The sequence below is a fragment of the Periplaneta americana genome, chromosome 4 (assembly GCF_040183065.1).
Source record: "Periplaneta americana isolate PAMFEO1 chromosome 4, P.americana_PAMFEO1_priV1, whole genome shotgun sequence".
Lineage (NCBI taxonomy): Eukaryota > Metazoa > Arthropoda > Insecta > Blattodea > Blattidae > Periplaneta > Periplaneta americana.
The window spans coordinates 151,975,176-152,047,264 of NC_091120.1; the positions used below are offsets into that span (position 1 = coordinate 151,975,176).

Sequence of the window (72,089 nt, forward strand, 5' to 3'; positions counted from 1 at the left end):
GTACCTCATTGTGCCTTATGGGGCTGTCAGACATTTACTACCTTCAAAACCTGGTTGTCAAATAGACTGCTTAGACTGTGAGATTTCTTAAAATGTAATTTTTCTAATAACCTAATGACCTAAACATATGTATTTTATCATTAAATATATATTTATATAATATATATCTTCTCTAATTTTTAATAATTACTTCGATTCACATTGTTGCAATATTGTTTCACATTTAGAATTGCATTTAATTAAACACTTGTCTTCATTTTGCTCATTATTATTATTATTATTATTATTATTATTATTATTGTTATTAATTGTATATTGCTCCTTAATTGCTGTTATCTTTATATTAGCTTTTGTTTTTATACTGCTTGCGTGGAAGAGAGGGTCTTATGGCCTTAACTCTGCCAGTATGAATGAATGAATGAATGAATGAATGAATGAATGAATGAATGAATGAATGAATGAATGAATGGATAAATAAATAAATAAATAAGTAAATAAATAAATAAATAAGTAAACAAGTAAATAAATAAATAAATAAAATATGCTATCTCCGAGCCCCTAAAACAGTGGTACCTAAAATCGTATGGCATCAGATTTTTCAAGTTTTGTATTTCATGGATTCAACTCTTAATTCCGATGACACTAAAAGTCTTCACCGCAGTATTAGACCTATGTTCTGTTGGTCATCCTTGAAGGTATTTTAAAGTAACAATTTCTTAGCATGCGAACAAAGAACACTTGTATTTCCTTCAGGTCAGAAAACTTGCAACCAATATTTATAACCTTGCAAACAGATTAAACTGTCTTTCTTGACATGTTATGCTATCAGGCTTCCGTTCTACACAGAATTGAAGCAATTATCATGCAATTAAATATGGTCTGTACTCAGCGAACGAGGAGGTAGCTGGAGTTCTAGATTATTCATTTCTATTAATTAAAGTATTATTTACATAACAATATAATTCTATGTAATCTGTATCTGAAACAAGATAAATTGCACGTATACTAGTACAGAACAAGAACTCGTTAAACACGACTATAATTCTATCTGAATAGTTCTCTGTTAGGGAACGGGTTAATATCTTTTGAGCTTTGTGGTAGACAAAATAGATAGGGAAGCGATTTTCTTCTAAGAATTTTAATCATTCCCCTTGTTTTTTGTTCCACCATTGTTCACAACCCATTACTGCATAGCGTCCTAAAAATAGGACTTGCGTAAAATACTGATTCCTATGAAACTTTTTCTTATTTAATGCAGTTGGATGCGTTGTTTTGAAGGTAAATGATCATATTATATTATAATGTTGGCAGCGTTTGAATTCCACAAGACATTTGTTCATACCAGCTAATTTTTGATGAGATGTCAGGAAAACCGTATTTTGTGACGCACCGTAGGTAAGAACATTACTCTGTAATGGTGATGCAGAAATCTGATTTTTATTTTCACATAATAAGTTCAATGATTTAGTTTTCATGTGGTATATAACAACGATACAATTTTCTTATATGTTGCTAGCTACAAGATGAAATAAAGTGCCGTCCCAAAAATAGGACGCCATATCGTGTGCACTCCTGTAGTATTCTGTACAATATGTATATGGTTTCCCTTTCATTCTTTTATTTTCAGTCTAGTGGTGAGTGAAATTCTGGGGTTAATTGAAAATCAAAATAATAATAATGAGAGTCTAATAGCCTATTTATGTGACCCATCCAGAAGTTTCCCACGATGCATAAAGACAATGATAAATCGGACAACGAGCATGAGGCTTATTTTAATAATCTTAAAATGCTACTAAGTAAAGTGGAATTACAAAAAATATGTAATGATGATAATGAAAATGACATTGTTGATGAAAGTATGCCAGAGTTTCCTAACATAAAAGCTGCAACAAATGATTTTGGAAGCACATTAGACAAAAATGAAGCCGGTGTTTCTCGTACAAGTTATTGTCGTCCGAAGAGAAGGGAGCAAATATATGAAAATTTCTAAGACAGCGAAGGTAATTCCAGGCTAGAAGTCCATCGTACTACAACAAGTACTAAAGTACTATTACTACTACCACAACCACCACCAGCACCAGCGCTTGCAGCAGCAACAGCAGCACCAGCTCTAGCAGTAGAAGCAGTAGCACCAGCGTTGGCAGTACCAATGTTAGCAACAGCGGCAGCGGCAACAACAGAGTGGTGGTCCATCTTCGCTTATTTTCTTGATGTTGCCGTAGTAAATGCTTGGCTTCTGTATAGAAAAATGAAGCCTCAAAGCTCTTCAGAACAACTTCTCAATTTTCGCAGTGTCCTGGCTCTTAACAGTACTGAAAAGGCATGGGGTGAGTTCCCACCAAGGAAAAATTGCTCCCATTCCATCAGGAGTTATAAGATTTGATGATCAACACCAGTGGCCAGTTGAAAATGAAAATCAGCGAAGATGTGATAATTGTACAGGGAAAACAAAGTTCATCTGCAGCAAGTGTCAAATTGGACTCCACACTAAATGTTTCTACCCTTACTACACAAAATAGTGTTGTATAATGCATAGGCTTCTGTCAGAAGGGCAATTGAACAATTGATTCTACAATGCATATGTTCTGCAATCATAATAAATATATAAATACATTTTGAACTACATAAAGGGATTATTCTATTCAATTTTTGTATCACTGACTATTATGCGTAGCGTCCTATTTATGGGACGGTCCTTAATTTTTATCCCAGAAAGTAAATAAAGTTAAAACTGATATGAAAGCATTCTTAAATTACTAACTAGCAAATTTTAACTCAGAAACGCATTTATGAAGTCATTAATATGCAGTTATGGGTTCAACAAACCAATATATAATTATAATCACCATGATCTTTTATATGCAACGGTCAGATACTGGAAAGAGTAAACAGTTATAAGTATTTAGGTACTATTGCCAGCAGTGATGGAAGAACAGAACAAGAGATACTAAATAAAATTAAAAGTGAACAACAGCCTACTACCAAATAAGCAACACAATAGCTGGAAAAAATGAAATCAATACCAAGACCAACATGCAAATATATAACTCAGTAATAAAACCAATACTACAATATGGAACAGAAAGTATACCGCTAACTGACAAATACAGAAGCAATATAACGGCTATAGAAATGAAGTATCTGCGGAGAACGATAGGAGGAACTAGAAGGGATCGAATAAGAAACGAAAAAGTAAGAGAAGAGGTAAAACTAAAGAAATCCATAATAGAGAATATAGAAGAAAAACACTGAAGTGGTTCGGACAAGTGTATAGAAAGAAAGAGGAAAAGAAAGTTAAACAGGTAATGAAGATGCTAGTGGAAGGAAGGATAAGAAGAGGTAGACCAAAATTTAAGTGAGAAAATACTATAGAGAAAATAGCACAACAACGTCAAAAGACAATGGTTGAAATAAAGAAAATGTGTAAAGATAGAGAGATTTGGAAGACATGGACGGAGAGAAGTGAACCCGACGCCTAACAGCATCAGGGATTGGAGGAAGAAGAAGAAGAAGAAGAAGAAGATCTTTCATATGCTTTAGGTCTAAGTTTTCTGGTTCAAAGCCGATTGAGAGTTGTACACTTTACAGGGCGATAAAATCCTTAGTAAGCTTCGTTACGCTGGGCATGAATAGATGAATGAATGGACGGACGGACGGACAGACAAACGAAAAGACCAGAGTACCAAAATGTGCCAAAAATTAATATTCAAGACTGTGCACTTCAAATATACGTACCAATTATTATCACAGACTTTCCGGGAAGGGGTAACAATGGGAATTTTAGTAATAGTGAGAGACAAGGAAAAAAAGTTGGAACGGGTCAGCAGCTATGTCGTCATAAGAGAAGTCCAAGATAAATTTAAGAAACAACCAACAACAAACTAAAATCATGTGTTGTGTCACACAGGACCGGATTAATGATCAAGACAACATAGCCTACTATATTCATTACTAACGAGGAGTCGGCATGTAAATAAATTTGTAATGTGATGTGAATGAACCCCATCATAAATTCAATGGTGAATTTGCAAAATAACTTAAGTCCCTAGAAGTAGTTTTCAGAAAATTAAAGAAAACTGTTTTTGGCCTCGCTGAATCACATATTGTTACAATATAATTTTTTATATGTAAGAGATATGTAAGAAAAATAGTTTTATGATAAAAGTACATACTTTTGTATTCTTCTTAAAGTCGTAAAAATTTAATTATCTTCAGGACTTAAGTTGTTCTGCAAATTAACTTCAATCCTGCATCACAATTATTAGGTTACTGACACACAAACATGTTTAACTAAATGTATTTATACCAAAATCGTAAAATAATCTTATTGCAATTGTCGAACAACATTATTTTGAACAATTTGTTAATCACAAGAGCACAGACAACTCTTAGGAGTGTTATAACGAGACCACAGCTTAGTTTCATCTTTAAATTCTTTGTTGTCTCTCATGCTATAATGTTTTCGTAAAATGTATGCACATCTTCTTCATCACGAATGTACTTAAGCATTTTACGAATATCATACATTTTGGTTTCATTGATCGTGGATAAACCACTGTGTTGGAAAGTGTGGAGAAAATGATGCTGAAAATGATCAAGAAGTAGAAAGGGAATTGGTTGTGTCACTGGCTGAATAGAACTGCCTACTGAAGAATGCACAGGAAGGAATGGTAAACGTGAGATAAGTTCGGAAAGAATTACCAATGACAACAGACAAAAAACAATTTGTCAGCTGAGTGTATGATCAAACTTACATATTATGTAAGTTTCTTCAGCACTTGACGGGAAAAACAACTTAAATCCAGAACTAAAGTCGTTTTACCCCTTAACCAAATATTCTGCTGCTAAGAAAAACTATACAAAAGTCGTGGATTAAAGTCATTCTGCTACTAAACGATGCCCCTTGCACACAGTAACATAATCATGCTCTCAACTCAAAACCCCCAAAATGTGGACTTCAGTCGTTTTGCAAATTCAGCATTCAATTATTTGTTTATACATTTATTTTCATATAACATATGACTGAAAAACTAAACACTATTCTCAGCAAAGAATTACACAACTCCTCTCCGATACACATCCACACAGGTGTAACTTACCCACTTTCCACGTCAGCAAATCATAGATACTATTATCGGTACATGATAAGAGTGGCTTATGTGCTAGAAACGTTGCGCAGTAGCATATTACCAGTACAGAAGGCGAGGCGAGACCTGGCATATGAGCTGTGCGAGATGGGAGAGAATGAGTTATCAGAAAGAGAGTTTGTTTCATGATGGTTAATATTATATGAATCTACCGACACGGAAGTTCATCTCAGAAGGAGTCCAAAGTCTCAAAGCTCCTAACCATTAAGAGATTCTATATAAGTCACTAGTTCGTCCAGTAATGGAATATGGTGCTGCATGTTGGGATCCTTACAGATTAGAACATATTACGACATTGGAAATATTCAAAAACGGGCTCTCAAGTGTTGTCGTAATAATTCACCATTAAAATGGGACACACTCACGGACAGGAGAACGCGAATTCGATTATGCGCTATGTTGAAAAATACAGAGGTGAGCCTGCCTGGAGAGAAATAAAAAATAGGTTGCAGCCGCCAAATTAGTCTTCATAAATTGAGGGAAAGAAGACAGAGGACGGACACTGGAAAGCTTTCTTTTCTCAATCGTACTTTCAGGGACTGGAATGCTTTACCTGCAGACTTATTAAGACTTTACCAATAACCAAAAATGTATTTAAAAATAGGCTTAAGGACTTTACTAATGTACGTTAGAATAGTATGCACACTATTTTGTTCTTTTACAAGTATAGTGAGTAAGCAGAGAAACATATTGAATCTCCAGTGATTTATATTGGGTGTGCAGTGTGTTGTAGTGAAAGTGCAGTGAGCTTCAAACAAATTCTGAGAGTTATAGTGGCAGAGAAACGGGATTGATTTACAGTGAAAGGGTGTGAGCTATAGTGAAAATGCTAAAATAGCTTGCAATAGGATCTAGGCTAGCGATTTTGAGGTTAATATAGTAGTACGACTCTATGGAATAATAAGGGTGTAATATTGATGTTTTGTTATTTTAAGTGTTGTATCAGTGAAGCAGTGTGTTGTGTCAGTGCAGTGTGTTTGTGTCAGTGAAGTTTTATATTTTATAACGGTAGTGCAAAGTATTTGAACAGTGAAATGGTTTTGAAGTGTAAGTGAAATCAGGACAGTGTCAGTGAAATGTGTCGTAGTTCCAATGCAGTGAGTGAGTTGAGAGCGAAATAAATGTAGTGCTGAACGGTACTTGTGCAAGTATGAACATTATATACTCGTGGGTTTAAGTTCGAATTTAGGGTTATGATACAAATTACATTTACTTTAAATGTTATTTTAAGTGATCGTGCTTCATTTAATTTAGGATGCTCCTTGTTAATATTATTATACTATTATTATTATTACTGTTATTATTATTATTATTATTATTAATTGTAATTTATATTAATTGTCATTATTGAGTGTAATTAGTTACCACTGTCACCGGGTATTTATCCATTTGCTGTGTGAATACAGTAAATACATGCATACAAAACCTATCTTCTCCCTCCACACCTATTGATAATATAGCAACGGCACGTGATAAAGTCGCAGGACAGGTCTTCTTCCTCTACTGTACGTGGTACAACCACAGTTTAGTATACACAGTTGCGAAGCTCACTACTTAATAAATATGCAAACATAGATAGTTGCTGACCACCAGGATCGCTACTATCGCCTGAGCACAGACCCTTTCCCGAGTAGACGATAATGTATGTTCGGGTTTTCTATTTCAGTGTATGGAGCTCGGTAAAATTTTATATTATAACTTTATTGCGTATCATAGCTACATTTTATTTAGTGTAATGTGTCCATAAGTTCCGTTTACTTCTTATTACATGATTTGTTGCAGAAATAATTACAAAACTGTGTTATTTTAATGTGAAGAGAATTTTACATATTAACACAATCTATTCGCATCAACATTTTAAGTTTAGAATGGAAGCTATTTTGAGATTTAATAAAAAAGAGTTTATGCTGTGATTTTAATTTAGCACATCTATCTTCCTTAATTGTAGATAGAAAATTTACCCTTCCACTCCTATGAAATTAGTGTTCGTACGATTGTGTTACTTCGTCTCTTAGGAAGTATATAAATACAATAATCCAGTACGTACTCTAATTGTAGTATTAAAATACAGACAAATTGAATTGTCGGCGTATCATACATGACATTATGCTTAATTATAATGTATAAATGCGAATATTGAAGTAATGGTACAGTAAACATAACCTATAATTTCAGCATATCTAAATATCCGTGCGGTGCAACTGAAAGTTATTGAATCGTGCATAAATGAATGTACAAGAATTTCGCAATATTTAATTCAAATAAAGGGAGGTATTACACATACGAACAACGTAATTTTCGCACTAAAAATTATATTTCACCTTAACTCGCAAGTGAATTATGTCTGAAGTGTCTCATAATCATTGTTTTAAATTTTATTATTGCAATTACACTGCATTTTAGAGAAATATATGTTATTATTTATGTATTCCAACTAATTTATATGATTTAAAAGCCACCCTTCATGATCGGGTTAAGCGAGTCACATGGTGTGCCTTACGGCCTGGATTAGATCACGATGGCAGTGACACAGTCTATTGTTCCTAGTACTCACAGCGCTCCAAGCGGCTGGCAACTATCGCGAGAAATGCAATAAATCATCCAAAGCATCGCAACTGTATACACTAAACTGTGGTACAACTATAGGCCTTCCTATCTGCCCTGATGATGAAACCTGTATGTAGTTCGTAAACGTTGGCAATATCAGTTCCAGGACACGGTGGAATACATAAGGGTGCTATGCATAGACATTTCGCTAGCCCGCGCTACGAGCGTGCTAAACTAGCCTCGGCTATCGACTGATTACTTGTACAGGATTCATATCATATCATATCATATCATATCATATCATATCATATCATATCATATCATATTATATCATATCATATCATATCATATCATATCATATCATATCATATCATATCATATCATATCATATCATATCATATCATATCGCTAACACTGGTTAATGAATACCAAAAACGTTAGTTCGCTGGTCATCCACCGGAAGCTCGCGTAAGAATGTCTATGAATAAGGCCCTAAAAGTCTAATCCTGATCACATTTACCATGGGAGCCTAAAAACCTATATAAAGAAATAAACATTTCATCAAAGTAACAACTTCAATTATATTTAAAATATCTCATAAATTCTTCGTGAGATGAAATCTGCTACTCTGACATTCCTATTTGGTATATTTCAACTTCACGTATATTTATTTTAAATTCGTATCGCTATTCGTGTTTGGCAATCTTTCATTAACATCTGGAGTGTAACTTATAAAAAAGACGTTGAATATATGAACTCTTTTTATCAGCTCAACAAAATGGGACATTAAATTCCTTTCTTGATCATAAAGTGAAACGCATTTGCATCCTCGTATACGGCAGTTAGCAACAGAAACGCATCAATTTTATCGCTAATTCCCCAGCTGGTAATGTATCACAATATCTAGAGAACCTGTCAGCCCGGTTATGAATAATAATGAATGCACTCCAGCCTACGACCAGAGATACTTCAAGTTATCACAATTATGTTGCGTCATCATTTGAATACGTTGTCAAGGGAATTGAATAGTAAAAACACAACCGATGTGGTCGATCGTCTTCTGTTTCTTGTGTGGGTTTGCTGGAATGATTGTTAGTAGTACACACATAAAAATGAAGAGCGGTTGTAAAAATTTCTACGGAAATTCAGCCTGTCGTTCTGTATACGTGTTCTCATTGTCAACCACAAACCCTTTCAGAGACATTAATTCATATTTATTGCTAGCATTAAGCATTATCGTTTGCCCTTCACGTTAAAGATGATGCTTCGTGGCTTTTCTACACGTGTGCAACGATAGGGATACCGTTACCTCCTACTTTCAATTTCAGAGACAAGAGTTCAATTCCCGGAAGGGTTTTAAATGGACTTTGTGATGTACAAAGACAGTGTTGTGAAGGTTTTTTTCGGGATAAATTTGTTCTCCGTAGAATCATTTCACTAGCTCTCTTTATTTGAAGTAATATACGTATCAGAGGAAGATTTTTCATGTAATATTCTGAAGAAAAAATTGGAATCAAATCCTTCGATAATAAAGTAAATATAACGATATGAGTGTGTATGTCTCGTTTTATTGTAATCCGACAGAATGGTAAATCGTCAGAACATACTGGTCAGTTTCAGTATAGGCCGATACGTGTGGACGGGTGATACTTACTGGCTTTTAAGGAACCCGGAGGTTCATTGCCGCCCTCACATAAGCCCGCCATTGGTCCCTATCCTGAGCAAGATTAATCCAGTCTCTACCATCATATCCCACCTCCCTCAAATCCATTTTAAAATTATCTTCCCATCTACGTCTCGCCCTCCCCAAAGGTCTTTTCCCCTCTGGCCTCCCAACTAACACTCTATATGCATTTCTGGTTTCGCCCATACGTGCCACATGCCCTGCCCATCTCAAACGTCTGGATTTAATGTTCCTAATTATATCAGGTGAAGGATACAATGCGTGCAGCTCTGCGTTGTGTAACTTTCTCCATTCTCCTGTAACTTCATCCCTTTTAGCCCCAAATATTTTCCTAAGAACCTTATTCTCAAAAACCCTCAATCTCTGTTCCTCTCTCAAAGTGAGAGTCCAAGTTTCACAGCCATACAGAACAACCGGTAATATAACTGTTTTATAGATTATAACTTTCAGATTTTTTGACAGCAGACTAGATGACAAAAGCTTCTCAACCGAATAATAACAGGTATTTCCCATAGTTATTCTGCGTTTAATTTCCTCCCGAGTGTCATTTATATTTATTACTGTTGCTCCAAGATATTTGAATTTTTCCACCTCTTCGAAGTATAAATCTCCAACTTTTATAGTTCCATTTTGTACAATGTTCTGATCACGAGACATAATCATATAGGCTACTTTGTCTTTTCGGGATTCACTTCCAACTCTATCTCTTTACTTGCTTCGCGGGTGATAGTGCGACTATTTTATTAAAAGTGCTTTATTTATATTTTTAAAAAATTCATCACAGAATGTTGGATAGTTGTTTAGTTATGTGGGAAACGCTTCGTCACTGCACAGTGAACTGAATTTTGAAAAAAAATAAAAAAATAAATAAAAAAAAATGTAAATAACTTTTTTTTTAACCGTAAAAATGTTTTTTTTCATATAGCAGAAGCGCAGTGTTTTACACATACTAATTTTCATTACTGTACAAAATACAGTAATGGAGGAAAAAATGTTGAATATTTCCAAACTTTTATGCTGTAAGCCGTACCTAACCCCTTAATTGCCGTGTAGCCTATACAGTATATGGTTCCATATTTACATTTCTACACTAAATTATGTATTGTATAAGGAAAATAATATTGATGTTTTGGAATGGCTCGGATATAGCTCAATGGTAGAGAATTCGACTGCAAATTGTGATCCTCGGTTCGAAGCTGGATAGTCCTGTTCTATTTGTTAGACACTACTAAATTATAATTTGAAACTGTCTAGATTCTACATTGTATCCTGTATGTGAAAATGTTAAATACAATACAAGTCAGGGAGTATAGCTTAGTGGTAGAGCATTCAACTACAGATCGAGAGGTCCCCTGTTCAAACCCGTGTGCTCCCTATTTTATTTGTTACTAAATTACATTTTGAAACTGTCTAGATTGTACACCGTATTCTGTAAGTAAGAATGTTAAAATTAGTATACGTCAGGGAGCATAGCTCAGTGGTAGAGCAGTCGACTACAGATCGAGAGGTCCCCAGTTCAAATCCGGGTGCTCTCTGTTATATTTGTTACTAAATTACATTTTGAAACTGTCTAGATTGTACACTGTACTCTGTAAGTAAGAATGTTAAATACAATACACGTCAGGGAATATAGCTCAGTGGTAGAGCATTCGACTGCAGATCGAGAGGTCCCCGGTTCAAACCCGAGTGTTCCCTGTTCTATTTGTTACTAAATTACATTTTGAAACTGTCTAGATTGTACACTGTATTCTGTAAGTAAGAATGTTAAAATCAGTACACGTCAGGGAGTATAGCTCAGTGGTAGAGCATTCGACTGCAGATCGAGAGGTCCCCGGTTCAAACCCGGGTGTTCCCTGTTATATTTGTTACTAAATTACATTTTGAAACTGTCTAGATTGTACACTGTATTCTGTAAGGAAGAATGTTAAATACAGTACACGTCAGGGTGTATAGCTCAGTGGTAGAGCATTCGACTGCAGATCGAGAGGTCCCCGGTTCAAACCCGGGTGTTCCCTGTTATATTTGTTACTAAATTACATTTTGAAACTGTCTAGATGTACCCATACACTGTATTCTGTAAGTAAGAATGTTAAAATTCTTACACGTCAGGGAGTATAGCTCAGTGGTAGAGCATTCGACTGCAGATCGAGAGGTCTCCGGTTCAAACCCGGGTGCTCCCTGTTATGTTTGTTACTAAATTACATTTTGAAACTTTCTAGATGTACCCATACACTGTATTCTGTAAGTAAGAATGTTAAATGCAGTACACGTTAGGGAGTATAGCTCAGTGGTAGAGCGTTCGACTGCAGATCGAGAGATCCCCGGTTCAAACCCGGGTGTTCCCTGTTATATTTGTTACTAAATTACATTTTGAAACTGTCTAGATTGTACCCATACACTGTATTCTGTAAGTAAGAATGTTAAAATCATTACACGTCAGGGAGTATAGCTCAGTGGTAGAGCATTCGACTGCAGATCGAGAAATCCGCGGTTCAAACCCGGGTGCTCCCTGTTATATTTGTTACTAAATTACATTTTGAAACTGTCTAGATTGTACCCTGTATTTTGTAAGTAAGTGAGAATGTTAAATACAGTACACGTCAGGGAGTATAGCTCAGTGGTAGAGCATTCGACTGCAGATCGAGAGGTCCCCAGTTCAAACCTGGGTGCTCCCTATACTAAATTATATTTTGAATCAGTCTAGATTGTACACTGTATTCTGTTTGTAAAAATGTTAAAATCAGTACACGTCAGGGAGTATAGCTCAGTGGTAGAGCATTCGACTGCAGATCGAGAGGTCCCCAGTTCGAACCTGGGTGCTCCCTATACTAAATTATATTTTGAATCAGTCTAGATTGTACACTGTATTCTGTTTGTAAAAATGTTAAAATCAGTACACGCCAGGGAGTATAGCTCAGTGGTAGAGCATTCGACTGCAGATCGAGAGGTCCCCAGTTCAAACCCGGGTGCTCCCTGTATTAAATTATATTTTGAATCAGTCTAGATTGTACACTATATTCTGTTTGTAAAAATGTTAAAATCAGTACACGTCAGGGAGTATAGCTCAGTGGTAGAGCATTCGACTGCAGATCGAGAGGTCCCCAGTTCAAACTCGGGTGCTCCCTGTATTAAATTATATTTTGAATCAGTCTAGATTGTACACTGTATTCTATTTGTAAAAATGTTAAAATCAGTACACGTCAGGGAGTATAGCTCAGTGGTAGAGCATTCGACTGCAGATCGAGAGGTCCCCAGTTCAAACCCGGGTGCTCCCTGTACTAAATTATATTTTGAATCAGTCTAGATTGTACACTGTATTCTGTTTGTAAAAATGTTAAAATCAGTACACGTCAGGGAGTATAGCTCAGTGGTAGAGCATTCGACTGCAGATCGAGAGGTCCCCAGTTCAAACCCGGGTGCTCCCTGTACTAAATTATGTTTTGAATCAGTCTAGATTGTACACTGTATTCTGTTTGTAAAAATGTTAAAATCAGTACACGCCAGGGAGTATAGCTCAGTGGTAGAGCATTCGACTGCAGATCGAGAGATCCGCGGTTCAAACCCGGGTGCTCCCTGTTATATTTGTTACTAAATTACATTTTGAAACTGTCTAGATTGTACCCTGTATTTTGTAAGTAAGTGAGAATGTTAAATACAGTACACGTCAGGGAGTATAGCTCAGTGGTAGAGCATTCGACTGCAGATCGAGAGGTCCCCAGTTCAAACCCGGGTGCTCCCTGTATTAAATTATATTTTGAATCAGTCTAGATTGTACACTATATTCTGTTTGTAAAAATGTTAAAATCAGTACACGTCAGGGAGTATAGCTCAGTGGTAGAGCATTCGACTGCAGATCGAGAGGTCCCCAGTTCAAACTCGGGTGCTCCCTGTATTAAATTATATTTTGAATCAGTCTAGATTGTACACTGTATTCTGTTTGTAAAAATGTTAAAATCAGTACACGTCAGGGAGTATAGCTCAGAGGTAGAGCATTCGACTGCATATCTTGAGGTCCCCAGTTCAAACCCGGGTGCTCCCTGTACTAAATTATATTTTGAATCAGTCTAGATTGTACACTGTATTCTGTTTGTAAAAATGTTAAAATCAGTACACGTCAGGGAGTATAGCTCAGTGGTAGAGCATTCGACTGCAGATCGAGAGGTCCCCAGTTCAAACCCGGGTGCTCCCTGTACTAAATTATATTTTGAATCAGTCTAGATTTTACACTGTATTCTGTTTGTAAAAATGTTAAAATCAGTACACGTCAGGGAGTATAGCTCAGTGGTAGAGCATTCGACTGCATATCTTGAGGTCCCCAGTTCAAACCCGTGTGCTCCCTGTACTAAATTATATTTTGAATCAGTCTAGATTGTACACTGTATTCTGTTTGTAAAAATGTTAAAATCAGTACACGTCAGGGAGTATAGCTCAGTGGTAGAGCATTCGACTGCATATCTTGAGGTCCCCAGTTCAAACCCGGGTGCTCCCTGTACTAAATTATATTTTGAATCAGTCTAGATTGTACACTGTATTCTGTTTGTAAAAATGCCAGGGAGAGGAGCTCAGTAGTAGAGCATTCGACTGCAGATCGAGAGGTCGCCGGTTCAAACCCGTGTGCTCCCTGTTCTATTTGTTACTAAATTATATTTTGAAAATGTCTAATTCATATGTCGCCAAAACTTATCCTCCGAATACACCAACAGAACGCAACAAGCTCAGCACTCAAATGGAAGGGATGAAAGAGGAATGGGTACGCTTCCCCTTACCACAATATTTGATGTGCAGTGCCGGACTGTAAACTTAGAAGTAAAACTTTGAACACATTGGTTATTATTGATGTTCTTTAATTCAGTTTGTTCGTCATTTTTGACAAACTTCGTAGAACAGTGAATGATAAAGTATAACAAAACAATACCAAAACAGTAATTCAAAGAAAAATGGCATTTGATTGATTAAAGTCAGGAGTAAAATTACATTTCACTAATTTTAACTATTAAATGAGATGCTCATCTGTAATACGAGTTCTTTTTTATTTTACAATGTTCATTTTTGTAAAGAATTATTCACATATAATATAATGTGGAGGAAAACATAACTGTAATTTTGGCTGCATAACGTATTTTAATTTGTTTAGCAGTTTGAAAATATTAACACCTTTCAGATCTTTATATTAGGTTTCCTAAAACATGTCGTTTAAGAAATATACAACTTCCTCTTGTAATTCTCACCTTAGTTTCATTATTTATAAGCAAAAAGATTTCCACGTAATTGAAAATCAGTTTCAATTATTTTAAATCGAAGGAGTTTTTTGTTATGAAAATATATTTGCTGTTCATTCAAGAGATAAATGTAATATAGGCTTATATTTTGTATACAGTATTGCTAAATGAGCGTAACAAGAAAAATTGAGTAGCCTATGTTCTTCTCTGATAAATTTTGCTTTCATGTTTATTAGTAAAAGAAAAAAATGAATGCTGTCGTACATATGAACTATATTTTTAATGTATGTGAAGCTACCGACTTAATTTGTTGATTTTTATTTTATTGTGTTATTTTACGACGCTGTATCAACATCTAGGCTATTTAGCGTCTGAATGAAATGAAGGTGATAATGCTGGTCGAATGAGTTCGGAGTCTAGCACCGAAAGTTACTCAGCATTTGCTCGTATTGAGTTGAGGGAAAACCCCGGAAAAAACCTCAATCAGGTAACTTGCCTCGACCGGGATTCGAACCCAGGCCACCTGGTTTCGCGGCCAGACGCGCTGACCGTTACTCCACAGGTGTGGACGAGGAGTAATCTGCTTACTGAAGGATGCACTGGAAGAAATGAACGGGAGAAGAGTTCGGGGCACAAGAAGATATTATATGCTAGACCAGGCCTGCACAAGGTTTGCGCTCTCCGAGCCGGCTCACAGCTCATGAGCGGAATGCAGATATTAGCTGCGCTCTGTATAAGGTGGACTGGAAGAAGGGGTGATCTCGTACAAAATATACACAAAAGGAGGAAATACTGGTAAGAGTGTTTATGAAATGAATTCCCGTTCATTGTTTGCAAAACTATCTTGGACTATTATTAATTAATAAAGAAATAATTATTTTACAGAAATAATAGAAATTCTATAGCTACTTAAATGTACAATATCATTTTGTTATATTTTTATTTATCAGTACATCAAAACGAAGTTTTATGCTGTTGGCAGCTGAAAGGAACAGTAGCCTACCGATCGTAATGAAATATCAGTTACAGATGTTCGATGTCTGCCTTTATTAAAGTTGATTATAGAAGACAGTTGCTCACAAATATAAATGTTATTGCTAATGTTTAGTCTTGTAAAACTCAACCAGGCTAGTAGTATTATTCAAACGATCTTTAGCCCTTAGGTCACATTGAAGATCAATAAGTTCGAGCTGTAAATCGTTAAATGTTAAATGTTATGTTCCGTCTTTTAGATTCCTCCATACTGTACAGTAGCAGTAGGTAAGCAACGTGAAACAGTTACTGAGAATAGGCCTACTCACTGCACTGCACTAGATAACTGAGTGGTCGTTTCCCTCTCCTCTACCTATAGCAAGTCTATGTCATTCTGACTATCTTCCTCTCCGTTTCGGCGGGCGGTAAACACAGCTCTCCCGCTCCGAAGGAGCGCGCGTGCTCGTTGAGCGCTGTTTGTGCAGGTATGTGCTAGACGATATTAAGATATATGGATCATATGCGGAGACTAAAAGCATGGCAGAAAATAGGAAAGATTGGAGAATGCTGGGTTTGCAGTGAAAGACCTGCCCATGGGCAAAACATGTATGTATGTATGTATGTATGTATGTATGTATGTATGTATCTTTGAACGCCAGTGTAAAACAAACTGGGGTGAACTGCAAGCATATAACGCCCGGCAAACACCCTTGAACTTCTGCACGTACGACAGGCGCACTGTGGAAGGCAGGGTTTCTGTAAGTTCCATGGTGTTATATGCGGAGGATTCTCTATTACGTTTAAGTGTACCTGGTAATCTATTCCCCCGTCTCTACTCCTACAATATCCCTGTAGCAGATGTAAACACAGTACCAGCACCACTACGATCAGAGACGTTCAAATGATAGATATTTTACAACTATACTTTCTACTTAGCCTCAGCTGATAGTACTGGTCTTACACACAGACACCCAAATTTAGAGATGTGTCCAGCGAGGCGAGTTCAGGATGTTGGCCGGGGAGATCACCGCAATCTGAGGCCCTAAATCCCTGCGTGAAGTCTTTTTAATGGGACCTTTGTGGAGGGATGAGGGTGTTGTATTGTTATCCTATCTGAATGTGACAATCTGGTGTCGTCACGGTGAGGGAGGATATTTTGATAAAAAAAGCGCATTAGAGTGCAGGGGTTCTGCCTTCTGTTAAGAGTCTCTCTCGCTCTTCCTAGTGAGTGACGTATGTAATCAAATTGTCCTCGCCAACACTTCTGGTCTTTGTTCGCGGACGGGGTGGAGCTCCCTGTTTGTTTTGTCAAATTTCACAGCTTTAATTTCTTTTCATCTCTCATTGATTCCAGACTCACAATTTGTGACAGGTTCTCACACGAGAATTCCTTTTCTTTCCGGAATTTCTGTTCACCCTCTACCAATCTTCAGCCATAGCTTTTAGGATCATTATTCAATTAGTTTGGATAGTTAGCTATTTTGTTGCTTTTCTGGGCCTTTTACTTTTCCATTACCCGATGTGTAAAGAAATGAAGAGTGAGTACTACGGTTAAAGTACGATTTAAGACTTTGACGTTATTGAACGTGGTGCAAGAGTTTTTGGCTTTAGCACTATATATTATTTCATATAATAATAATAATAATAATAATAATAATAATAATAATATAATAATAATAATAATAATTCTTTATTTATACTGGCAGAGTTAAGGCCATAGGGCCTTCTCTTACACTCTACCAGGTCACAAAGTATACAAGCAGTTAAAATTTAACAAAAAGTTAAATAACATAATACTAACATATTACAAAAAAATAATAATAGCATAATAAAATCGTCACTAAACAACTAAATAATAGAAAAAAGAAAGTAAAATACATTGGAATATAGTAACAGCAACTCATTTAGTACATATGCTTAATATGGAAAACGTAAGGTAGAATATAACAAAATGGAATGTAATAAAACAATAATAAAAAAGAAAAGAAATACGAATATTAAATACAATTCACAATAAAAAGACTATGCTAATAAATTCATCGGCTGATAAAGAGAAAAAAAAAAGGGAAAAGGAACGAAAGAAATATATAGCATATATTTTTACAAAACTATCGCAGAGAAAAGGACTTATAACTGAAAGGAACCTGAATTGAAAAAGTGCAATTTTAATTTATTTTTGAAACTAGACAATGTCCGACAGTCTCTGACATGTTGTGGTAGAGTTCCACAGATGAGCTGCAGAGACCGTGAAAGATGAAGAGTAGAAGGCTGCTAGAAGAGTAGAAGAATTTTAACGGCTGCTGGTATGAAACATTATTTGAACTGTGACAGTAGCGGCTGGTGGTCAAAATAATGAGTGTGCTACAATCTCTATATCGGCCTACTGTATACACTTAAGTATCTTAATTTGAGACTCGCCTAGTGACGAAATATGAAATCCATACGACGTTCCTTCTACTGCAGACCTTTTCAATTACCCTGGTGTTAAACCCCTACATCTTGGAAATCACACTCTTTTCTATTGACAGTATTGCAAGAGCAGTGAGGCGATCCTGGGACATAGTGTTCCTTAACAACGTTTTTATGCGTTTCAAGCAAGAAAAACATCTTTCTGACTCAACAGTGGTCATTAGTGTCGTAATCAAAATATTTAACTTCGTTAGTTCACACAATGGATCCTGTTAGTTGTTGGAGATTCTGTATTGTAAGAAATTGAACATCTCCATCTACTGGGTGTTCATTTCAAAGTGTGTTATGACGTCACTGTTGTGAGTCAGCGATTTGAAGCGAGTTTTAGCTTTTATGTCAGAGAAGTTGCCTATTATTCGAGGCGTTCAATCTGAACTTGAGAACGTGTACGGTATAACTTGAACGTCGTAGCAACAGATGGCGGTCTTTACGGTCTGTGTGCTACAATAACCTCTTTCAAACTGTATTTTGCGCGGGCAAGTCGTACGCAGGGTATTTGTTATCATCGGTTGCGTACGGCAACATTCCACAACACAAATCAAATGCTCCGTGTCCATCTTGACCGTCGAAGTTAACGTCAACAAATACGTAAGTAATCGTCTTAACCCTCTCCCCATATCCTGACAGTAAGAAAAAAACTCACCTCAGTACGTGTTTCGAAACAGTTTATATTCTTGCCATTACCGGCGTTACCGTACGTATTGGTACGTACTCTTCAGAATGAACGCCGTACTTGCCAGGCAACTTCTCTGGCACATAGGTAATACGCCTTTGCGGAAGTGTAGGAAGATTGAATTCTCTAGGCTCATCGACTAGCCAAATGACGGCATACAGCGAGCCATGACACACTTTGAACTGAACACGCAGTATATTTCGGAAGTCGGGTCTTCCGTATAGAACTCCAAGTTGTGTCTTTAAGGCCCGCTCCCACTTAGCGGAATCGAATCGAACAGAATTTCTCTTGGAATGCTTAAAGGCTGGGAACGATGAGTAGTTTCCTGAATTATACGGTCACATACTTTCTTGGCTTCAATTTTCTGGGATTCCATTTTCCGTCGCTTGCTGGCTGATTCAGGAGGAACCTCAAAAACCAGGTAGATGGCAGCAACAGTCGGACACTTGAATTACCAAATACATTGTATACAGTTCCAAGTTCTTACACAAACAAGCATTCTTTCGTTACGCTTTACTTTTGGAATCTCCAAGCTGTGTCGTGCTGAAGCTGACTACAGCACTTCCCCGCGTAAAAATAGCCAATCAGAGCAGTGATTTCAGCTTCCCACATACGCATTAATTGTCTACATTCTCATGTAGAGTTTTGAGTAGCACAACGTACCCCCTGAGGCAGCAAAGAGCGAAGAGCGAAGACTGAACACTATAACCCGTCATGAACATAACCACGGAAAAATGTGAAATGACAGATCAGATACTATGGTATTGCAAATACATTGTTTGATGAAAAATTTATCATTGAGCTGTAGCTCTGTATCACTTAAGGACGGGCCGCCCCTGTTACTATGACTTAAAACTATATAATAATATAATTTCTCACAATCATTACCCTCATTTAGAAAATGTAAGTACAATGAAATTTAAACTGAAAATGAAATAAGTTATTATGAAAAATTAACATAGGGGTAGATAATTAATTGCTAAATATTAAATTTATCTGCTTATTAATATTTGTTATGAATTATTTCAATTGTAATTATTTATTTTATCATATATTGTTTGTAGTCTTTGCTACTTTCTTTTTATGACATAAATTTCTTGCTTAATTTTTCTTCTTCTTCTTTCTGCTCGCCTATAATGCAATTTTGAACTCCCGAACACGAGCGTTGCTCATACGGGAATAAATTTATTCAATTTTAATTTATGTTTTAATATGTAACATGTTCGGTACCGGTAATGTTTAATATATTGAATAAATTCAGTATTTTATGTATGTAATATTGTTTAATGTATTTAATATGTAGTTTGTAATAAATGCACTCAGAAGGTCATTAAAATAAGAATGACACAGCTGATGATCAATTTCAATCGGCGCTATGCCCTGTCTATTAAAAAACTTCACGCGGCGGGAGCTGGAATAGGAACGTCCATCTTCAACCAATGCAACGAAGCTACTGAGAACACTCGGGAAGTTCCGCTAGCGCATGCGCTATGCCAGGACATTACTCTATCACGTACACGCAGTCGCTTCACGCAACATATGGTTTGCTAGCTGTGGGACGCGCCTCGTATATTCGTCCCGATAAAATACACTAATGTGGTCAGTATACAAAATAAAAAATACATTAGAATTTGTATTTGAGATAAAACAAATACAGCGCTGCCACTTTACATTAGGGGGCAACCAGACTTCTGTCAGTTACTACTTGAATCTTACAGGTGCGAATAACGGCCTGTCACGAAACCATTTTTTGCAGCACATAAAGCAGTCGAAGACGAAGTTGTTTTTTGAAATTAAAACATCGATGAAAGGTGAATCAATATTACTGAGTCTTAGGAAAAAAGAAAAAAAAAACAGCAGATTGCTCACACGTGCATGATGAGAGAGTTGGACCACGTGTTTCGTCCAGACGTCAACTCTGGTTTTTGCCACGTGCTTTAGCTCTTCTGTACAGGCGCACCAAAATGATATAACAGCTGAAAAACTAGCTGGAGTGCAGTACGCACGTTCCTCCTACAAGAAATGCTAAAAATGAAGTACCTATTTTAATCTACCGCTAATGTGTTTATGTAATACAGGGTTGTTTCCGATCTCTGATAACGAATTTGAATGGCATCATGTGCGTCAGGAGTCACACGACAGCTGAACTGTAGATCAGTAGTGAGTGATCTCATAGTCAGAGTACGCGGCGACTCACAGCAGAAATTCCCAAGAAAATCGAGCCTTTTTGGGAGGGGTACATAACAACCCTTTCCGATGCCAAGTACAGTTATGTGAAAATAAAAGAAGCCTGCAATAAACGAGGGTTCGTTAATTCCAAGAAAGGCATCTTCTGTGTACTTAATAAGATAGATAAAGCTCGAATGAAATTAATTTGTATCATCTCGTGGGGTGCGGCGAGTTGTGACTGTGCTGGATTTGCTTGCTTTTTCCACTCTGGAATTAATTCCTTCCGATTTTTGCTAGTCTTACTAGGTACACACAAGATGCCTGTCTTGTAAATAAGAAACCACGTTTTTTGCAGGCTCCTATGATTTTCACGTAATTGTACTTGGTATCGGAAAGAGTTATGTACCACTCCCAAAAAGGCTCGATTTTCTTGGGCATTGCTACTGTGATACACCGTGCACTCTGATTATGAAATCACTCACTGCTGGTCTGTCACCTCTCGCCACAATTCAGCTGTCGGTGTGATTCCTGATGCATATGACGTCATTTAAATTCGTTATCAGAGATCGGAAACAACCCTGTATTCATGTTCAAACATATATGGAAGAAAACACACGTCTAACTCTACACTAATTTTTATCTCATTTTGTACATGTGAAGAATGTAATTGATGTTTGTTTTAATTCCCTACAGCAAAAGCTTTGTTTTAGAGTGGATTCTTCTCAATTGCAATTCTAATGGAAATGCGAAAAAATCGAAATGTCCTAAATTCGAATTAACAATATATATATATATATATATATATATATATATATATATATATATATATATATATTAGAAAATTTACATAGAATAACAAAATTATACACATGTAACTATTAATTAACAATAAAATTAATGTCCAGTGCACTTAAACTAAATGCTGTCATATTATTGTACCCATATTGACACAGACAGTGAAATATCTTCTATAATACTTGTGTTGATAGTTTTCCGGTAATTTAATTGAGTTTGACGAATGTTTTGTATCATGATAATAATTATTATTTCGAGACCTGAGGTCGAGAAATTATTATCTAATAACAACAAACATGAGTTTATAAGGCGAAATTGAATTACCTGAGAATAACTATTATCAAGAATTATATCCGGCAAGATAATTCCAATGTGAACAATTGTAATTCTAAACAACTAAACACTGGAGTTTATAATTATGAGCCATTCCGGGCAAATTGGGAATCCCGATGATAAAATCTTTCTCAAAAATATTTGTTCATTATTACTGTAAGAAATAGATAACGCTCTAAAATTATATATTTTAATGTTTTCTTTTCAAAAGAGAAATATTTTACAAGTTTAATGGGTATTAAGTATAAGTGGTAGTATAGTATACATTTCATGAAACTTGTTAATTGAAATATAAGATTGTATTTTAGTATTTAATTTCATCTCATTGCATTTCATTCATACATGTGTATAAATTATAAAACTTTGTAGAGATTTGCTGAATTTATAGATTTGTAAAATTGTATTAATTTCATAATTGAAACGTAAGATTAATTCAATAGGAGACTTCATTAATCAATATCATATTATTATTATTATTATTATTATTATTATTATTATGTATAACCCTAACATATACCTATCTCAGGTAAAATAGAGTTCTCTGTAAAATTGGAATAGAATAAATAAATAAATAAATAAATAAATAAATAAATAAATAAAAATGGTACTGGCTGGTTAATAGGTATTGTTTCATTTCCCTAAAGTTTGCAGCACTTACTCATAGAGAGATCAGCTGTTAATGTGTGTTTTCAAGGAGTTATTGTTGAAGCACTATTTTGACATCGCCGAGGTTCGCAGGGAAAAAGTCAATATGCGAATGTAGGAAATGAAGCTTCACATTCATGTTACATCTAATTTCATGAAACTCTGCAACATTGTTTTAACCATGGGTTTGTACTTTGGATGTTTGTTGTTGCCCAAAAGTTGGCCACTACTTCATTAAACGAAACCCAAGCCCTTTTTCCCACTGGATTCATTGTACTTTCTAACAAACTGTCTTTTATTAAATGTCTGATCTGCGGCCCCACAAAGATCCCTTCTTTAAGTTTCTCATAAGATACTTTCGGAAATTTTGTTACCAAGTACTGGAAGCAGTCACCACATTTTGGAAGAGCTTTAGTGAACTGTTTCATTAATGCGAGCTTGATGTGCTGAGGGAGTAATAGCACAGTCTAGTATATACAGTCACGAAGCTTGAGTTGTGAGGGTACTAGAACAATAGACTGTGCAGGTACTATTTCGCATTGTCTGTAATGAAGCGATAGTAGCGATCCTAGTGGATAGCAACTATCTATGGATGCATATTACTACGTATTGAGCTTCGTGACTGTATATACTAGACTGTGGTAATAGTATCTTGGTTGGTTGAACAAGTGGTACATTTGTTATGTTCTGTGAACCGGGTTGGAGGGCCAGTCTGTTACCTTTCAATGTTTGTCTTTGGCTCGGCTGTCCCATTCACAAATGAAACACGACATTTTTGTGTAGCCGGATTGTTGACCAAGCAACATACCAACTACTTGTAAGTGTCCACAAATTGTCCAAGAATGTTTTTCATAGTTACGTATTTCAGCAGAGCTTTGAGATTTTCATACGTCTACTTGAGATGTACTGAATATGCAATGGATATTGAGTAAAAAAAAATTCCATTATGTAGAAGTACAACTTTGAGGCTACGTTTTGACGAGTCTATAAATAAAATAACCTCCACTGACTTCGATTATAAGTGACGTTAAAGAAATTCAATAAAACCTCAATATCACAACAAAAAACAAGAGAATCTTCTTCTTTAAATAATTTTATTAATTCCAACTAATCCCTCTTGCCAAAATAAAATTTCCCTCCCTCGCAATAAAAGTTCCCTTTGTGGAATTTACGTTTAAATAAATAATGAGTTCACTTGATTTGCAAAAAAACTGTGATAGAAAAAACTAATTACTTACTTACTGGCTTTTAAGGAACCCGGAGGTTCATTGCCGCCCTCACATAAGCCCGCCATTGGTCCCTATCCTGAGCAAGATTAATCCATTCTCTATCATCATATTCCACCTCCCTCAAATCCATTTTAATATTATCTTGCCTCTACGTCTCGGCCTCCCTAAAGGTCTTTTTCCCTCCGGCCTCCCAACTAACACTCTATATGCATTTCTGGATTCGCCCATACGTGCTACATGCCCTGCCTATCTCAAACGTCTGGATTTAATGTTCCTAATTATGTCAGGTGAAGAATACAATGCGTGCAGTTCTGTGTTGTGTAACTTTCTCCATTCTACTGTAACTTCATCCCTCTTAGCCCCAAATATTTTCCTAAGCACCTTATTCTAAACACCCTTAATCTCTGTTCCTCTCTCAAAGTGAGAGTCCAAGTTTCACAACCATACAGAACAACCGGTAATATAACTGTTTTATAAATTCTAACTTTAGAAAAAACTAATTACATATCTGAAATCAGCGCAAGAAATACTTTAGGAACACGTAAACTTACAGAAACGTAAAAAATCATCCTGTTTGATTTCTTTACTTGAAGCTGCTGAGTCTTTTAAATTTCCCTAGAGCGCAGGACCAGTGCGTAACTAGGTAGATTAGTGATGGGGCTGCCACCTTAAGGTTTCTAATCCAACCTCTCCTCATATTGACCCCTGAAAGAGAGGGTTGCTCCTTCCGCTCGTTTCGTCATATTGTTGCAATAAAGCAATTATGCCTCTGTCGACCGTTGAAGACTTCACCCGTAACCATGGGCAAGGGACCCTTAGCAGGTACTGTCAGCCGGGTCAGCTGAGCCCACGATTTTTTACGAGGTGTTCTCCTCCCCTCTTCCTTTCTCAACCTGGCTTGGGACAGGCTATAAGGAGACTATCTTAAAGTTGTACAACATAATGGCGATACCAACCCTTCTGTACGAATCTGAATGTTGGACATTGTCCCCCCCAAAAAAAGACTGGAAGCAGCCGAGGTGCGTTTTTTAAGAGCGGTGGCGGGATATCGGCTTATTGATCGAAGACGAAGTGAGGATATAAGAAAAGAATTGCAGATATTATTTCCAGAATAAAAACCAATCAGATAAAATTGTTGGAACATGTGGAAAGAATGAATCAAGATCGATTCCCAAGAGTATTATTGAATTACGAGTATTACCCCAAGGGCAGAAGAGACCAAGGACGTCCATGTAAACGATGGAGAGATCAATTTTAATTAGCATCATCATCATCATCATCAATGGCACGACAGCCCTTCATGGGCCCTGGCCTTCTTCAGAAGTTTTCGCCATTCCTCCCTATCCAATGCCAAATTTCTCCAATTTCTAACACCCAAAGTCTTGATGTCATCCATCACACAGTCTTCCCATCTCAATCTCGACCTCCCAACCTTCCTTCCTTCCATCGGAATAGATTTAAAAACTCTCTTCGCAACCCTATCATCTTGCATTCTCACAAAATGACCGGCCCAATCCAATCTTCTTATTTTTATAAATTTAACAATGTCCGGCTCATTACATAATCTGTACAATTCGAAATTATATCTTCTTCTCCATGTTCCGTTTTCTCTAACTGGTCCAAAGATTTGCCTAAGAATCTTTCTTTCCAATGTACATAATAATGTCGCATCTGACTTCGACAATGGCCAAGTCTCAGATGCGTAAGATAGTACAGACCTTATAAGAATTTTATACATCATAATTTTTGTATTCCTAAATATAATTTGAGATTTCATATGTCTTCTAAGACCATAAAAAACATATATTGGCAGATGATATTCGTTTTTTTTTATTTCAGAACTAACATTATTTTTGTTGTTAATTTAAGAGCCAAGATAGATAAAACTATGGACAGTTTCAAATTTAAAAGAGCCTATTTCCAGGTAAGGGGGTCCATTTATATTAGCTCTCGTGACTGGCATATACTTTGTTTTTTCTTCATTAATTTGAAAATGCATCTTTCTTGCTGCCTTTTCCAACTTAATAAAGGCCTCTTTCATTGCTGCCTGACTTCTTCCAGTGATATCTAAGTCGTCAGCGTATGGCAGCACCTGAATCGACTTATAGAAAATAGTTCCCCTGGTATTAATACGTGAATCCCTCATGACTTTCTCCAGTGCTATATTAAAAAGGAGACAGGCTAGTGAATCTCCTTATCGGACGCCACACCTAGTAGAAACAGGGTTAGACATCACATTTTGAATTTTAATTAACATTGAATAACATTTTAATATTTTAAGCTGTAAATTTTAATATTTTATAAAAACTCAATGCAATTATAATATATTAGTATAATATTTCACCTAAGCACAATAGCCTACTTGAAGCCGGAACAGGCCAATGGCCCAAGCAATGCTGTTGATGATGATGATGATGATGATGATGATGATGATGATGATAAAAAATCATGTTGCATAGTGATTTGATCGAATTATTTTCACTGTTATTAAGATGACTAACGCAGGTAACAAAACCCGCTAGAGAAATGAAAACTAAGAAGTGGTTTGCATCATTAAGATGTCTGGGAAGACTGTAGTCTTGTTGCTGTGATCCAAGTGTCTGCAGGAACACTGAAGAGTTTAGAAATAATTTGTGCTCATAAGTATCAATGTCATTAGCGCCAAGACGCGCTGACTTCGTCACTGTCAATTCTGAAGAGTGTGACAGATACGTCTCGAGAACTCAAACTACTTAGCAGCGTCTGGGGGATTGTAGCAGATAGAGAGGGTGAAATGGACAGAGTTCCTTGGTTTAACATAATGAAGCGTACAAAATGAGGGGTGTTTAAGTGATGGAGTGGAATGCCAGCCGCTGAGACTTCCCAGCATGCATCACTCTCTAGTAATTGCGTTCATTGAATTACCTTCAGATGGCAGCACCTGACTTGACTCAACTTCATTGCCTTGCGTCAAGTCAATGTTTTCGATGCATTTTTCAAATTCACTGGTTAAGAAGGCAGGAAAAAAAGTTGTAGGAATTTAAAAGTGTGAGCTTCCTGCTTGTTATCCTCACATTATCCACTCGTTTCTGATACACAAAAAACGATCTTAAAGAAAGAAACATTTTCATTCATTCTGTTCCACAGACCTTACATCAGCTTTGTACGTCTTAGCTTAAGAGATGTGGAACAAATAAGAGATTATATAAAGTGTATAATACATCATTATTAGCAGACAGGAAGTGAATTAATTGAATTTAGAAGCATAAACAATTCATCACTTCATATGAATACGCAAAAATCGATGGGTCAGTTAAAAAAGGAAACAACTCAAAATTCAAAGATTTGAGAAAACTGCATTTTAAAGTTTCATGTTACTGTCAAAAAAAATCCAAGGATCAATGAAATTACTCCTAATTCTGTTAATGACGTTTTTAATTACATACTACAGTGCGATCGAAAAGTCCCTCCGCAGCTCTAGCAGTTCTAGTAACCCTAGAATACAAGCCTGTAGGAAGTTGGCACTTCCCCAGCCTTTCCGGTTTGACAACCTCACACCTCCAGTCCATCACATGCTTAGCGGCCAGTGCTGCCACTTGAATTCTCTACCAAATACACTTGAATTCTCTGCCTAGTGGATTCTCTGCTACACAAGCACTGCGGAGAGACTTTCCGATCGCACTGTAGAAGTTCCAATTAGAGTGATGTTAATTGGATTTTTTTTACAGCAACACGAATGTTTTAAAATGCACTTATCTCAAATCTTTAAATTTTGTTTCTCCTCTCATTTGGCCCGTAGAAATGTTAATTCTATTCTGAACTTTTCCGCTTGGTTCTTCAAAGTTTTATGACAATTAGACAGTGCTATTGCATAATGTGATACGTGAGTAGTGGAACTTTTATATAACAGCTGAGACTAACAGAAGGTAGATGGATATCTGATTTGTCTTGTATAAAAATGAATAATGTTCGATTAGTACTAAATGTATCTTGATTTTAACGTAAAACATTATCAGGGAAAGAAACTCCTCACAAGATAGGCTAGGTTAAGATATCTGAATTCTACAAAATCTATTTATGTGATGTCCGTTTATAAACACCTATCATTATTCTTAGGTTTTTTTTATTGCAACCAACATGTTTAGCATCAGATGAGTCAGTCCGGAATGTTAATTTACATTCGATTATAGAATTAAAGTATTCTAAGTATGACATTTCAAGGGTGTTTATATCGCCAGTAAAAGATATAGGCTATATCTTAATACAATAACAGTCTGAATTCAATTTAGTTAATTTTAGAAGTAATAATTTTATGTGTGTTTTCCAGTTCAAGGGATTATCCAATTCCAAGCCAAAAAACTTTGTGCTTATACAGACTTTACGATCAATTGCATTTGATCCATTATTATAAGAAATCTGAGTATGGAAGTGAAATAATCCTACAGGTAATAAGGGACGATATGGCGCACTTAAATGAATAGAAAACTTATGTTACATTTTGTGATTAAATGCACGGTTAATTAGAAAATTAAGTTGGAAGTTTCAGCAGTCCGGCAATCTCGCCGCTAACACAGTCATCTTTCTTCTCGTAACGCAGTTGTAAGAGGTCAACGAACTCAGGTGTGTCTCCCTAGGTAAATACCTCCCAACTCTCTTTTTGGCTGCAATGTTGCAAGCTGGTCGCATCGGTCAGTGGTTTCAAATTAGTAGCCTTTAATTAAATTTACATGAAAACCGTCTACGCTATTGAAATACGACAGAGGGATAAATGATTCTTTATTGGGTTTTCTATCGGTATAGACAAAAATCACGATTCTACTCGCAATAGTTACCGAATAAGAAGGTGTTAAACATTTTAGAAAAAAAAGCATGAGCTATTCGCTCTGAAAATCTGTATGTAGTAAATTTGATTCTACTAGCTTTTATCAATATCGTATTCACATTAACGTAATCACTCATTAGCTTTAATATTGCATTAGAAGTGTTTATAAAGTTATCGTATTGTTTATTCAAACTATTACACTTTTCTTACGTCATACTACTGTTGACCAATAAAACGGTACGGAAGGACGTGTTTCAACCAATCATGGCTGCTTATCCTACAATTTTTATTACCTCCCTACCATTTGTTTGTTTTTATCACCTCCCTGGCATTTCTTTTTTTGCCAATATTGTATTTTCAATAATAGTAGCTACATTTTAAAATGTTTCATGTTTATTTCATCATCCTTAATTAAAACTTTTCTATCATTTATATTGTCTATATTATTCAGGTTATGTTATAGCTTCTGCTGTATGAGGTTATGGTTAATCACTTTTATCAGAGATTTTTTAATGTATTGATAATTGAAGTGGAATAAAAATGAAACTGACTCAACAAAGCTTTCTTGATTAATAATCTACATAGAGTTCAATGAAGATTGTACAGTCGGTACAACTGGTAAAATGAGAATAACTGATTATAACACACTACTGCCATCTAGCGAAATATTTGTAATAATGAGATGGTACAATAATACATTTCCAAGGCAGTTTAGTACATATTTTAGAAAGTCAATTAATATTTTATTGTGTTAGAAAACTTCTAAGTTAGATTACTTGTATTATATGCAAATAAGATTACCTGAGATAAATTATTTGTGATTGAGGCTAAATTATTAATTCAAATTAGAAAAAAAAATGCATTTGAAATTGAAGGCAGAAGAAGATATCAGATCATAGACGACATTAAGATATATGATCGTATGCAGAGACTAAGAGGAATGCAGAAAATAGAAAGATTGAAAAATGCTGGGTTTGCAGTGAAAGACCTATCCTTGTGCAGAAAACTGTGAATGAATGAATGAATCCACATAAAAATTATTACAAATATAAAATATACCAACTAACAAAGAAGAAAGGCTAACAAAGTATAAAGCAATAAATAAATATCAGCTTGAAGACGCTAAGGCTGATAAAAATAATGTGGAAATCAATCTACCCTAAAAATAAACAAAAAGATAAATTCTCAGTCGAAGAAGAAAATAACATTTGAGCTGTTTTAGTTATTGGCGCCAAAACTACAAGAAAATAAATCATTTCATTTGAAATCTATACAATAATCAATATTTAGTAGGCTTTAAATTAATTTTAAATCAATAATAGAAAAAGCAGCATTTTCTTCTGACCTCTGTAAAAAGAACTAAGGAAAAGGCTAGTGAAGTACTTTTTATAGAGTGTGGGATTATATGGGACAGAAGCATGGACATTCCGACGAACTGAAGAGAAGCGAATAGAAGCATTTGAAATGTGGATATGGAGAAGAATGGAACTGTGAAGTGGATAGATAAAATAAGAAATGAAGCTATGTTGGAAAGAGTGGCTGAAGAAAGAATGATGCTGAAACTGATCAGGAAGAGGAAAAGGAATTGTATGGGTAACTGATCGAGAAGAAACTGCCTGCTGAAGGGTGCACGGAAGGAATGGTGAACAGGAGAAGAGTTCGGGGTAGAACAGGGCCGGGCATGAGAGCGGCTCCATTTAGCCGGCCAGAGCTGCTCTCGCTCCGTAAGGCAAGCCGGAGCAGAACGCTCACGCAGTGGCGGACTCACATTACAGCTACCTTCCCTGCATTAATATAAGAAGAGTCACGGTTGTTCTATTCATTCAGTCTGTAAGTACATAACAGTTTATACGGATATTACATCAATCCATTGTGTAGTACAGACTTTACAACACTCCTACTAATTTAATGGAATAAACTTCGCTCTATGCACACACACAAATCATTAGGCTTATTTACATAACCCATACGCACACTGCTTTAACAATTAGATAATGGTAGGCTATTAATAATATAAACATATGTAATAAAGGATTACAATAATATAATATAATATAATATAATATAATATAATATGTAACTTTATGCTCGACCATGCCGAAATGTAGTAATTATACACCTGGTAGCAGACCTTTAATGCATGTCATTGAAGTACACCTACTCATTAAAGGTCAGGTCTTTCAGCCAATGACGACTCAGGTTACAACTGTTCAGCCAATGACAGGTCAGCTTTCTACCGTTATAAAACCGCAAGTATCGATTATTCTCGGATATGCAATCGAAAGAGATTTAGCGAAAAGTCACGGAGGCTGGAAATCCAATACTGTCGCAGAAGATTATGTTCTGTTACTACAATAATTAGCGTTAATTGTAAGTAATATTCAAATAAATTCAATTTGTCATCTCGTTTTTCAATGTCTAATTTAATTTGAATGTTATCTCTGTACGTTCTTATGGCTTAGCAAGGTCAATGTGAACATCTGTTCCTCGGAAAAAATCAATACTTTCGCGTCTGCGCACATCTCACAACATACGGGACATTGGTTAAGGTCAGATACAAAGAAAATTAATAATATCAAGTTAGAAATATGGTCGAGCATAAAAAGTCGTATGAAACTCGCCTATAATGGTAATTAAGAAGCTCGTATGAAAATTATGAAACTCGCTTGCGCTCGTTTCATAAATATCCATACTCGCTTCTTAATTACCTTCATTATAGGCTCGTTGCATAATGTACTATTATATGATATGATATGATATGATATGATATGATATGATATATCAAACTGTAATATACTAGGCCTATACTATGATATACCTCATTTGTATAATTTAAAATTATATATTACTAAATGTATAATAACCTATAATGCATTATAAATATAAAATAGATACTCTAATATAATGTACCTGAGAAACATTTTCTTTAAGTTGTTGTATTAATTTATGGCGTTCATTACCAACATATTTGTCATATTCAGTAGCATGTTGTAAAGAATTATGCCTTTGGATATTGAACTTCTTAATCAGTCGGAGTGTTTTATGCTAAATTAAACACTTTGCTAATCCACTGCTCTCTACCAAAAAGAACTCCTCCTCCCACGATACATTAAAAGCATTGGGAGTAGCGGGCCGCTTTAGTGTATGAGCGGAAGCTCCGTCTTCAAAGTTCGTCATCATACTGCAGAGTCACCACTGCATCGACACTGAATGACGTACAGTATGCATACGTCACAGCGCTCGGAAGAACCGCTCTTTAAAGCACACAGCGCTCATTTCTCAGAATCACGTAATGTACCCAGCCCTGGGGTAGAAGAAGATATCAGATGATAGACTACATTAAGATATATGGATCATATGAGGAAACAAAGAAGGCAGGAAATAGGAAAGACTGGCGAACGCTGGGTTTGCAGTGAAAGACCTGCCCTTGGGCAGAACACTAATGAAGGAATCCTTCAAAGCTATAATAAATATATTAAATTTATTTAAGCCTTTAGTTAGGCTATTTCTACTTTTGTTTTTTATTCGTTAAATAAGAGCGATTAATTGATTTCATTAGCCAGATTAATTCGATCGATCTGTTACTAGTGTGTGTTAAGACTTTATGAGCCGTTTTGTTCTATAATAAGCTCAATTATTTTCTTTTTTTAATTGGTATAAATTCATTCTCTTTGTGTTTACTAACGACTGCTCACTGCTTTGAATCATAACATATAAATGCTTAATTTCAAATCCGTAAGTTGCGTTAGTGTAATGACATACCTTTCAACTAAAACACCAAATAAATTGGTTCAAATGTAAGCAATTCAGTATGAGTTGAAGCGACATATCAAGTTGATGTTTCAATTTTGCTTGCTATTGGATATTTATTTGTGTAAGATAGTCATTTACAGATAATGGGGGTAGGGGGGTCGAAAATAATAGGGTTGCATTTTCATGAGGGTTGTAACTTCGGAATGATGAGGGTTAAAGCCTCCCTGAAATCCGATGCCGGGCGCCATTCAGCCCCCACCCCTTGACGTCAATTCAAACATTTCCCAAATCCCTACATTTTTATATGATTTAGTCAGCTTATGTCGACCAGGGTCCAATATCAACGCTGGGGACTAATTAAGGCTGGAATTGTATTGTGCAAAAGTGACACAATTACAGCTATGACTTTCATTAATATTTATCTTCTGTTTAGTTTGAATTTAATATACCGGTTTGGATGACTTTTGATATCTTTTGTAATCATCATCACTATTATCATTATTTACAATCATTATAAAATAACTTTTTCCCATACATTTTTATGAAAAAAATACTAGATACGCGTAAATTACGTAAGAAGTTTCCTAACAAATCTCCGAATATTTTGTAATTTATTTATTTATTTATTTAATACTTTACACTTGAGCTATATTAGGCATTGCAGCCCGAAAGAGCAGAAGCTATATCACAAAATTAAGAGAGTTCATTGAGCACAATAACATTAATAAATGGTAAAATACATACAGCATGTAATAAGCTCTAATTAATGCATTATATACTGTATTTTGGGTCCAAAATTTCTGCCGTGTTTTAATTCAGTAGTTATGTGGCATTTGGGAGTATTTAGAAAGAAACTGTAGTTTTGTCTAGTATGGTATTCATGAGGATCAAATTTAAATTTATTGTGGTTTTTATGGAATTAAATCAGCAATAATTTGTACGGGGGTTATTTCATAAGTCATGGCAACTATATTATATTAGCCAATAAAGCTGCAGGAATAGAAATCCACTATAGAATATGTGATTGAAGATCACTAGAAGTAGACAAGAGTTTTTCTTAACTAAGTAAAGTAAGAAACAAATAATGTAAAAGAACGTAAGTTCTTCGCAATAATAGTCAACACAATTAATATTAATACATTGTATTAATGAGGATTGTGGTTTGGTACTATACATTACATATACTGTAAAATTAGTAATTTATAAATAAGTCTGAATGAAACCTATGTATTAGACTAGGAGTGGCAATATTTTTAGTCATTACGTTTGTACTGCCTCTGACTGAGATTCTGGCTGTTATGTACATCTATTATATATCAGGCAACACATCTCACTTGACGATATATGTGAGTGGAAAGCAATTGTTTGTATTCATCTGAAGTCTGATTAGTGTAATATGTAGCTAATCGGCGATGTATGCAATGGAGAGGGAAAGGAACTTGTCATCATACCCTATTATCTTCTGGCGTTGTTGCCTCACAAGTGGTGTCATGTTGGTATCACTTGTGAGGTTCAGGCCTGTCTTCGGATAGTTGACTAAACAAATCAACATATTTGTTCATCTTTTGTCAAGTATTCATCCAGCTTATAAAAGCAGTCATTTGCTAGGTGTATTTTAGTAAATTTCGGAAAAGAAAATTTTGATTTCTGGTCGCGAATGCTGACTGGAAGGGAATTAAACATTTTGAAACAAAGGTAAAGAGGAGACGACTCAAAAATTTGCTTAGTGTGCTTGGAGAGAATAATGACTAGGGCTAGGATTTTGATGAAATTGCATCTTTTTTTCTAGTAAGCCAGAAACATAGCTGCTTTAGTATTTATATGTTATGCGATAAACTGAGTGTTTTAAGACATATTTGTTAGAGCATTTTTTTTGCATTTTTTACCTGTTTCAACTCATAAGAGCATCTTTTGTGATATTCAGACATTTTTGAGGCATTTTCATTTAATTTTGGCCACAAATCCCCATTATTAATATAAAATAATGTTTATTTCCTTTGATATTTTGTCCATTACTACTCTTTATTTTTTACTTGGTTATTTAACGACGCTGTACCAACTACGAGGTTATTTAGCGTCGATGGAGTTGATGATAGTGATATGATATTTGGCGAGATGAGGCCGAGGATTCGCCATAGATTACCTGACATTTGCCTTACGGTTGAGAAAAACCTCGGAAAAATCCCAACCAGATAATCAGCCCAAGCAGGACTCGAACCCGCACCTGAGCGCAACTCTGGATCGGCAAGCAAGCGCCTAAACCGACCGAGCTACGCCGGTGGCTAATACCCATTATTTTGTATAATATTTTAATCGTTTTTCTACACAAATATGCCCTTTTAACGTAGTACACCCCATGCAATGGATCAGTCCAACTATCCCTTCAATATAGACTCCTCTATACTTGCTAATTTCGTATAAGAGTGGCCTTGTGATAGACTACATGGAAACTACATCAGGTAAAATTATTAATTAAAGTATACCACTTAGAAAACGTTATGTAAAATTAAATAAACTTAAATGTTGATACTAGAATTTAATTTAATTACTAGTGTAAACATTAAGTAGCACAAGACTCCTTTTCCTACTGAGTCAATTTTAGAATGTAAGATCAGCTTTTAGGGCATTTAAGGGCATTTTTGAAAGATTTTAGGTCATAAATGCATTGTTTTTAGAACATTTTTAATGATTTATAGGTCATCAAGATCCTAGCCCTAATAATAACATTTTTATTACGAGTATCATATGAATGGTAATCAGGATTTTGTGTAAATAGCTCCTTGTAGTTATATACATACTGGGCAAACAAGAAAATAATTATGAAGGAAACTGTCAGAATTCTATGTTTTTTGAACAAAGATTTACAGTAGTCGCGGGGTTTGTTTCAAGATTTAGAAGTTTGTTCAGCGTCTTACTGTTCTCACCAGTTTATTTCAAGTACGAATATTTCGGAAGTTTTAGTTTATAATTTAACATTAATAATTATACAAACTTCAGGAGGCGTCGCATCGGGGCCTTGACTTTGGCGGTGCTGCTTTTCTCCCTCATCCCTCGGCTCGATGATTGGGCGGGGAGTTGCTGAAGTGTTCTTCCATTATCTAACATAACATATTCCATTTCACCAAAATACTTCATTCTATCTGCCCATATCTTCATTTAATATCGTAAAAATAAAGTTTCCTGATAATGTGTACGAGCTTCGGTGATGCCGAGCAAAACTGACCAACCAGTTTACTACTTTTCTGTTAAACGTTCATCACCATACCCCGATACCGGTAGAGAGGTTCAATGTGCGATACACGCTGATGTCATAGAAGTATAAAAATTGTACCGTTTATAACCATAGCCCACGATTTTATTTGTTTTAAACAAGGAAAAACAAACAGAAAGAGGAGAATGCCAGAAGATTAAAGGAATGACAAGGACAAGGGAAACATAGACAGAAAGGGGAATGAAAGAAGGACAAGGGGAATTATTAGGAGAAGGGAGAATACAAGAAGAATAAGGGGAATATAAGGAAATACAAAGAGAACTAGGGAGAATAAAAAGATATGGTATGGGGGCTAACTAGGAAATTGATGCTGAAATAAAAATGCAAATCCCTGACCCCTTGTTCTCCGAGCGTCCTTTTTCCACTTTCTCTCCTTTTAGTCCTCTTCTTCTCTCTTAATTTCCATTTTCTTTTCATTTCCTGTTCTCATCGTGTTTCCCGCTGTCTGTTCGTATTCCTCGTTCTCCTTGCCGTTCCCTTGTTCTCCTTCTATTTACCTTATTATCTTTGCTTAATCTCCTTGTATTGTGCTTGTTTAACTTATCTTATTCTCCTTGCATTACTCTTGTTATCCTTGTATTTCCTTATATTACCCTTGTATTACCCTTGTTATCCTTGTACTTCTTATAGTCCCCTTTAATTACCCCTGTTCTCCTTGTATTTAATTATATTACCCTTGTTCTCCTTCTATTTCCTTATATTCCCTTTGTATTACCACAGTTCTCTTTGTATTTCCTCATAATGTCCTTGTATTACCCTTGTGCTCCTTATATTTCCTTATATTCCCCTTGTATTACTCTTGTTCTCCTTATATTTCCCTATTTCCCTTTGTATTACCACAGTTCTCTTTGTATTTCCTCATAATGTCCTTCTATTACCCTTGTGCTCCTTATATTTCCTTATATTCCCCTTGTATTACTCTTGTTCTCCTTATATTTCCCTATTTCCCTTTGTATTACCACAGTTCTCTTGTATTTCCTCATAATGTCCTTGTATTACCCTTGTGCTCCTTATATTTCCTTATATTCCCCTTGTATTACCCTTGTTCTCCTTATATTTCCTTATATTCTCTTTGTATTACTCTAGTTCTCTTTGTATTTCCTTATAATATTCTTGTATAATCCTTGTGCTCCGTGTATTTCCTTATATTCCCCTTATATTACTTTTATTCTCCTCACATTTCCTTATATTCCCCTTGTATTACCCTAATTCTCTTTGTATTTCCTTATAATATTCTTATATTACCCTTGTGCTCCTTGTATTTCCTTACATTCCCTCGTATTACCCTTGTTCTCCTTGTATTTCCTTATATTCCCCTCGTATTACTTTTATTCTCCTTATATTTCCTTATATTCCCCTTGTATTTCCTTATATTCCCCTTGTATTACCCTAGTTCTCTTTGTATTTCCTTATAATATCCTTTATTACACTTGTGTTCCTTGTATTTCCTCATATTCCCCTTGTATTACCCTAGTTCTCTTTGTATTTTCTTATAATATCCTTGTATTACACTTGTGTTCCTTGTATTTCCTTATATTCCCCTTGTATTACTCTAGTTCTCTTTGTATTTCCTTATAATATCCTTGTATTACACTGGTGTTACTTGTATTTCTTTATATTCCCCTTGTATTACCCTAGTTCTCTTTGTATTTCCTTATAATATCCTTGTATTACACTTGTGTTCCTTGTATTTCATTATATTCCCCTTGTATTACCCCAGTTAGCTTTCTTATAATATCCTTGTATTATCCTTGTGCTCCTTGTAATTCCTTATATTCCTCTTCTATTACTCTTGTTCCCTTTGTATTTCCCTATATTCCTCTTTTATTACCCTAGTTCTATTTGTATTTCCTTATAATATCCTTGTATTACCCTTGTGCTCCCTGTATTTCCTTATAATATCCTTGTATTACCCTTGTTCTCCTTATATTTTCTTATATTACCCTTGCATTACCCTTGTTCTCCTTGTATTTCCTTATATTACCCTCGTATTATCCTTGTTCTCCTTGTATTTCCTTATATTCCCCTTGTATTACCGTAGTTCTCTTTGTATTTCCTTATAATATCCTTGTATTACCCTTATGCTCCATGTATTTTCTTATATTTCTCTTGTATTTCCTTATATTCCCTTTGTATTACCCTAGTTCTCCTTGTATTTCCTTATATCACTCTTGTATTACCCTTGTTCTCCTTGTATTTCATTTTATTTCCCTTGTATTACCCTAGTTCGCTTTGTATTTCCTTATATTACCCTTGTTCTCCTTGTATTTCCTTATATTCCCCTTGTATTACCCTAGTTCTCTATGAGATCTTGTCCACTTCAAGTTCTCGAACTCATGTTCGCAAATTGATAAGTTTACTCCGTAGCGCTGGATTACAGAGGACATAGGAACTGTTTCGAAAATAGTCCAGCTAGCCAGTTAACTCCAAAGCAGAGTATGAGATTTGTAAATTAAAACGACAGTCTAAAATAAATCCTTCCATCCTATTTCCATGAAACTGTGGATTCAGACGTGGGGCTGATTGCAGTCATAATAAAGTGTTGCCAGTATAAAATGAATTGAATTTTTCATGAGCCATATGTCATTACTCCTCTGAGCAAACGAGCTATGACGTAACGGTACGTCATGGAACTCTATGACGTGTATTGCGACCGCTGCAATAGAGGCGAGCTTTCATAATTGGAATAGGGAAAAACCACATGTAACATAAAAGCAGGAAATTTAAAATGGCATTACTCACATTGCATTGTGGTCCTATTTGGCCACCTGGGAACCATCTCGATTGGCCAGCGTTGTAAATCCTGACGCCACCGTGTGAAATCCCTTTAATTCAGACGGACTTTCATTATTAACTTGGCCTGTCACCACAGCTTCGATCCAGCGCTTTCGAACTGTGGAGGGATTTACGCACAAAATCTGGATAATATGCGATATCCTGTGTGTAACATAGTAACAGGTAAAATACAGTTACGTGTTCATGTTGAGAATACTACTACTACTACTACTACTACTACTACTACTACTACTACTACTACTACTACTACTACTACTACTACTAATAATAATAATAATAATTGAATAAGCAGTAGTGAACAATCGATAAGGGGTGGTCCTCTAGCTTGCAGGTTGGGCGAAGGATTAACAACCCATCACCGTAAAAAAAAAGTTTGTTACGAATCCATACAATAAGCCTCGGAAGGGACATTTTCTGTCACGACCACAGCAAAAGGATAAGGTTATGAGATTTGGTACGTGGAACGTAACTAGTCTTTATAGAAAAGGAGGGGTAACATTAATAGCAAAAGAACTAGCTAGATACAGAATAGACTTCGTGGGAATATAAGAAGTTAGGTTAGATGGGAATGACATATCACAAATAGGAGATTACTTGTTGTATTATGGAGAAGGAAACAATAATCACCAATTAGGAACAGGATTATTTGTTCATAAAAGAATAAAATCAGCAGTAAAAAAGGTCGAATTTATCAGTGACAGGTTACCGTATTTAGTACTTAAGGGCAGGGCATGTAGCACGTATGGGCGAATCCAGAAATGCTTATAGATACTGAGACATGTCATTTATATTTGTTACTGTTGCTCCAAGATACTTACAATTTTCCACCTCTTCGAAGGATTTTTATGTTTCCATTTCGTACAATAATCTGGTCACGAGACATAATCATATACTTTGTCTTTTCGGGATTTACTTCCAAACCTATCTCTTAACTTGCTTCAAGTAAAATTTTCGTGTTTTCCCTAATCGCTCATGGATTTTCTCTTAACATATTCACGTCATCCGCATAGACAAGAAGCTGATGTAACTTGTTCAATTCCAAACCCTGTTTGTTATCTTAGAGCAAAGTTAAAAAGTAAATGTGATAGTGCATCTCCTTGGTTTAGCCCGCAGTGAATTTGAAAAGCATCAGATGGAAACTGGCCTATACGGTCTCTGCTGTAAGTTTCACTGAGACACATTTTAATTAATCGAACTAGATTCTTGGGAATACCAAATTCAATAAGGATATTACATAAAATTTCTCTCTTAACCGAATCATATGCCTTTTTGAAATCTATGAATAACTGATGTACTTGTACCCTTATACTCCCATTTTTTCTCCAATATCTGTCGAATACAAAAAATCTGATCAATAGTCGATCTGTCACGCCTGAAACCACACTGACGATCCCCAATGATTTCATCTACGTATGGAGGTAATCTTCTGAATAGAATATTGGACAACATTTCATGTTAATTCATTTACTTGTGATAAACGAATAAAAAGTTGGACATTAATATGGGTCTCCCTGTATAGCAATATGAAAGAGGCTTTGACAAATCGAAAATCTTTGAAAAGTTTTCTTGTAAAATATTGAATTGTAAGAAAAATTTGATCCTGTACGAGCAGCTTCATATACGTGCTGTGCTATCGGAAATTAACGATGTTACACGTTAAGCGTGGCTTTTTTTAAATGGTTATTTTACGATGCTTTATCAATGGCTATTTTTATCTAGCGTCTGAGTGAAATGAAATGCTAATGCCCGGGAGATGAGTCCAGGCTCCAGCGCTGATTGTTATTCAGAATTTGCTCGTAATGGGTTGAGGGAAAACACCAGAAAAACCTCAACCGGGTAACTTGTCCCAACCAGGATTTTAACCCGGGTTCCCTCGTTTTACGGTCAGACATGCTAACCGTTACTCAATAGCGGTGGACTAGTGTTACTTACATTTTGTGTATAGAGGAGGCTCCTATATAATTGTTATTCAACATCATATATCTATAACCACAAATTCACCGAGATCGTGAACTTTAATTTCTTTTAAATATAAATTAGAAAAATATCTTACGATGCCTTGCCAGACCTAACGCGTTGCAAATATTTGAAAGGGTTATTTATGAAAGGGCCTAAGTCGCTAATTTTGTGAAAATGAGTTTGTAGTGTTATAACTGCTCTTTGGGTGTTGATACATCGATTTAGATATGAAGAGGACTAAGTTTCACACTCAAATGCTTAGTAGACTTTGTGATACAATTTTTATTTCAGCCTTAATATCAAAATTTCGGCCTGTAAGCAGTTTTTCTTAAATACCTAACAATTTAGTATTCAAGACTTAGGCCCTTTCATAAATAACCCATTCATTTAATGCAATGTGTTCCACTGTATTTATTTTTTTTTGTTTCTTATTTTTATTGTGTAATCATGTAAATCGTGTTTATTTATCACTTAACACCAATATGTAACCCACTGTTTTTTTATTACTAATCTATTTTTTATTGTGTACATTTTATTCAATTGTCGGTTTCTGGTTTAATTATGTGAATCCTACTTACTTACTTGTAATCTAATACTAATATGTATATTAATGCGTTTATTTTTATTTTTACTGTGTACATTTTTTATTGAATTATCGGCTTCTCTTTTTATGTGATTCGTATTTTATTCTAACAACATTTATATATATATATATATATATATATATATATATATATATTCCACTATGTTTATTTTTATTTTATGAGGTAAATTTTATGTAATTACCTCTTTTTTGATATCATTATGTACCTAAATTGTATCAGTATGTAATTACTTAATTCCGGTCCAGTTGTATGTTCAACTATGTAAGCAAGTTTTAATCTTGGGTGAGTGCAAGAGAAGGCCTTACGGCCTTAACTCTGCCAGGTTAAATAAAGTCATTATTATTATTATTATAATTATTATTATTATTATTATTATTATTATTATTATTATAAATTTATTGACAGTTGTCGGAGAAAGTAGCAATAACCCTTGAAGAGCGGACAAACCACTATTTCTGTTATTCTCAAAGTCCAAATATTAAAATAAATAATAATACAGTATGATATTTACTTTAATGTAAATTCTGTTACTGAAATGGCAATGTCACTTGATGATGGGTAATCCGTGTGTAGCAGGTGGGATCGATTGAAACCGGACGCAAGACGCAGACAGGTGGCATAACTTGTAGCATACGTACCGGCATCCGATATTATTGCAACTATGCGGGTGAGCGGCGTCGTGGGGTGACCAGGCGCATTGAACTTGGACTCATCCTCGAGGCCCTGTCGTGTGATGTTGCCGACGTCCAGTGGGTGACATCCCTTCGAGAGCCCCAAACAAATTCAACAGCCACAGTGATCTATCTATCTATCTATCTATCTATCTATCTATCTATCTATCTATCTATCTATCTATCTATCTATCTATCTATCTATCTATCTATCTATCTATCTATCTATCTATCTATCTATCTATCTATCTATCTATCTATCTATCTATCTATCTATCTATCTATCTATCTATCTATCTATCTATCTATCTATCTATCTATCTATCTATCTATCTATCTATCTATCTATCTATCTATCTATCTATCTATCTATCTATCTATCTATCTATCTATCTATCTATCTATCTATCTATCTATCTATCTATCTATCTATCTATCTATCTATCTATCTATCTATCTATCTATCTATCTATCTATCTATCTATCTATCTATCTATCTATCTATCTATCTATCTATCTATCTATCTATCTATCTATCTATCTATCTATCTATCTATCTATCTATCTATCTATCTATCTATCTATCTATCTATCTATCTATCTATCTATCTATCTATCTATCTATCTATCTATCTATCTATCTATCTATCTATCTATCTATCTATCTATCTATCTATCTATCTATCTATCTATCTATCTATCTATCTATCTATCTATCTATCTATCTATCTATCTATCTATCTATCTATCTATCTATCTATCTATCTATCTATCTATCTATCTATCTATCTATCTATCTATCTATCTATCTATCTATCTATCTATCTATCTATCTATCTATCTATCTATCTATCTATCTATCTATCTATCTATCTATCTATCTATCTATCTATCTATCTATCTATCTATCTATCTATCTATCTATCTATCTATCTATCTATCTATCTATCTATCTATCTATCTATCTATCTATCTATCTATCTATCTATCTATCTATCTATCTATCTATCTATCTATCTATCTATCTATCTATCTATCTATCTATCTATCTATCTATCTATCTATCTATCTATCTATCTATCTATCTATCTATCTATCTATCTATCTATCTATCTATCTATCTATCTATCTATCTATCTATCTATCTATCTATCTATCTATCTATCTATCTATCTATCTATCTATCTATCTATCTATCTATCTATCTATCTATCTATCTATCTATCTATCTATCTATCTATCTATCTATCTATCTATCTATCTATCTATCTATCTATCTATCTATCTATCTATCTATCTATCTATCTATCTATCTATCTATCTATCTATCTATCTATCTATCTATCTATCTATCTATCTATCTATCTATCTATCTATCTATCTATCTATCTATCTATCTATCTATCTATCTATCTATCTATCTATCTATCTATCTATCTATCTATCTATCTATCTATCTATCTATCTATCTATCTATCTATCTATCTATCTATCTATCTATCTATCTATCTATCTATCTATCTATCTATCTATCTATCTATCTATCTATCTATCTATCTATCTATCTATCTATCTATCTATCTATCTATCTATCTATCTATCTATCTATCTATCTATCTATCTATCTATCTATCTATCTATCTATCTATCTATCTATCTATCTATCTATCTATCTATCTATCTATCTATCTATCTATCTATCTATCTATCTATCTATCTATCTATCTATCTATCTATCTATCTATCTATCTATCTATCTATCTATCTATCTATCTATCTATCTATCTATCTATCTATCTATCTATCTATCTATCTATCTATCTATCTATCTATCTATCTATCTATCTATCTATCTATCTATCTATCTATCTATCTATCTATCTATCTATCTATCTATCTATCTATCTATCTATCTATCTATCTATCTATCTATCTATCTATCTATCTATCTATCTATCTATCTATCTATCTATCTATCTATCTATCTATCTATCTATCTATCTATCTATCTATCTATCTATCTATCTATCTATCTATCTATCTATCTATCTATCTATCTATCTATCTATCTATCTATCTATCTATCTATCTATCTATCTATCTATCTATCTATCTATCTATCTATCTATCTATCTATCTATCTATCTATCTATCTATCTATCTATCTATCTATCTATCTATCTATCTATCTATCTATCTATCTATCTATCTATCTATCTATCTATCTATCTATCTATCTATCTATCTATCTATCTATCTATCTATCTATCTATCTATCTATCTATCTATCTATCTATCTATCTATCTATCTATCTATCTATCTATCTATCTATCTATCTATCTATCTATCTATCTATCTATCTATCTATCTATCTATCTATCTATCTATCTATCTATCTATCTATCTATCTATCTATCTATCTATCTATCTATCTATCTATCTATCTATCTATCTATCTATCTATCTATCTATCTATCTATCTATCTATCTATCTATCTATCTATCTATCTATCTATCTATCTATCTATCTATCTATCTATCTATCTATCTATCTATCTATCTATCTATCTATCTATCTATCTATCTATCTATCTATCTATCTATCTATCTATCTATCTATCTATCTATCTATCTATCTATCTATCTATCTATCTATCTATCTATCTATCTATCTATCTATCTATCTATCTATCTATCTATCTATCTATCTATCTATCTATCTATCTATCTATCTATCTATCTATCTATCTATCTATCTATCTATCTATCTATCTATCTATCTATCTATCTATCTATCTATCTATCTATCTATCTATCTATCTATCTATCTATCTATCTATCTATCTATCTATCTATCTATCTATCTATCTATCTATCTATCTATCTATCTATCTATCTATCTATCTATCTATCTATCTATCTATCTATCTATCTATCTATCTATCTATCTATCTATCTATCTATCTATCTATCTATCTATCTATCTATCTATCTATCTATCTATCTATCTATCTATCTATCTATCTATCTATCTATCTATCTATCTATCTATCTATCTATCTATCTATCTATCTATCTATCTATCTATCTATCTATCTATCTATCTATCTATCTATCTATCTATCTATCTATCTATCTATCTATCTATCTATCTATCTATCTATCTATCTATCTATCTATCTATCTATCTATCTATCTATCTATCTATCTATCTATCTATCTATCTATCTATCTATCTATCTATCTATCTATCTATCTATCTATCTATCTATCTATCTATCTATCTATCTATCTATCTATCTATCTATCTATCTATCTATCTATCTATCTATCTATCTATCTATCTATCTATCTATCTATCTATCTATCTATCTATCTATCTATCTATCTATCTATCTATCTATCTATCTATCTATCTATCTATCTATCTATCTATCTATCTATCTATCTATCTATCTATCTATCTATCTATCTATCTATCTATCTATCTATCTATCTATCTATCTATCTATCTATCTATCTATCTATCTATCTATCTATCTATCTATCTATCTATCTATCTATCTATCTATCTATCTATCTATCTATCTATCTATCTATCTATCTATCTATCTATCTATCTATCTATCTATCTATCTATCTATCTATCTATCTATCTATCTATCTATCTATCTATCTATCTATCTATCTATCTATCTATCTATCTATCTATCTATCTATCTATCTATCTATCTATCTATCTATCTATCTATCTATCTATCTATCTATCTATCTATCTATCTATCTATCTATCTATCTATCTATCTATCTATCTATCTATCTATCTATCTATCTATCTATCTATCTATCTATCTATCTATCATATATGCGGCCTTGGTTCTGGAGGATGGGTGGAAGTTTATTAGTAGAAGGGGTGGGAGTGAAGTACATTAAAAAAACTCAGGTGCGAGTGCAATAAAAATTAAACTAAAAATAAAATGACGTCCCTGTATAAATCAAGTCCTTTACAGTTAATTATTAATTGTATTGATATAGTAACGGCTTAATTAATAATTACCCCACAGTAGTTAATAACAGTTTATTAGTGTATGAAATTCTATTTAAGAAACGGCATATATTGACTCAGTGCTCAAATTTATTTCCAAACAAATACTGTGTTATATTTAAAAAAAGTAACTATAGCGAAATATTTCACAGAATAATTTTGTGAGAATGTAATTATTAAGGAGCGGATTCCTATGTAATTAAATATTTTTCTTGCGTGTGATAAAACACAATTAACAAAGTTAAAAATTTCGAATGTCAGTTTTCAAGTTTTAAACCCGAATTTTATTTCACATAAAAAGACATATTTTCACAAAAATATTAGGTAAATACATATTTTCAGGAAATCTATTAGAAACACATAAATCTTCGAGTTTTTTTACTTAAATAATTTTTTTACAAGAACGTTTACATATTTTAAAACTAAATCAATTATATCACTCAGAAATACGTTATCTTTTTAAGAATTCCTGGTTGCTTCGTGTTTCTATGGGCTGTGTGGTGTATCCGTGATCCATTTTTGTAATAGTATCGCCATAAGTTCTGAGAACTGCTAGTTAGCATATCAGTGTTATTATATGAAAATAGAGTAACATGGAGAAGAAGGAGAGATTTTGCAACACATAATTAGGAATGTTTATTGTTGCTGAAGATGATTTCATTCCGCGCTTTGTTTGTGAAACACAACGGATAAGAGCTCGGGTATAAACATTATTTAATTTAAACAAATCTCTCGCCTTTCGTTCATGCCTATGAAGTGAGGAAATACATCTTGTTGTGATTCCCCGTTATCGGACCATAAGCATAAGCTGCATAGTGTGGACGTGGTGGCGTCGCTATAGGAAGCTTTTCTCCGACATTGTCAGTCAGTAGCTAGAAACATTTTGTTACGTTAAGACGTGTGTATATTAGCCTCTTACGGTGCCTAAAATCAAATCGAGTTTAAGATCGCGTCTACAGCAATATGTAGATGAATTTAAAAACATTTTTACTATCGACGAAAAAGTGTTATTTTGCTAACCATGTGGTAAATCAGTAAATGCAGATCAGAGCTCTCAGGTAACACAATATTTTTCTGGAAACAAGAACATTGCCGCTGCTTCACGTGTGCATTCACGGCAAAACAGTGGATATAAAAAAAAATGTGTAAAGTTGCTCAAGTATTGGAGGGTGTGCCTGTAGGTGAAATTGAGATGTAGGTGCTTGTGACATTCCTCTCTTTAAATATGCACATCTGACGTCTTTTGATGTGGAAACATCGTTTTCACAGTATAAGTCGTTATTCAGAGATAATGGGCATGCATTTGTGATGGAGAATTTGGAAATGACCTTTGTTGTTCACTGCAATTCTCGGACAACTTGACTACTAGCATCTGATACTCAAGTGTGATTGGTGAGTACCTAGCAACATTTTTTTTTTCAAGCTAAGTAAGGTATTTTTGTCATATTTAAAAAAAAATATTTTTAGCAGGTATTTTCGTACTTTTTAGCACATAAAAATTGAATATATTGAAATTTGTAGTACATAAAAATCCGCTCCCTAATACTTACTTACTTACTTACAAATGGCTTTTAAGGAACCCGAAGGTTCATTGCCGCCCTCACATAAGCCCGCCATCGGTCCCTATCCTGTGCAAGATTAATCCAGTCTCTATCATCATATCCCACCTCCCTCAAATTCATTTTAATATTATCCTCCCATCTACGTCTCGGCTTCCCCAAAGGTATTTTTCCCTCCGGTCTCCCAACTAACACTCTATATGCATTTCTGGATTCGCCCATACGTGCTACATGCCCTGCCCATCTCAAACGTCTGGATTTAATATTCCTAATTTTGTCAGGTGAAGAATACAATGCGTGCAGTTCTGCGTTGTGTAACTTTCTCCATTCTCCTGTAACTTCATCCGTCTTAGCCCCAAATATTTTTCTAAGAAGCTTATTCTCAAATACCCATAATCTCTGTCCCTCTCTCAGAGTGAGAGTCCAAGTTTCACAACCATACAGAACAACCGGTAATATAACTGTTTTATAAATTCTAACTTTCAGATTTTTTGACAGCAGACTAGATGATAAAAGCTTCTCAACCGAATAATAACACGCATTTCCCATATTTATTCTGCGTTTAATTTCCTCCCGAGTGTCATTTATATTTGTTACTGTTGCTCCAAGATATTCGAATTTTTCCACCCCTTCGAAGGATAAATCTCCAATTTTTATATTTCCATTTCGTACAATATTCTGGTCACGAGACATAATCATATACTTAGTCTTTTCGGGATTTACTTCCAACCCGATCGCTTTACTCGCTTCCAGTAAAATTCCCGTGTTTTCCCTAATCGTTTGTGGATTTTCTCCTAACATATTCACGTCAATCCGCTCAAAATCCGCTCCCTAATAATTATATTATTTATATTGATAATTCTATAATAAACAACCATTGGTAACTGCTAAATAAAGTAATCTATCACTGCCACACTTCGTGACTTGTATCAGCTAGCTCTCCATCCCCACTCCTCAAACGTAGACTGAAGTGTTGCGCGTTGCATTCAGCAGTGATTCGGCGCTATCTATTGATTTGGACATGCCTTTTCTACTGTATTCTTTCAACGGTTTGCTTGTAAGGCAACACACAACGTCACGAATTCAACGGATTGCAATCCTAGCCTGCAGAAAAGATTCGAACTGAAGACAGTGGCCTCAACATATAGTTAAAGTCGCCATGGTATACCATAGCCTGCAATCAGCAGTAAATAACCCAGTAATTACAAAACCGACGTTAAGTAGCCATAACTAATGGTAAAGGATCGTTAATTTAAACAAGAAGCAAACAATAAGCGTAATAAAACTTATCGGCCGATCTGTTTGATAACGAAACCTGAGAGGCGGGACCACCGGCCCTCGTTCCAGCTTCATGTCCTGTGCGCAGCGTCCATAAACCCCGAAGTGTTGAGATATTTCACGGCTCCTTAGATATGACGTCTCCGTGACGTCACAGTTGGCTTACCGGGTTGTAACAAAGAAGCAGAAAAGTGGAAGAGTTATGAGTCAGGTGAGAGCATTGGTTTGTCGCTCGTAAATTTGAAGCGTAACACGGGGTGCAGCAGACAAGCTTTGCTGCAGCTTTTCCAGGAATCCTGCGGCGTTATGGGTGCGTCACCTGCGATCAGATCAGTCGGCAATATACCCGCAAGGTCAACGCTCCAGTGTGAACACAGAATAAGGTCATTCGTGAGACAGTTTCATGTCCGTGTTACAGTCAGAACGCGAAATCCGCCAAAACCCGAAGTTTCTAGTTGTGACAAAGCTATTTAGGAAATTCTAATTCTCACTTTAGTAATTTAGTTGCAGTTAGAAATAAGTATGGTTCTTTAGGAAATTCCATTTTTGACTAATATAATTAACTTAGATCTAGAATAGTACATCATGCAGCGACCCTATAATGGTAGTAATTAAGACGCGAGTATGTTCCTTTATGAAACGAGCGCAAGCGAGTTTCATAATTTTCATACGAGCGTCTTAATTACCATTATAGGCAAATTTCATACGACTTTTTATGCTCGACCATATTTCTAACTTGAAATTATTCAGAAGTATTCATGTTATGGTTATGTAAGTGAGGAGTGGAACTGACCTGAATTGTGGGATGTGCGCAGACGCGAAAATATTGATTTTTTCCGAAACACATATGTCATTGACCTTGATATAACCTAGAGAACATTAGTCTTCATATAACCTGGAAATTGATTTGGAATTGAAAAACGAGATGACAAATTGAATGTATTTGAATATTATTTACAATTAACGCTAATTATTATAGTAACAGAACATAACCTTCTGCGACAGTATTGAATTTCCAGCCTCCGTTACGTTTCCCTAGTTGTCTTTCGATTGCATATCCGATAATAATCGAAAACCTGAACTTTAATGAATAGGTGTGCTTTAATGACGTGCATTAAAGGACTGCTACCAGGTGTATAATTACTACATTTCGGCTTGGTCGAGCATAAATAATTAATTGCTATTAGTAAAAACACGTCACAACGATTTCAGAATGCGAAATAGGTAAAAAAACCGAGGAAATTCTAGTTCTCACTCACGTAATTCAGTAACATCTAGAAACAATTTATTACTAAAAAGATTTTAGGAAATTGGTGCTTGCACATGAACATTAATAATAATAATAATAATAATAATAATAATAATAATAATAATATTAATAATAATATTCAACTGCCCCCATAGAGGGTAGCGCTTACGGACTCAGTATATCCTCAAAAAATTAATATACATATTGTGACAGCTGCAACGGGGTTCAAACACGCGTCCGACAGGGCGCGCGGCAGACGAAACGCTGGTACGGGGAGCATCTGCATGCTGAAGGGCAGAGGGGGCGTATTACGTCAACGCGACGAGGGGAGAGTGCGCGCGCAACCGCTGCGTGCGGAGTGAAGGAGGGACAGACCCTCCCGACTCTTCCAGAAGTCCGTCGAAGTGGAGATATCCAGATAATTCTAGAGAGCTATCTCTGCACACCCGTAGAAATTTTTCGCAACTATGATTTTGCTATAAAAGAAGAAACGCCAGCGAACTTGGGCAGTTTCAGTTTATTCAGTCAGTGAGTAAGCAAGAGCAAGCAAGCAAGCAAGCCAGTCTTGTGTACCGGACTTCGACTCGAGTGTGCGTCCGCAACTGTGTCAGCATCCGAAGGCCTGAGTTCGAGTGCAGTGGACCGCAGTTGGAGGGACCTGAGTTCGAGTGCAGTGGACCGCAGTTGGAGGGACCTGAGTTCGAGTACAGTGAACTGTCTCTGAAGGTCTGTGGTTCGAGATACTGTGAACTCGAGTGACTGAGCTAGAAGAACTGTGAACTGAGAACTGACAGTTCTGATTTGTAAATAGTGCTTTGTAAATATTAGTTAAGATTAATAGTTCATTGTTGTTCGTAATAGTCCAAGTAAATTGTCATTGTCGTCAGTGGAGTGCACTAACGAATACTGTGTTGAGTGAAAATCCTATTGTTGACGAGAGCGTTTAAGGTGAATTGTAGAAAGGAATTATTGTTGGAAGAATAAAATCCTATTGTTGGAGTTGAAATAAATTTACAACATAGATATTAAATTTTAAAGAAGGGAAACAAAGAAAAGGGCGTGAAAAATTACAATGCTATTAATGTGGCACCATGTGATTAATTAGGATTTGGCAGGATTTTTTAACACAATTATCACAATGTCATCCCTCAGATATGTTGGCAGAGCAAACTGCATTCGATATTCTTCGAAAAAAGCTGGCATAGTCCCTCGAGCACCTATGAGCAAGCCGAATACCTCAACGTGAATTAAGGCATATTTCAGCTTCAAATTGTTGACTGTAGGCTCATAGATCGACTTCTTCTCAAGGTGGACCTCGGCTGACTGATGACATCCTACTTCAAAACGTATCGTGGGGTCCACAATGATGCCCTGTTTAGTGTCAGCATTGTACGCTGAAATATCTACTCGTCTCGTTGATCCATTTTCAGCTTGACAGGAGATTTCTTCTACTACTATCCAGCCCTTATTTTTTAATGCGGCAGCAATTTTGGATCTTGCAAGATGATGAATAGAGTTCCTCAAGAGCAATCCCTGTTCACAGAATCCCAAGACGTGTGCTGAAGTTTCAATCTAGAGCCAGTATGTTTGGCAAAATGCCTTTTTTACTGGGTGGATTGGCAGGTAAGTGCCTTAGCGAACAGAGCTATGCCGGTGGGTAATAATAATAATAATAATAATAATAATAATAATAATAATAATAATAATAATAATAATAGAGGAATTGTTGCAAATATGAAATTAGGAATAAAAATAATATGAAATAGTATGATATAAATGACTTAAACGAGATGTATTCGAGCGAAGCCTTCCAAATTAATACGCCGTGATAGACCTACTCTCTTTAGCGGGATGTGATAGCAAATACCTTACTAGATTAACATCTTTTCTCGTTTTGTCCGATTTAATTTCAAAATTTCTCTCTGATAAAAATAAGAATAATTTCCAAGAAATATGTATTGGTGATAGTGATGGTGATAGATTTTTTGATATTAATTCACAAAAGTATAAAACTTAATAATTAAAAAAAATCTATATACAAAAGTAGTTATACATAATAAATATACAATTTCCTAAACTAATTAATTTATCGCAAATCTCAATAATTTATTGGTTCAAACTTCGACTTATGTCTGGTTTTAGTGCATGTTTAAACCAATCGTGATAACCATTAAGACTTTAAACCTTATTTATCTGCTCCTTTTCACAATTTACTACCATAAATGTTTTTAAATCAATTGTTCTTTTTTTTTTACTTTAAACATCTAAATTTATTCTATAACTTTTGTATTTATGTTTAATGATAGGTACACTTATGCATGTTAACTAATTATTCCGTGTCATCACACCGTATCCAGGTTAGCAGTTGTTGGCATGTAGCCAGCACACTGCAATAGCTGAATCGGTATTACTCAGTGAGTACAGTAGGTCAGTCTAAATTCCTGCTACATGCTTGTCAGCAAGTTAGTTGCTTATTTATACATCTTGCATCATACATGTAAACATACTTGACATATTAAATTTAACTCAATATCAATTACAGTTACAACATTCTTTCCCATGCTCACATTTTCGTTTAATTCTATTCTACTTTTTATTAAATTTATTTTATGTGTAATCTTATTGAAATTTAAGGTCTTGAATATACAAATTAATTTGATGTTGTCTTTATAAACAAAGAATTTTACTAGTAAATATGTGTTGGTGTTAGTTTGCAGTTACAAACTGAACTACTGAAACGTTTATCGTTGCGTTTTCGAGGAAAGTAAAAAATTTGAAGGTAAGTTCTTTTCTTGAATATACATTGTTATTCCTCAATGTTAGAAAAATATTAGTGGTAAATATTCTTAAAGAGATATAATCCACATTTATAGCAATATATGTTTAATTGATTTCGTTTTTAAATTATGATATGTTTAGAGATTATGATTACTTACAACATCAGTGTGTCACAATAATATGAAATACTAATATTATTAGTATTTATACCCTGTTTTTTTTTGTTTAGTTACCAGTGTTAGCACCTGAGAGAGGGAAAACCTCACCTTCCAACAAACGTAGAAAACAGTGAAATGAAAAGGCAATGCATGAAGGCATAAAACAAGTTCGAGAAAAGACGTGAGAGACGATTCATCTGGATTCAGTACCGTCATTTCCCATAATGATGATCCTGGAACACAACTATGATCCACGTTACAACCATTCAAATTTTGTACTTCATAACGTTGTACCTCATTTATCTATGTTTTTGCTGTAGTTTGAAATCGAGTCACTGCAGCTAACTACGAACGGTCTGTATTACTTCTACAATGATCTTTGAATGGTTGTATCATGGACCATAGTTGTGTTTCAGGATCATAGTTATGGGGAATGACGGTATTATGGTTGGGAAAACACCTTCTAATGAAGATGCTGAATGATTGTTCTGTGCTTTTCTTAGTATAGGCCATTTTGACTTTGCAATTTTGTTAATCTTGTAACTTGTTAATAGTATTCTATTTTGTACCTCCATTTTTATGAAGGAAATATGTTAGATTTTAAGAAAATTATTATTTTTTAAAACAATTTACTGTACTTACGAACTGCTGAATCCGGTGTACCATTCACAGAACATTCAGCAATAAACAGGACGATACTTTACTTTCAGTATTCACAACACGTAGGTTTAAAATATATATACATATATATATATATATATATATATATATATACATTTTTTTTTCCATATTTATAACTCTTCCTCTGATAATAATAATAATAATAATAATAATAATAATAATAATAATAACAATTATTATTATTATTATTATTTATTTATTTATTTATTCATTTGCTGATATTTATGTGCTGGACAACAGCCATTGGCCAATAAAAGTCCAGCACAGTGATACAATTAATACATTAAAATGAACAACTATGGTACAAATTAAATGCTTGAGTTAACAACAAAATAAAGAACATAGATTACAATAATTAATTTACAAGAATTAAAACTATAAATTATTAGGGAAAGGAGTTGATTCGTACTACCATTTGTGTATAAGGATTATGCAAATAATATAAGCAAAAACATTGCCATATTCTAATACTTCTACACATTGAATGGATCGAAATCGCCTACATGTAAGCTAGCATGTTTAATACATCTGGAGACCGGCGAGGAAGATTTAGAATTTCTAATATACTGTAGAAGAGTTTGTGATGTCTCATGTCCTTCATAGGAATACGAAGGCTGACACTGCTTAAGAAAGATTGACAATTAATGTCACCTTTAAGGACCTTACATAAGAATAAGTAATCGAGATCAAGACGTCTGGCATACAGGCTTCGACATTTAAAGTGCTCGCATTTTTTTATCATAGTTATACTCAGAGTTATTAGGCAGGAATCGGTACGAACATAATGAAATAATATATATTATTTTATTTTATTTATTTATATATATTATTTATATATTATTTTGATGTACCGAAGTACATATGATATTTCCATGCAGATGTTCTGCGTCATCATACGATGAAAGAGTAATGGAACAGAGAAAAATTCTCTCCGGCGCCGGGATTTGAACCCGGGTTTTCAGCTCTACGTGCTGATGCTTTATCCACTAAGCCACACCGGATACCACCCCGGCGCCGAACAGAATCGTCTCAGATTAAGCTCCAACTCTTGGGTTCCCTCTGGTGGCCGCCCTCTGCACTACGTCATAGATGTCTATGAACGTGGGACCGAAGTCCACACATGTGCTGAGGTGCACTCGTTATGAGTGACTAGTTGGCCGGGATCCGACGGAATAAGCGCCATCTTAAATCACGAAGTGATTTACACATATCATATATATTATTTTGATGTACCGAAGTACATATGATATTTCCATGCAGATATTCTGCGTCATCATACGATGAAAGAGTAATGGAACAGAGAAAAATTCTCTCCGGCGCCGGGATTTGAACCCGGGTTTTCAGCTATACGTGCTGATGCTTTATCCACTAAGTCATCGTATGATGACGCAGAACATCTGCATGGAAATATCATATGTACTTCGGTACATCAAAATAATATATATGATATGCGTAAATCACTTCGTGATTTAAGATGGCGCTTATTCCGTCGGATCCCGGCCAACTAGTCACTCATAACGAGTGCACCTCAGCACATGTGTGGACTTCGGTCCCACGTTCATAGACATCTATGATGTAGTGCAGAGGGCGGCCACTAGAGGGAACCCAAGAGTTGGAGCTTAATCTGAGGCGATTCTGTTCGGCGCCGGGGTGGTATCCGGTGTGGCTTAGTGGATAAAGCATCAGCACGTAGAGCTGAAAACCCGGGATCAAATCCCGGCGCCGGAGAGGATTTTTCTCCGTTCCATTACTCTTTCATCGTATAATGAAATAAATTTCCTTTGAATATTCTCCAGTTTTGCCGAATCAGAACTAGAAATAGAGTTCCAAACTACAGATGCATAGTATTCGAGTTTCGATCTCACTAATGTATAGTAGGGCCTATAGTATTAAAAGAGAGTCAGGTGTTGAAAAAGAATAAGTAATTGACCGAATTATTCGTAACATTTTTATTGCATGGTTATAAATATAATTAATGTGGTTGTGAAAATATAATTTATTGTCAATTAATACACCGAGGTCTCTAATACAATCTTTTATGTTAATTAATACAATTTTTAGATGATAGTTATATTTTAGTTCATTCATTCATTCATTCATTCATTCATTCATTCATTTTATTCCATAGATCTTATATGAGCAATGAAGCTTTAAGATGTGGAACAAGTCAAAATTTTACGATATTACAATTACAATTTTTACAAATTTTTACAGTTTTACAATTTAGTAATTTTCTACAATTTTTACAATTTTGTGCAATTTTTTACAATATTTTGGCGAGATGTAGTGAGATGAGGTGAGGTCCGAGAATTCGCCAAAATATTACCCGGCATTTGCCTTTTGATTGGGAGGTTTTCCTTGAAAATAATATTACGTAAGTTTTGGATTCAATAATCATCATCCCGTTATCAACTCATCCCGTTATCAATAATAATAATAATAATAATAATAATAATAATAATAATAATAATAATAATAATAGTTGAATTCCTGTAACCTAACTCATTCTTTTTCAGACCCACATACCCAAAATTTATGTTGGCGCCTCTTCGATTGCCGCAGGAAGAGTGCTGGCATGTAGGTACAAGAATTGGCACGGTCGTTGCACTGCGAATGTTTTTGTTTTGCAATTTCCCGCCACGGGCCACCTGCTGCACACGTGTGATTTGCGTCCACGTGCCCAGATGCAGGCGGAAGTTGGTCACACTGCGGGGTTTTTCTTCCATACCTAATTAGAAGAACGCTCTTCTCAACCCGGTGAGGTCACAGACCTGTTCTCTATTATATCCATAATCACTGCTTATTAGTACAGAATAGGAACTACTGTACTTCAAAAGATGTATTTTCATGCAGCGACAATGCGGGTTGTCTTGAGGAAGTGAGTTGTCAGTAAAGTACTGTCTATTCTTATTATAGCTCTATGCAAGTCTTTGCTGATATTAGAGGAATGATTGCCTTTGCATGCGACTTTGTTTTGTTCCAGAGTAGCTACTTCCGACCCATGAAAGCTCCTTATGATGGCAAGTTTACAAATCACAGTTTTCCGTATATTTGAGCATGATTTTGAGTGGAAACGAGAGTCCTGCAGTTTTTTTCCCCATTTATTCGTCTGTTTCAGTCAAAAGGAACAACAAAATATAATTTAGCACCATTATAATGCTTACAATCCTCTTCGGGATCTTAGAACTGTGGTTCCCGGCCTCTTGTTTGTCACGATTCACTTCAAGCTCATATTTAATTTTGGCGGTTCTCCAATATATTTTGTATAATTTGGATTGGTTATCATATTCTACTCATAAAAAATTTGCATAACGTAGTGAATTAAACATCACTAATCAATTGACAGCACAAGTGTCGCAAGTGTATGCACATTGTAGAGACCATCTACGTTTACTATGGTTGTTTCTGTTACAAATGTCTGTTACACATCGTACTCGCCAAATATACAGGGCGTTAAAAAAAAGTATCTAATATTTTAGGAGGTGCTAGTATGCATCAAAACAAGAAAATAATGTCTAATAAACATGGGTCCTACAATACACATTTTCTGAGATCTGAACACTTGTTCATAGGAGGTACTCAATGTGACGTCCATTCATGGCAATGCATTTCTCTGCCCTTCGGCGTAAGGAATCACGTACTCTTTGAAATTGGCCTGGTTGTTCTTGATGACCAAAAGTCTAGGAGGTTTAGGTTTGGAGAAGGAGCAGGCCAAGGTGCGGGGCCTCCTCAATCAATGCAGCAGTCCTGAAATGTTAGCCTCAAGTGTTCACGCTCATTGCGGAAAAAATGTGTTGGTGTGCCATCATGCATGAACCACATCTATACTCTTTGCTGACATGGCACATACTCCAGCAAGGTAGGCAATACGTTAATAAGAAAGTCCTGATAACGACTCTTTGGTACCACGTATGGTCCTTAATCTATCGTCAAAAACGCCTGCCCATACGTTGATTGGGAATCGGTGCTGATGCCTTGTTTCTTCAACTGCATGGGGATTTTCATCAGACCACACATGCTGATTACAAAAATTCACAACACCATCTCTGCTGCACTCCGCTCATATCCGCAACCAGACTTTTGTTTTCAGTATTCCTTGCGACGCTGCCGGTCTGAAGTTGCGTTCGGGCGAGGGTTCAATCCCCGCTTGGGCTGATTACATGGTTGGGTTTTTTCCGAGGTTTTCCTCAACCGTAATGTGAATCCAAGGTAATACATGGCGAATCCTCGGCCTCATCTCGCCAAATATCATCTCGCTATCACCAATCTCATCGACGCTAAATAACATAGTAGTTAAATAACCAACTAAAATAAAAAAAAATTCCTTGCGACGTGTTATTATTCCATGCCAGGAGTGTGAACTACGGTATGATTATCTGATAGTCTGCTGTATTGTAGGCAGGGTTGGCCCGTCCTTATGTGCTACAATGCTACAGCACAATGATAATTTTTCCTCAAATAATGTGTTTGTAACACCATAGTCTTTGATCTGTCATTTGACAATTTCCCGTGGTTATGTTCGCTCTTCGCTCTTTGATGCCTCAGAGGGTTCTTTGTGCTACTCAGAACTTCACATGAGATTGTAGGCAATTATGCGCATGTGCGAAGCTGAAATCACTGCTCTGATTGACTATTTTTACGCGGGAAAGTGCTGTAGCCAGCTTCAGCACAACACAACTTGGAGATTGTAAAAGTAAAGCGTAACGAAAGAATGCTTGTTTGTGGAAGAACCAGAGTCTACTATATGCAGTCACGAAGCTTGAGTTTTGAGGGTGCTAGAAACAATAGACTGTGACGGTACTATTTTGCATTGCCTGTAATGAGGCAATATTAGCGATCCTAGTGGTGAGCACATTTACTACGTATCGAGCTTCGCGATTGTATATACTAGACTCTGGAAGAACTCAGAACTATTTACAATGCATTTGGTAATTAAAGTATCCGACTGATGCTGCCATCTACCTATATGAGATTCCTCCTGAATCAGCCAGCAAGCGACGGAAAATGGAATCCCAGAAAATTGAAGCCAAGGAAGTATGTGACCGTATAATTCAGAAAGCTATCCACCGTTTCCAGTCTTTAAGCTACCTAGACGCAACAAAATTGTTAAACAGCAAATTTTTGACATTTTTCGCATAATTTTTTCTGTACGCGAACTTGAAGTTGCTGATAACAGCTATACTATACTTAACAAAAGAGTGTTAAAGACACAACATTGAGTTCTTTACGGAAGACCGGACTTCCGAAATATAGCTAGATGGCTGTTCAATACAATGCATAGTCTCCAACAATTTACAGGATCCATTCTGTGAAGTAACGAAGTTGTTAAATATTTTGGTTACAACACCAATGACCACTGCTGAGCCAGAAAGATGTTTTTCTTGCTTAAAACGCATAAAAACGTTTTTAAGGAACACTATGTCCTAGGATCGTCTCACTGCACTTGCAATACTGTCGATAGAAAAGAGTGTGATGTTCAAGATGACAGTTTCTGCAGTAGAAAGGAACGTCGTATAGACTTCATATTTCGTCACTAGGCGAATTTCAAATAAAGTATAAGTGTACACAGTAGGCCGATATACAGAGTGTTTCCGAGGTGGTGTTACAAACTTTCAGGGATGTTGGCGAAGGGCACAGGTATCAATTTGAGATAAGGAACCCTGGTCCAGAAATGACCGAGTCGAAAGTTACAAACAAAAATAGTTGTGTGGAAATGAAATAATTTTATTCCTCTGTACACCTTATTTATGTGTATTTATCTGTACATCTTACACATACTGTATTCATCTGACGTTGTTTACGTTGTCTACTTAAAGTATTCCATTCAGTGCGCTGTCTGAGGGATGGCGACAGGAAACTACACTAAAGCAATGCAGATAGCGTAATGTGTAACGGACACAGTCGGTAATGACATGCACGTCTGTAGACAGCAGTGTATATGTACAAGTTGCAGTGTCCAGTCGATCAGTCCTAGTGAAATGGAGGAGTACACGAGAGCGGAATAAGCAGACCTGATTTTCGAATACGGATGAGCCAATAGGAAGAGAAGACAAGCTCATCCCGGCCCATATTATTTTTCCACAACTGTTCCAAAAGTTAAGGAAAGGAGGGAAAGTGGTGCCAAATTACAATTCCATTTCTACACAACTATTTTTGCTTATAACTTTCGACTCAGTCATTTCCGGACCATGGTTCCTTATCTCAAATTGATACATGTGCCCTTCGCCATCATCCCTGAAAGTTTATAACACCACCTCTGAAACAACCTGTAGAGATTGTAGCACACTCATTATTTTGACCACCAGCCGCTACTGATAGTAGAACAGAAAAATCCATTGACATGAATGGACATCACATTGAGCACCTCCTATGAACAAGTGTTGAGATCTCAGAAAATATGTGTTGTAGGACCCATGTTTATTAGACATTTTTTCCTTGTTTTCTTGCATACTATGACCTCCTAAAATATTGGGTACTTTTTTTAACACTCTGTATTTTCTGGCATACTCCTCTTCGTCCTCCTACATTCCAGTTCATGATTTTAATATTGCATCCTCCGACCTCGGTACTTCCCTGGCTGACGAAAGGCCCGACACATTGTGTCAGTCGGCCACAATGATTCGTTATGTACGCGCCATATATATATTGTAGGGAAATACCTATGTTGAAGGCTCTGCTTACTTTTCCGTCGCTTACCATGTCGCAGACGATCCTGTTGGTGATCCCATTTTCAATCATGTATTCTAGGCTGTCCTACCTAGTCGTTTCCTTACTTAATTTTCCTATGTAGGGGAATATAGGGGCAGGACGGGGAAGGGGGCAGGACGGGGTATAGCCTCTATCTTCCCAACAAGTAGTGCAATCTACCGATTTTTTTTTTTTTTTTAGAACTTCGTTAACTCATGTATATATATATATATATATATCACACAACACTTACTGCCATTCCTTGCATCTGTTGTATGTTATTCGGTTGCTGCATCATATTGTATCATTAATTTGCAACTTTAAAGTGTTCTCTTGTCACACGTAAGTAAAAATGAGATTTATTTAGATAATCTATTTTAATGTCATATTATATAGTGCTTACATGGCTTTTAATTCCGAAACTTTCTTAAATTTCGTGCGTTATTTTTCCTGCCAATACCTCATAACTTAGACAATATGACTGTGGGGCAAAACGGGGTGGGGCATAACAGGGCAGTACGTCCTGCCCCACGTCATATTTAATTAAATTTCACCTCCTGTAATGGGTTGTTCGTTCTTTTGTTTGTCAGAAGAAGGTTGGATTAGATGCGTATCATGTCTGAAATGGGGTCACAATTGTTGCGCAGGAGTAGACAGTGAAGACGAGGATGCCACGCACATTTGCGTATTTTGCGAATGACTTGTAAAATTTTGTAGTATTCACACTATCAGTACATAATTTTTGTCACTTTTGCCATTTAATTATTACAAAAAATAGATACCCCATTTTGCCCCATACGTGGGGCAGAACGGGGCAAAACACACATTTCGAAAAACTAATTTATTTTAAGGTTATAATGACCGGATTTCACTCGAAGTGCATATTTTTTTACTTGTTTACAGTGTAATAAAAGCATATGTGTCATAAAACCCATACATTTACATTATTTGATACCAAATAAAAGCATTCAAACACTAACTACCCCGTCCTGCCCCATGTTCCCCTACAACCATCCCATTCTCTCTGCTGCTTGTAGTTTGTGTGTACCTTGCTTAGTTCCGCTTATGATGTGTTCCTTAGTACCGTGGTTGTTGTCATCTTCTTGCTGTACTGCTTGTATTCTGCTAGCACCTTGCTAATGATGTATTCATTGCTATCGCGGCTACTGTCTACATCCCGAGGCAGATTTGTATTTGTGCTCGGTGATATTTCCTTTGGTTTCCTTCTTGCTACGACGTTCCATCCTGTTTGAGTTGGATCTTCCTGTTCTGGATTTTCTACTGTGTCCTCTATTGATACAGTCGCCTCTTCTGTAGCCCTACTATGCTCGGTTTCTGGGGGAGGTGTTTGTTGCAACTCAGAAATATGATTAATTAATACGCAATGAAAGTATTTTGTGAATGTTCATGTTTCATTTACTACAATTTTTTTTCTAATACAGTTATGTAAAAAATTTTGCTACCAGCCGTAGTCTCATATATAAGTACAATGCAAAAATATATATATATATATATATATATATATATATATATATATATCAAATATAAGTTAATTTGCATGGGAGTTATGATGATTTTAATTATGTCTTGCAATTATTGATTAATTAATAATTAATTAATTATGAGACCTAGAAGCTCTGCATCAAGTGAAATACACCTACTGTTTGAAGGTCAATTCATGCATAAAATACTAAATATGTACGAGGAAAAATACAGAAAAAAATTTTAGTTTATACTAGTACCTTAATTCATTATAAAAAGTGAATCTGATACAACGTTAATACAAATTAATTTTATTTTCTAGACTATATGTATAATATACAACAATAAATAAATAAAAATAGAGAAGTAAATTAATAAAAATAAATAAGTAAATAAATAAAAATACAAATACAGTGGAAGCTCTTAAGTTCGACATTCTATAGTTCGACTGCTTACGTAGGAGAAATTAGATACGCCCCTATACGGGCACTAAGAAATGGGTTTGCCATTTGAATGGAAATTGGTCCTATGTCTTGTAGTGATAATTTTGTTAAAGGAAAACATAATATTTTCAGTTATTTTGTACTATAAGCGCATACACAAGTCTCGGGGCGGGCACGAAATGCAAGTAAAGTACTGTATTCGTTGTTAGATAACGACTAAGAATTTGTATTCAGTTCACCTGTCACACCCACTACCCTTATTGGACAGAACTTTCAATTCTGTTCTTTCGAACTTAGAAGAGTCCACTGTATGTGAAACATAAATAAATAAATTAACTAATAAGAAATATAGTAAGAAAATAAGTAAACAAGTAAGTGAATGAATAAATGAATCTATAATGAAATGAAGATATGAAACAATGTAAAAATGAAGAAATGGGGGTACGAATAAACGAATATACAAAGATATAAAGATATGAAGAAATGAATAAAGAAATGAATGAATGAATGAATGAATAAATAAATAAATAAATAAATAATAAATCTATACTAATAATAAAACTGTAGCCGAAATTTTTCTGGTAATTTTCGATTTTCCAAAAATAATTGGTCCTAACATATATAATTAACCACCCTGAAACCGAAAATCGCTTTTTTGACATTTTTGTTTGTATGTCTGTCTGTCTGTTTGTTACCTTTTCACGCGATAATGGATGAACGGATTTGGATGAAAATTGGAATATAAATTACGTTCGTTGTAACTTAGATTTTAGGCTATATGGCATTCAAAATACATTATTTAAAAGGGGGGTTATAAAGGGGCCTGAATTAAATAAATCGAAATATCTCGCTTATTATTGATTTTTGTGAAAAAGTTACATAACAAAAGTTTCTTTAAAAATAATTTGCGATAAGTTTTATTCCTTGAAAAATTTTGATAGAACTGATATTTAATTAGATAAATGAGTTTAAAATTAAAATAACTGCCATCTAAGGCCGTATAATGAAATAAAAAACAAATGACTTCGTCTATAAGGGGCCTTGGACAGCAACAATCGAAAGCTATGAAAGATAGCCTACAGAGAATGTTTCTGTGTTTGTATGAAGTAATATCGGAAGCTAAATTAACCGATTTGTATAATTAATTATTATTTCACCATTGGAAAGTGTAGTTTCTCTAGATGGACAAAATGCTATAATGTTATTACAGTAACTTCTGATATAATATAATATAATATAATATAATATAATATAATATAATATAATATAATATTATATTATATTATATATGTAATGTAATATTATATAATATAATTTAAGTTATTTGAAGGTTCAGAACCATAGTGGGCCAAACGCCATTTACTGAATACGTAGAAAACAAGGGTTAAAATTAAGTTATTACCATAATTCAATGGAAACCTATAACAAGTAAAATAAAGTATACACATTAAATCTAAATGATGTCAATGTTCATTAAACTATGGTTGCATGTAATAAAAATTTGAAACATGTTAAAGGAATTGGCATTGCACCAATAAGTGCTCTCTGGACCAAAATGATCGCATTTTAATTATTTGGATGCAATTTAAATTAAGTAACATATTAAACGATTTATCCTTCTATCAAACACGAATGTTCCCTGGATCAAATGTCCTATTTTAATTATGTAATTACTTTATAGGCCTATTTATTTCTAACGGGTGCAGCGGAGCGCACGGGTACGGCTAGTAAATAAATAAGTGAATGAATAAATAAAAAAATGAAGAAATGAATAAATAAAATAAATATTAGGCCTACCTAAACCTCTCCAGCAATATCCTTATAATTAGATCTAATATTTACATAGTTTTGAATATGTTGAATAATATTTATTTTGTGAGAAATACTCAGACGTGAACGTGTTTGTAACATGAAGTCTTACCGGTATGCGGGGCCTTGGATTCTCGTCACAATAACAGACCACATTGTACTAATTTGCTGCTTCCTTTAGAGTCAAACACATTCTACTAAATCGGTGAAGTAGTGGATATATTTCGGTAAGGTAACCTGTCTTACATTACTTGCTCTTATGAAATAGGAAATACCACTCTCCCCCAACTACCCGACTACAGGGGCAACCGAATAATCGGAAGTTAGCGAATGTCTTCCGACGCTAAGGAACTGCGAGTTATTGACCCTATGCCGTGCAGATGTTTGTTATCAAACAACATTCTGCTTGGGTCGTTTTGTTCGGAAGCCGATCATAACCGCCGAGAATTGTCGTTGCCCGCCGGGCGGCAGTTGTGGCCGACATCCCCGAGAGTTGGGAAGGTAAGCTTCGAGTGAACGACCAGCGAACAAACAACTGATGTAATATCCGCGCTACACGGATATTCACTCAGTCTCATATTGGGAGAACACAACCTGTTCGATCGGGAACGACAACTAGCGTGATGCCTCTTCTCTTTTTCTTCATTCTTCTTACATCACTTTTCTCTACCACTCGTCCTTCCATTATTCTTACCTCATTCCTCATAGTTTTCTCTTTCATTCTTTTCCTTCGCCTTCCTATGACATCTTTACATTCTTCATCCTATACAGTTTCAGTTGCTAGAAATTGGAACTCGCTACCGAGTGATATAAGGGGTTGTTGGACAATAACTTCATTTAGGTCCAAATTACATAAATTCTTACTTAACAAATTAATTGCTGATTAATATTTATTACATATATTATAATGAAACTAACATCTGTCCATTTTTCTTATTATCATTAATTTCTCTAAATAGATTTACAAAACATCTAATGGCAATTACATTAATATTCTCATTATAGAAATATATATATATATATATTTTTTTTTCTTTTTTTCTCCCTGTAACATAGTTCTAGTAAGCTTATATTAAATTAATTTTCATCATTTTACTAGCTATCTCAAATCTCAAATTAATTATAATTGATTGAATTAAATTAGCACATAAATTAAGTTATTACTTTACCTTATAGGTTTATCTAAATTTAAATAAATATGTAGTCTACTAGTCGTTAAAACTTAACTGAAGAATATTGCTGGAGAACCTTTTAAGTGTAGTGTAAATATTCGTAATTTAAATATATATTGTATTGATTAAGGCTGGTTAAGTGGAAGAGAAGGCCTTATCGCCTTAACTCTGCCAGCGAAAATAAAACATTATTATTATTATTATTATTATTATTATTATTATTATTATTACTATTATTATGACTCCTCCGCTTTCTTTAATATTTCGTTCATTTTTTCGCATTTCTTCTTTTTCTTATTTTCTCTCACTTTCCTTTCTTATAATTCTAGCCACTTCCTCCTTCCACTTATTATCATCGCTATCACCAATAATAGTCATTATCATCAATAGCCGCGAATATCAATCATCGCCATCATCAACGTTATCATCATTAACCATCGTCATTATTATCAGCAACCATCTGTCACCATCCTCAATCATTCTCATCACCAATTGTCGTCATCACTATCGTCAATCATCGCCATCACCTTCAGTGATCATCATCATTAACCATCGCCATCAACAATCTTCATTATCATCATTAATCATCGCTATCATAAAGAATTGTCATTCTTATCATTAATCATCACCATCATCAACAATCATCATAATTATCATTAATCATCGCCATCATTAACAATAGTCATTATCATCAAATATCATTAATCATCACTATCATTAATCACCGCCATTAATATCAATCATCGCCATCGTTTTCAATTATTGCCACCATCATCCTTAATCATCGCCATCGTCATCTTCAATCATCGCCGTCATTAATCATCACCATCCTCACCAACCTTCGCTATGATCAATCCTCATCATCATAAATCATCGTTATCATAAATTATCGGCATCTTCATTCATGGCTGTCATAAATCGCCATCACTAGGGAACGGATTTCTAGTTCCATACCTATGTTGTTTGCTACATCCTAGCTAGACTGTGCTATTCAGATATCTCTACGTTTCGTACACACAAGATCCCTCTATTATAAAATACTGTAAGACCTAAAACGCCTGCTACAAGCACTAGTCTGGCAAATTTGTTCCATATTGGTTTTAGAAAGGGAGGAAAGAAAATTTTACCTAATTTACTGGAGCCGAATTTCATTCGGAAAAGTCCTTCCTAGCGTAAAAGGGGTAGTAGATTGTTCAGATTAGGCAAGTGCTTACAAATTAGTTTTCACGTCAGTGCGCCCCCGTTATGCGGAATGAAACTGACCAATCAGCAATCAGTCCCTTTCACTCAGTGGAGTACGCAGAATTTTGTCAAGGGGAGGGGTCATTATTGAAATTGGTTAGAATTTACATATCAGTATTTTAAATTTTATATAATAATAATAATAATAATAATAATTATTATTATTATTATTATTATTATTATTTATTTATTTATTTAATCTGGCGGAGCTAAGGCCAGTAGGCCTTCTCTTCCGCCTAGCCAGACTCTAATTCTAATTGAATACAATTGGTTGCATAGTTATTACATTAATATCTAGATCATAAAACAACATGAAAGTAAATAATGAAAGTTGGATAAGTAATGTTAGTGTGACAATAATAAACATTAGTAAGAAATAATAATAATAATAATAATAATAATAATAATAATAATAATAATAATAATAATAATTTAAATATTTATTCTGTGATAACCTTTAAACATTGAGAAACCTGAAAGAGCTATTATTGTTAACAAGAATTGTTAGAAAAATATTTCCTTAGTCTATTCTAAAATTGGTTTGATGTCTGACAGTCCCTGACATTACTCGGTAGGGAATTCCAAAGCCGAGGAACAGCCATAGTGAAAGAAGATGTTCGGTGGGAGGGAATGGATAATATTGAGGAGTGTTGTGATCGTGTGTCTAGGTTATGATGGGTGGATAAATTTTGAAAACGAGACGCAAGATAGACAGGAGTGGAGAAATGCAATATGTGGAAGAGAAGGGAAAGACAGTGGATTTTCCTACGATCTTCTAGACGGAGCCAGGACAACATTTCGAAGGATGGTGTTACGTGATCAGCCCTGCGAATATTGCAGACGAAACGGACGCACATATTATGAACACGTTGCAGTCTCTGCGCCGAAGTAACGCTTAGGTCAGTAAACAGAATATCACAGTAATCGAAGTGCTATTATTATTATTATTATTATTATTATTATTATTATTATTATTATTATTATTATTGCGCGTTCAAACCCGGTAACTTCACCCTTGCGTACGCCCCTGCTTTCACTGATACCACTTGAATCTCTAGTTCAGTATACTCATTGTCAGCACCAGTTCTTTGTGCATAAATTCCCCTAAAATATAATATTTACTGAAATAAATTAACATTATTAATTGTTAATTTTCATATAAACTCCTAAAAGTCTTAAATTGAATTTTATAAACTCCTGAATCTTTCTTTTTATAGCACGTAGAAATCTGTTCCCTAATCATCACCATCATCAATCGTAGTCATCATCGTCAATTTTCTCCATTATCATTAATCATCATCACCATCAATAAAATTTCATTATCATCATCACCATCATCAACCATCGTTAACCATCGCTATCATCACTCACCACTAACATCATTAATAATTGCCGTTATTATTAATCATCTCCATCAACAATCATCATTAACCATCGTTGTCATCAATCATCACTATCATCATTAATCATCTCCGTAATGTTTAATCATCTCCATCTTCAACCATCATTAACCATCACTGTCATCAGTCATCACTATCATCATTAATCATCGCCATATTTATTAATCATCTCCATCATCAACCATTATTAAGCATCGCTGTCATCAATCATGACTATCATCATTAATTATCACCATAATTATTGATCATCTCCAGCATTGTCAGTCATCGCCAAAACCTTCAATCATCGCCATCATCAATCATTATCGTCATTAATCATCGCTATCATCAATCTTCGCCATCACCAATCATTATAAATCATTGCTATCATCAATTATCGCCATAATCACAAATCATCGGCATATTCATTAATCGCTATCATAAATTATTGCCATCATCATCAATCATCGCCACCGTTATCAACTATCGCCACTATCATTAACCATCGCTATCATCATCATCATCATCATCAATTCCTTGTGACCTCAATGAAGTCCACACCTCGCGTCCGGCCGCGAAACCAGGTGGCCCGGGTTCGAATCCCGGTTGGGGCAAGTTACTTGGTTGAGGCTTTTCCGGGGTTTTCCCTTAACCCACACGCACGCAAAATAGCCGCATACTAGCCATACCAATACATATGACATCATCGTATTCACCATCATACAAAATCTCGCTCTCGCGTTTGTGGACATCAGAGACTGTCGGAATTTAGTAGCGTTCAAAAGCAAACTTATTAAGCATTTTCTTACTGCGTAGAGTAGGTTTAATTTTTACTTTATTAATAAAAAAAAATGTTTCTCTCTTCGCAACTTTTACAATAAACTGTCTAGCTTTTATTAATCAGTTAATCTTTTAGTAGTTTGATTTTTATTGTATTTGTAAATTTAATATTAATTGTAATTATAATTGTAGTTGTATTCTTAATATTGTAGTTGTAATCCCCTGGTAGAGGGGAAGAGAAGGCCTGATGGCCTTATCTCAACCAGGTTAAATAAATAAACAAATAAATAAATACATACATAAATAAATAAATAAATAAACAAACAAATAAATAAATAAATAAACTCAATTTGAGCAAATGCTGGGTAACTTTCGGTGCTGGACCCCGGACTCATTTCACCGGCATTATCACCTTCATTTCATTCAGACGCTAAATAACCTAAGATGTTGATACAACGTCGTAAAATAACCTACTTCTCTTCCTCCTCCACCTCAATGAAATTGAAGTACCCTATATCTTGATACTTTTACAATGCCATAGACGCAGAAACATCCATAGTTTCGGAACTACTGTACGTAGTCTATCGTTACCATAATCAAGGAAAACAGGAAACTGTTACTATGCTGGCTTCTCTTTTTTGTATCCTCTATGAAAACGGAGTCGATTGACCATATGTAACTCCGAAAAATTGGATCTGTTTAGATGTATGGCACGGCGCAAAAAGAAATACCCACACCTTAATACTATTGTTTGTAATGTCATCGATATCCAAAGAATAAGTTTCTTCAAGATGAATTTAAAGAACTGTTAAGTTATTTAGACTGCAACTGCTCGTTCTTCACCGAATAAAAAATCCTTTAGGCGGCTTAGAACACACAAAAACATTGGGGACGACGGATTGTTCCTTTCCTTTATTGCAGTCCACTGCAAGTGTTTGTGACTTTAGTACAATTTTTATAATTTCTAGAAGCATTATAAAATCCCATTTTAAACATATTACATCAGCGTTATTTTGTTGACACACTCAGTGACACTGGTAAAGCTGAAGCCCTTGGTATTGTTTATATTAGAACGAATTCACATTTCACAGTAGAAATAAATTTTATAAATGCAAGTATCAGAATTGCAAAACATTAGAAGTTACGCGTAAAATATAATCTTGAAATGACAATTGTTTTATTTATCAAGAAAAATGCTTAGGAACTTCGCGTCTTGGTAACATAACATCCCAGTTCTTATCGCTTCTGTAGAGCAAAAATGGGGCGTATTACATTAAATCATCCACATATTGATAATGACAATTTTGATCAGTATGATACATAACGATGTCCAACCATTAATAGACGAACCGGACCTTATAGACATTGAAATTGCTGTCCAACATTTGAAATCTGGAAAAGCAGCTGGAGAAGATGGAATTACTGCTGAACAAATCAAATATGGGGGACAAATTTTGATGAAAAAATTACTTATTTTAATTTCAGAAATTTGGAAATATGGAAAAATTCCGGAAGCCTGGAAAACAGCATTGATTGTCCCAATTCATAAAAAGGGGGATAAAAGTAAATGTAAAAATTATAGTGGGATAGCTTTACTAGACAATTTGTATAAAATTGTATCCCATATTTTATTAAACGGAATTAAACCATACAGCTCAGAGAATATTAAGGATCATCAAGCAGGATTCATACAAGGAAGATCAACATGTGATCAGATTTTCATTCTTCAACAACTTGTTTCTAAAAACTGGGAATTTGGAAAGAATTTATATTCGCTTTTTGTTGATTTTGAAAAATCTTATGATACTGTGAGGAGAGAATATTTATGGTCAGTTTTGACAAAGTTTGGAATAACACAAAAATTAATACAATTAATAAAGGAATGCATGAGTAATTCGAAATTTAAAATTAGAGTTGGAACTGTTATTTCAGATAGTTTTGAAGTTCAATCTGGAGTGAGACAGGGTGATGGTCTGTCACCCATACTTTTTAATTTTGTCTTAGAAAAGGCATTACGGAAACTTAGGAATGAAAATATTGGAATTTCATTGGGCAATGGTAAAATTAATTTATTAGCATATGCTGATGATATTGTCTTTGTAGGACAAACAGAAGATGATACCAAGAAACTTTTTAGACTCTTAGTGGAAGAAATAAGAATAACAGGGTTAAAAATTAATTCTGACAAAACTAAATACCTACATGAATATATCACATAGGCTACCTCAAATAATAGAGGGTCACTTATAATAGATTATTGGGAATTTCAAAAAATTACTGAATTTAAATACTTAGGAAGTATAATTAATGGAACAGGCTTATTTGGGAAAGAAATTGAACATAGACTCGTTACGGCAAATAAGTGTTACTACTCCCTTCATAAATTCCTTAGTTGCAAACTCCTTTCTAGATTTTCAAAATTAAGATGCCATAAAACAATAACCCTACCAACTCTCCTATATTGCTGTGAAACTTGGATTTTAACAAAAAAAAAAATCCCTTCTTACTTTTGAGAACAAAATCTTGAGGAAGATTTTTGGTCAAATTCAAGAAAATAACACTTGGAGAATTTTGAACAACAGGGAACTAAGAGATATTTATAAAGATCCGGACATAATAGCCTTAATAAAAAGTCGAAGACTGCGTTGGCTTGGACACGTTCTACGGCGTGATGAAGACTCTCTTCTACGAAAAGCTTTCGACTATTCTCCAAGATGTACGAGACCTCTTGGTAGACCTCGTCTCCATTGACAGGACCAAGTATATCTTTGTACAGTAGGAGGACAACAAGAAGATGTAGAGAACAGAGATGAATGGCGACATATCGTGAATGAGGCTAAAACCTCTTAGGTTTTGAAATGCCCTAAATTGATTGATTACATTCCCTTACCACCTCGAGGATCCTCTGATATGTACATCTATTATCAGGCCGTACATCTCACTTGACGATATGTGTCAGAGGAAGAAAAATTTGTTTGTACGTATCTGAAGTTTGACTACTGTAATATGTAGCTATATTTGTCTTTTTGAAAGATGGGACATGATAGGAGCGTTGCGATCGGAAAAACAACTGAATGTCACATAGCGTGGTAGGCCTGTTGCTATGGTAACAACGGTCGAATTGCCAAACTTACCGTTCCCACATGGCGAATGCTTTATAGCTCTCTTGGCGACATTTATTGTGCACACTATGTTAGCATTGGTACGTTTCGTGCTTGATTCTCTGTCGATTTTTGTATTGTTTTCTTACCTTCGCGTCAATTGTCAATGAATGTTTTAACGTCAGTCATCTTAACGTCAATTTCTAGCTTTCATCAGCTGGCAGCATGGTAGTCCATATTGGCAACATAGCACTGTAGTTCCAAGCTCGGTCGCTAAACTGTCATGTCCCATTAAAAAAAAAAAAAACAAGTATAGTTGGCGATATATGCATTGGAGGGGGAAAGGAGCAGGCCACCCTACCCCATTATCTCCTGGCCTAGTTGACTCATAAATGGTGCATTCTTGGTGTCACTTGTGAGGTTCAGACTAAAACAACAGTAGTTCGGAATTGAAGTACCTGGAAAGAGCGTACGCTGAACACAGAGTCATAGTGGCGAACGGCAATT

General features: G+C 35.0%; 17 non-coding genes across 17 annotated transcripts; all 17 read left to right on the forward strand.

The window, feature by feature from the left end:
- The first annotated feature begins 10,841 nt into the window (after positions 1 to 10,841).
- Positions 10,842 to 10,913, forward strand: TRNAC-ACA (transfer RNA cysteine (anticodon ACA)). The gene has a single exon. It is a non-coding gene; the product is annotated as a tRNA-Cys (tRNA).
- An 88-nt stretch (positions 10,914 to 11,001) lies between these two features.
- On the forward strand, positions 11,002 to 11,073 carry TRNAC-GCA (transfer RNA cysteine (anticodon GCA)). Its single transcript has one exon. It is a non-coding gene; the product is annotated as a tRNA-Cys (tRNA).
- Positions 11,074 to 11,161: 88 nt separating this feature from the next.
- Positions 11,162 to 11,233, forward strand: TRNAC-GCA (transfer RNA cysteine (anticodon GCA)). Its single transcript has one exon. It is a non-coding gene; the product is annotated as a tRNA-Cys (tRNA).
- An 88-nt stretch (positions 11,234 to 11,321) lies between these two features.
- Positions 11,322 to 11,393, forward strand: TRNAC-GCA (transfer RNA cysteine (anticodon GCA)). Its single transcript has one exon. It is a non-coding gene; the product is annotated as a tRNA-Cys (tRNA).
- Positions 11,394 to 11,486: 93 nt separating this feature from the next.
- On the forward strand, positions 11,487 to 11,558 carry TRNAC-GCA (transfer RNA cysteine (anticodon GCA)). The gene has a single exon. It is a non-coding gene; the product is annotated as a tRNA-Cys (tRNA).
- Positions 11,559 to 11,651: 93 nt separating this feature from the next.
- Positions 11,652 to 11,723, forward strand: TRNAC-GCA (transfer RNA cysteine (anticodon GCA)). The gene has a single exon. It is a non-coding gene; the product is annotated as a tRNA-Cys (tRNA).
- Positions 11,724 to 11,817: 94 nt separating this feature from the next.
- On the forward strand, positions 11,818 to 11,889 carry TRNAC-GCA (transfer RNA cysteine (anticodon GCA)). The gene has a single exon. It is a non-coding gene; the product is annotated as a tRNA-Cys (tRNA).
- Positions 11,890 to 11,981: 92 nt separating this feature from the next.
- TRNAC-GCA (transfer RNA cysteine (anticodon GCA)) lies at positions 11,982 to 12,053 on the forward strand. The gene has a single exon. It is a non-coding gene; the product is annotated as a tRNA-Cys (tRNA).
- Positions 12,054 to 12,131: 78 nt separating this feature from the next.
- TRNAC-GCA (transfer RNA cysteine (anticodon GCA)) lies at positions 12,132 to 12,203 on the forward strand. Its single transcript has one exon. It is a non-coding gene; the product is annotated as a tRNA-Cys (tRNA).
- A 78-nt stretch (positions 12,204 to 12,281) lies between these two features.
- On the forward strand, positions 12,282 to 12,353 carry TRNAC-GCA (transfer RNA cysteine (anticodon GCA)). The gene has a single exon. It is a non-coding gene; the product is annotated as a tRNA-Cys (tRNA).
- A 78-nt stretch (positions 12,354 to 12,431) lies between these two features.
- On the forward strand, positions 12,432 to 12,503 carry TRNAC-GCA (transfer RNA cysteine (anticodon GCA)). Its single transcript has one exon. It is a non-coding gene; the product is annotated as a tRNA-Cys (tRNA).
- Positions 12,504 to 12,581: 78 nt separating this feature from the next.
- On the forward strand, positions 12,582 to 12,653 carry TRNAC-GCA (transfer RNA cysteine (anticodon GCA)). Its single transcript has one exon. It is a non-coding gene; the product is annotated as a tRNA-Cys (tRNA).
- A 78-nt stretch (positions 12,654 to 12,731) lies between these two features.
- Positions 12,732 to 12,803, forward strand: TRNAC-GCA (transfer RNA cysteine (anticodon GCA)). The gene has a single exon. It is a non-coding gene; the product is annotated as a tRNA-Cys (tRNA).
- Positions 12,804 to 12,881: 78 nt separating this feature from the next.
- TRNAC-GCA (transfer RNA cysteine (anticodon GCA)) lies at positions 12,882 to 12,953 on the forward strand. The gene has a single exon. It is a non-coding gene; the product is annotated as a tRNA-Cys (tRNA).
- Positions 12,954 to 13,045: 92 nt separating this feature from the next.
- Positions 13,046 to 13,117, forward strand: TRNAC-GCA (transfer RNA cysteine (anticodon GCA)). The gene has a single exon. It is a non-coding gene; the product is annotated as a tRNA-Cys (tRNA).
- A 78-nt stretch (positions 13,118 to 13,195) lies between these two features.
- TRNAC-GCA (transfer RNA cysteine (anticodon GCA)) lies at positions 13,196 to 13,267 on the forward strand. Its single transcript has one exon. It is a non-coding gene; the product is annotated as a tRNA-Cys (tRNA).
- Positions 13,268 to 13,495: 228 nt separating this feature from the next.
- On the forward strand, positions 13,496 to 13,567 carry TRNAC-GCA (transfer RNA cysteine (anticodon GCA)). Its single transcript has one exon. It is a non-coding gene; the product is annotated as a tRNA-Cys (tRNA).
- The last annotated feature ends 58,522 nt before the right edge of the window (positions 13,568 to 72,089 follow it).